This window comes from Castanea sativa, chromosome 11 (genome assembly GCF_040712315.1).
Source record: "Castanea sativa cultivar Marrone di Chiusa Pesio chromosome 11, ASM4071231v1".
In the NCBI taxonomy this organism is placed as follows: domain Eukaryota; kingdom Viridiplantae; phylum Streptophyta; class Magnoliopsida; order Fagales; family Fagaceae; genus Castanea; species Castanea sativa.
In genome coordinates, this window is record NC_134023.1 from 47,964,171 (window position 1) to 48,036,259 (window position 72,089).

The window sequence follows — 72,089 nt, forward strand, 5'->3', positions numbered from 1 at the left end:
TTCCTGTGCCATGAGATGATTCTGTACGGGCCTTCCCAGTTAGGACCCAGCTTTCCTAGGGATGCATCCTTCGTAGCTCCAAGCACTTTTCGTAACACTAGATCTCCAACCTTGAAGTCTCGGTGCCGGACCTTGGAGTTGTAGTGTTTTGCCATCATGTCTTGGTACCTTGCCAGTCTCTGGGCTGCTGTTGCCTTGACTTCATCGACAAGGTCAAGCTCTAGACGTAATGCTTCAATATTCTTGCTCTCGTCATAGCTTTCCACGCGGTAGCTCGTCAATCCCACTTCTGCCGGTATGAGGGCCTCAGCACCAAACGCCAATCGAAATGGTGTCTCTCCCATTGGCGTTCTTGCCGTTGTTCTGTACGCCCATAGTACATCTCGTCAATCCCACTTCTGCCGGTATGAGGGCCTCAGCGCCAAACGCCAATCGAAATGGTGTCTCTCCCGTTGGTGTTCTTGCCGTTGTTCTGTACGCCCATAGTACACTTGGTAGTTCGTCTAGCCATATGCCCTTTACCCCCTCGAGCCGGGTCTTGATAATCTTTAGCAAGGACCGGTTCGTGACTTCAACTTGTCCGTTGGCCTGTGGGTGGGTGGGTGATGAGTAGTGATTCTTGATTCCCAACTGAGAACAAAAGTCTCAGAATGCATCGTTATCGAATTGCTTCCCATTGTCTGAAACAAGTACTCTCGGGATCCCATATCGGCAAATAATACTTCTCCATACAAAGTTGCGAATGTTTTTCTCTGTGATAGTAGCGAGAGCTTCTGCTTCCACCCACTTGGTGAAGTAGTCGATACCAACCACCAAGAACTTCAGTTGTCTTGCCGCTATTGGAAATGGACCCATGATGTCTAACCCCCATTGCGCGAACGGCCATGGGGCCGTCATGGGTGTGAGTTCCTCCGTTGGCTGTCTAATAAGATTGCCAAACCATTGACACTTATCTCAGGCTCTAACGTACATATGGGCATCCTTCTGTATTGTCGGCCAGTAGTACCCTGCTCGGAGTAGCTTGTGCACCAGAGATCTTGATCCCGAGTGGTTTCCACAAATTCCTTCATGAACTTCCCTCATCACGTAGTCTGCTTCGTCATGGCCAAGGCATCTTAGATATGGTCGGGAGAATCCTCTTTTGTAGAGGATGCCTTTAATCAGTATGAATCGGGCAGCCCTAACCTTCAATTTCCTTGCGTCTACCTTGCTGTCTGGCAGCTTGCCGTCCTTGAGGTACGCCACAATTGGAACCGTCCAATCGTCTTTAGTGCTTAATTCCTGCATTCGAACGTTATCTAGTAGCGATGAATGTTGGACGAAGGACAATACCTGTTCTGTAGCGATCATGGGTTCGGCCGAAGCAGCCTTTGCAAGTCGGTCCGCCTTCTGATTCTCTTCTCTTGGGATCTGAGCTATCGTGAATTGGAGGTCGCTCGTTAGACCCTTCACTTCTCCAAGGTACCTTCTCATTCATTCATTCCTGCAATCATAGCTCCCATTAACTTGGCTGGCTACGATCTGAGAATCGGAGTAGACTACTGCCTTCCTGGCCCCCGCTGCTATTGCAATTTCCAATCCTGCCACCAAGGCCTCATACTCCGCTTCGTTATTTGTAGTGGGGAACTCCAGACGGATCATGCATTCAACCTTATCTCCTTCCGGGGTGTGGAGTACAACCCCAACTCCTCCTGCATGCTTATTGGAGGATCCGTCTATGTGAATTCTCCATGTAGGCGTCTCTTCTGCCCCCTCCTCCTCAGGCGTAGTAAATTCCGCGATGAAGTCTGCCTATATTTGTCCTTTCACAACTATTCGTGGCTGGTATTGGATATCGTACTCACTCAACTCGATAGCCCATAAAGCCATCCGTCCGGCTGTTTCAGGATTGTTCATTGCTCTCCGCAAGGGCTGATCCGTCAGGACTATTATGGCATGTGCTTGGAAATAGGGCTTCAGTTTTCGAGCTGCAGTTACAAGAGCGAAGGCGAGTTTCTCCATCCGTGGGTATCTCTCCTCTGCGCCTCTTAGCGCCCGGCTAACAAAGTACACGGGTTTTTGTATCTTCCCTTCTTCTCTGATGAGAGCTACACTTACCGCTACTGATGAGACGGCAAGGTATAGGAACAATTCCTCCCCCGGCGTGGATGGACTAAGCAATGGCGGGGCAGAGAGATATGCTTTTAACTCCTCAAATGCCCTTTGGCATTCGTCCGTCCACTCGAAAGATCTTCTTAATGTTCTGAAGAAAGGTAGACACTTGTCCGTTGCTCTTGATACGAACCTGTTTAGGGCTGCTATCTTCCCTGTCAAGCTTTGCACTTATTTCACCGTCCTCGGAGGAGATAGCTCCATAATTGCTTTCACTTTCTCGGGGTTGACCTCGATGCCCCGCTGGGACACCATGAATCCTAGGAATTTTCCAGCGGTTACTCCGAACGCGCATTTGCTTGGATTCAGCTTCATTTTGTACGTTCGAAGAGTGTTGAAAGTCTCCTGGAGGTCCCTTAGATGATCCGACACCTTTACGCTTTTCACCAACATGTCATCTACGTAGACCTGGACGTTCCGGCCAATCTGGTGCGCGAACATTTTGTTCATTAATCGTTGATATGTGGCTCCTGCATTCTTGAGCCCAAATGGCATCACCTGGTAGCAAAAAAGCCCTTGGCTTGTCACAAATGATGTTTTCTCTTGATCTGTTTTCTCCAACTTAATCTGATTATATCCCGAGAAGGCGTCCATGAAGCTCAACAACTCATGTCTTGCGGTGGAATCCACTAAGGCGTCAATGCGTGGGAGCGGGTAGCTGTCTTTAGGGCACGCTTTATTCAGATCCGTGAAGTCAACGCACATTCTCCACTTCCCATTTGACTCTTTGACCATTACCACATTTGCCAGCCAGTCTGGGTAGTACACCTCTCGTATGAAGTTTGCTTCTCGTAGCTTCTACACTTCCTCTGCTACAGCTCGATCCCGTTCGGGGGCAAACACGCGCTTCTTTTGTCGAACTGGAGGGAAGGAAGGTGATACGTTCAGTTTATGAACTATGACTGCTGGATCTATTCCCGGCATGTCGTCATGGCTCCATGCAAACACGTCTTGGTTCTCTTTAAGGAACAGTAGGAGCGCATGTCGAACCGTTTGGTCAACCGAGGTCCCTATTCTGGTGGTCCGGTCGGGATTCGAATCATCCAGTTGTACCTCTTCCAATTTCTCCACGGGTTCTGCTACTGCTCTCTGTTCTTCGATATTCATTGCATGTACATGGTCATCCATCTCCATCATGGCAACATAACATTCCCGCGCAGCCACCTGATTTTCGCGCAGTTCTCCAACTCCATATTCGGTGGGAAACTTGATCATCAGATGGTAGGTAGAAGTGACGGCCCTCCATGCATTGAGAGTGGGTCGCCCGAGTATGGCATTATACGCCGAGGAGCAATCGACCACGAGAAAAGAAACATCCTTGACTATTTGCTGCGGGTAGTCTCCTACTGTCACCACCAACGTGACGGACCCTAAAGGATAGACCCGAGTTCCACCAAAGCCAATGAGAGGCGTGCATGTCGAAATCAGGCGCTCTTTGGCAATCCCCATCTGCTGGAACGCGGGGTAGTAAAGGATATCCGCCGAGCTCCCGTTATCCACTAAGACTCGGTGGATGTTGAAGTCTCCTACCTGTATACTAACAACAAGCGCGTCGTCATGGGGGTGGTGAAGGCGTCGGGCCTCTTCTTCAGAAAACTCGATACGGGAGCCGTTCCGTCGTGTTCTTTCTAGTGAAGGACCCGTCGACTGGACACTTTGTACCGTCCATAAATAGGTCTTTCTGGCTTTTTTGGACGATCCCGTTGAAGTATTGCCCCCTATTATCATCCGTATGTCTGCTACCGGTGGTCTGAGATGTTCGTTTTCCCGTCTTGGATTCTGCTCCTAGGGTTGATCCGTTCTCTCCTTCCTCACGAACCTCTGTAACCTTCCTTGCCTGATAAGAGCTTCGATCTGTTGCTTCAGGTCATAACAGTCCATCGTATCATGGCCGTGGTCACGATGAAAATGGCAGTATCTATCTCTTGGCCTCTTGGTCGGATCTCCCTTCAACTTACCCGGGAACGTCAAGCTTCCTTCATCTTTGATTTGCATTAACACTTGGTCAATTGGGGCTGTGAAGGGGGTGAACTTGTATACCTCCCCGAAGGTGGTTTGGATCTCCGGTCTTCTCGTCGATCTCTGGTTCTTGCCATTTTTCGTCCATTATTTGGTTTCATATCTTCCTGTCTTTCCCTTTTTCTTGGCTTATAGTCGTCTCTGGCCAGCAAGGCATCTTCCGCGTTCATATACTTCGTCGCCCTGTAATATACATCGGACATAGTCTTTGGGTCATTCTTGCATAGAGAAAACAAGAACTTACCCTCTCGTAACCCGTTCGTGAATGCTGCCACAAGTATCTTGTCATCCGCCTCGTCTATCGAGAGGGATTCCTTGTTAAAGCGGGCTATATAAGACCTTAATGTCTCGCCTTCTCGTTGCTTAATACCCAGTATACATGCAATAGACCTCTTGTGTCGATGACTTCCAATAAAGTGTGACACGAACTGTGCGCCTAGTTCCTTAAAAGTGCCGATGGAATTAGGCGTCAGCCTATTGTACCAATCCCTCGCAGGCCCTTTCAAGGTGGTGAGAAAAGCCCTGCACATGATTTCATCCGGTACGCCCTGAAGATGCATTAGGGTTCTGAAAGACTCTAGGTGATCCAACGGGTCTTTGGATCCGTCGTAGTTTTCCACATGGGGCATGCGGAACTTTGGAGGAACGGGGCACGAATTCACCAACGCTGTGAATGGTGAATCCGTTCTATGGACGAGGTCGTCCAGGTTGCTGGATACCCGTCCTCTAAGGGCGCTCATCATCACATCCATGCGTTCCCTCATCTCCTGCATTTCAGCGGCTATGTGAGTCGGCACGGCGTCTGAGACCGATGGTTGATTGTTTTCTTGTCGCTCGGGTCTGGTTGGAGCATTGCTGCCCTCAGGTCTTTCCGCGTTCCTTCCTTCCGGACTAGCGCCCTCCTGGTCTTCCTGTGGTGCACTTGGGTGTGCAGTCCTTTGTCGCAATTGTTCTTCCAAATCATGATTCTGCTTGGTGAGGCGCTCAACCGCCACCGCAAGCGTTTGGACTAGCCTCTCTAGAGCGGTGGCGTGCGGTTCGTCGCCTTGATTGTCGTTCTTTGCCATCGATCGAGTGAGTACCATGCAACTCTTTGTCTCAGGAATAGAGTGAGGCTAAAGTAATCGAAAGATTTTCTTGTTTCCCACAGACGGCACCAACTGATGATGCCGAAAAAATCACCAGTGAGTTGCAAGCACTCAAACCAAGGCAATACCTGCAAAAAGAAAATAAAGGACCTAAAGGAGAGCACTGGTGTGGTGTCGGCCAAAAACCCTCCGAAGGTCAAGTTAGAATCTTGTTTCTTTTAACCCTAGAATGCCAGAGTTAAGAATATTGTGCGTACCTTCATATCTAGGGTTTTTGGGGTATTTATATTGGGTAGAATTGCCTTTCTTTTAGGACACAACTTCCTTCTCAAGTTCCTTTCCATATAGGAGTCTTCTCAAACGTGTGTCGCAAGAAGTCCAAGTATGTACGCTTGCGTAAGGATAAAGCAAAAATTGATTTAAAACATATCAAATGACACAACCTGGAATCTTCAAATAATTCGTACATGACGGGTACTCAGTTAAATTTAACCGTCATAGTCACGTCACCTACGGTGTCGATCCGTCTACATGCTCTCCGTCCCTTCGAGTTCTATGGGAATACCCGTCTCCTATTTTTATCCCCTTCAGTTTGTATTTTTATAATTAAAATTGTCTTATCAAAGTTAGTGCTAAATTTGATGTCTAAATCTCTTTGATTTTTTTTTTCCTGTTAAACTTAAGTTCATGGGTTCAATTTCTTTAGCTGAAGAAGCATTAAGATGAAGGATGTGAAATGGACAACTATCTTGCTTCTCCACCAATTTGCTTCCAAGGAAGGATGATCACACCATTCTCTTTAGCTGGATTTTTTTTTAATTGCTAGAAATATTTTTCTCTCCATCATAGTGGATGTTACAATTTTAGTTGTTTAGAATAGGCTTAAAAGAAAATCTATTTGTAAGACAACACATATTTTTATGGATAGCATGCTGAGTGTTATATACATTTTAAATTTGAAATTCATACCAAGTGTTATTTTTTAAAATTTATAAATTCAATTGCATTAGCTACATACTTATTTAATTAAATTTATTTAAGTACAACTTTTGAAACAAAGTGTTTCTCCAAATATTTACCTAAAATTATTTGAATATATTTTCTTTCTTGGATTCTAATTATTTTTACGTACAAAAATTTATTTGTAGACTCTTACAAAATTTTCATTATTTTTATTTCTATTTTGTTGAAAATAGATGTATTTGTTTTTTCCAAGAACCCGAAAATACATGTATTTATGTAATTCCAGTGCATTTGCACGGGTTCAAAAGCTAGTATATATAATGGGTGAGGATCAGTTTTCATTGCTTGAGTGGGAGACTTGGACTAATCATGGATCTTCTTTTCTTTCAATCAAAAAATTTTAATGGAAATGGAAGACTTTTATTAGTGGGTGAGGATTAGTTTTCATTGCTTGAGTGGGAGAATTGGACTAATAATGGGTCTTCTTTTCTTTCAATCAAAAATCTTTAATGGAAATGGAAGACTTTTATTAATGGGTGAGGATCAGTTTTCATTGCTTGAGTGGGAGACTTGGACTAATCATGGTTCTTCTTTTCTTTCAATTGAAAATTTTTAATGGAATTGGAAGACTTTTATTAGTGGGTGAGGATCAGTTTTCATTGCTTGAGTGGGAGACTTGGACTAATCATGGGCCTTCTTTTCTTTCAATCAAAAAATTCTAATGGAAATGGAAGGCTTTTATTAATGGGTGAGGATCAGTTTTCATTGCTTGAGTGGGAGACTTGGACTAATCATGGGTCTTCTTTTCTTTCAATCAAAAAATTTTAATGGAAATGGAAGGCTTTTATTAATGGGTGAGGATCAGTTTTCATTGCTTGAGTGGGAGACTTGGACTAATCATGGGTCTTCTTTTCTTTCAATCAAAAAATTTTAATGGAAATGGAAAACTTATTTTGTGTCATACATATATCTTTAACAATTCATAAAATAGAAAGAAAAAGCATGTTGATTATATCAAAGTTTGGAGTAACAATTTTCAATTTATCATGGATAAAGACACTATTGCTGATATAATAACTTTTATACGTAATGCTAAAATGAATAGAAAAGGAACAGTTCGAATACCATCTACTAACATCACTGAAAACCTTGTTAAAATACTGTTAAGAGAAGGTTTTATTGAAAATGTGAGGAAACATCAGGAAAACAACAAATATTTTTTTGTTTTAACACTACGACATAAAAGGAATAGGAAAAATCCGTGTTGATATTATTACATAATACAAAACACAACCACAATCACTACAAATATTATTGTATATCATTCAATAACAAATTTCATGAACAATAAATATGTAAATTATATAACACCGCAACAATATACCTCAAACCCAACCAGCCAAAAAAAAAAAAGCAGTCACAGACCCATTCTCAGCAATATATCACATTCTACAAAGTTTGGCTACTATTTCATTCAATATATTTTTATTGGTTGTGAATTTTGATAAATCCATCATTGGATTCATTTTCTTCTTATATCCTCTATGCTTGCAAAATTTTGATAAGATCAATAATCAATAGCTATGTCATCAATTGGTTGTTTAAATTTTAAGTTTTTATAACCTAAAATTATGGATAAAAAATAAGTTTATAAATCATATAATAAATAGCATCCAATTGGCAAAAAAATTTACGTGTATTAAAAGCGTAAAAAACTTACAAATTCTTTGAATCTTATTAATACATTGAAATAAATGCATTTGTCATTACTTAATAGTTTGAATTAATTGCTAAATTTAGATGAGGTGGAAGCCTAAATGAGAAGGATGTCATACAATGTGTCACTTGGCAAAACCTCATACTTTCCCACATGAGGTCTCGCATCAATCTATATATATATATAATATATATATATATGATGTGGAGACAAATAATATTTATTCAATTCATTGAATTTGACTCTTGCAATTATGCATTGAAGTTAGTCTTATGTAAAAAATTGATAAGTTTTTTTGATTCCTACCTTTCCCATGACTTTTTAGATCCATCCGTATCAATTCAAAGCGTTTAAAGTTATAAATGTATACAATTAATGTGCCATTGATATTGATCTTGAAGTTAACTTTTCATGCTAAACTGAAATTATTCTTTGTGGGTAACCAATTAACTATACATTTTTTTCCCACATGAAACAAAGACCTAGACTTTTTTAGGTAGTATATGGTTGATGACTAATTTTGTTACCCATGTGCCGTTGAATATTGACCTTGAAGGTATCTATGAGGTTGAACTTGAACTGTAATTACGATTTTTACTAAAATTTTCTCCCATTCATTTTTATTGATGATAATTAACGGGTTAATTCATTAGCGGAATTGGGTGCATTGGGATCCCCATGGAAATATTACTATTTCATTGTTTGTGCTTTCAGAACATTTGAATTTTGGAAGTACACAACTACATGCTACAGAATTCAAAATTCAGAATTATACGAAAAAAATAAATAATTGCATGCGGAAACAAGTGTATTTTGGTACATTTTTTTTTTTTACTAGATAAAATTTCTACTCTAACCTAATCTAAGTGTATATGTGTGTAAAACTTTCTCGTGGAAACATGAACTCCGACCTTTGTCCCCCACACCCCTACACAGTTTGGAAAATGGACTCTTTGGCTACATAGTTAAAAAATTAAGGCTAAACAACCATTTTCCCCAAGAAATTATGCATGATTGCATGACACTTGAATAGAACTTAAGCCACCGGAACATTACATGCATCTCATGAGTCATGACCGAACCAGCCCAGGCAGCCTAGGTGTACGCGTGTAACCATCTCATAGTTTGGACATGAAATTTGTCAGTTTACAAAGGAAAAATAAACATAAAATTTATTTCAAAATTACTTTTTTCAATTGCTGTTCTTACAAATTTATGACGCAATGTTCTGATGATGGGGAGTGTGATTTCAAGGGTAAGTCATATTAGAATTAATTTAAAATAAAATATTTAACAACGTAAAATTAGTATGATTTAATTCAACACATTCTAATATTAGCTATTGGTTGGTTGATCATTTTATTTTAAGCATTGATAATACAAATACATGATAGTTATTCATGTGTTTGTGTGCGCGCGCGTTTGTGTATATATATATATTTTCCATTCTAACCATGAAAAAGCATTTTTTTTTTCCATCTTCTCACAATTTTCTCATTTTTATCACACACTACACACATGAAGTAAAATAATTGGATAGAGAAAGAAGTTCAAACAATATTTTAATTGCAATGTGTTCGCTTTTATACGATGTAATCTTAATTAAATTGGCAAACATTCTTTTTTACATACAATGGATAAGTAGTGAAAATAATAAAATAATAGAATAATTATGGGACAAAGTTTGGCTACTATTTCATTCAATATATATTTTTTTGAATGTGAATTTTGATAAATCCATCATTGAATTCATTTTCTTCTTATATCATCTATGCTTGAAATTTTTTGATAAGATCAATAATTAATAGCTATGTTATCAATTGGTTGTTTAAATTTCAATTTTTATAATCTAAAATTATGGATAAAAAATAAGTTTATAAATCATATAATAAATAGCATCCAATTGGCAAAAAAATTTACGTGTATTAAAAGCGTTAAAAACTTACAAATTCTTTGAATTTTATTAATACATTGAAATAAATGCATTTACCATTACTTAATAATTTGACATAAATGCTAAATTTAGATGAGGTGGAAGCCTAAATGAGAAAGATGTCATACAATGTGCCACTTGGCAAAACCTCATACTTTCCCACATGAGGTCTCGCATCAATATATGTATATATGTGGAGACCAATAATATTTATTCAATTCATTGAATTTGACTCTTGCAATTATGCATTGAAGTTAGTCTTATGTAAAAAATTGAAAAGTTTTTTTGATTCCTACATTTCTTATGACTTTTTAGATACATCCGTATCAATTCAAAGCATGTAAAGTTATAAATGAATACAAATTCTTTGAATTTTATTCCTACATTTCCCATGACTTTTTAAATCCATCATTATCAATTCAAAGCATGTAAAGCTAAAAATGTATACAGATTCTTTGAATTTTATTAATACATCTAAATAAATGCATTTGCCATTACATAATAGTTTGACATAAATACTAAATTTAGATGAGTTGGAAGCCAAAATGAGAATGACGTCATACAGTGTACCACTTGGCAGAACCTCATACTTTCCCACATGAGATCTCTACTTTTATATATACTAGTGTTTAACCCGCGCAATGCGTGAGATCATTTTATGATGGTAAAATAGGGAAGGGGTGGATGGTTAGTTGTTCAAATAATAATGTTAATGTGTAGGTGTTCTTCTAAAAGACAGACATAACTTAGCTAGTCATACAATGCAAGAATTGTTCATAAGAAGACAAAATATAATTCAAAACATATATTAAAAGTTAAATGTTATAGAACGAAAAAAAAAAAAAAAAAAAAAAACTCATTTATAACCATCAAACAATATTATTTTAAACAGAAACATTGTTTAAAAAAGGACATTTTTAACTATGGACAAAACTAATAAGTGAATTAATCATAAATTCCAAAATTTTGTTGCTAATATGCCAAATTCATCACACATTAGTGTCTAGATTGGCATGGCAATCAAATTGGTTCATTTTGCAAACTTCAAGGATTAGTATTACTTATGAAACACTACTAATTAATACCACGTTTATGTCCCTTCTTCAACCCGGATTTTTGTCCAAAATATGGAGTTTGGACCATTCATTCAACACCCTATTAATTTAATCTTTTGAACCTGTGTGGAAACTACAAAGTTGAAGTGCAGGTAGAAGCATGAACACAATTTTCCGCAAGCCATATATATATATATACACACACAAAATATCATATTCTCTCTACCAGTACCCAAATTTACTATTCCACACCATCCAACTGATTGCTTTCACATGTTACAAACATGGGGAAAATAGCACTAAGTTGAAAATTCCATATGATCATTGACAGACAGATTTTAAAATGGTCTTTAACCATGATTAGATGTCCATATATTGTTGCTGCAGTAGAATTTTTAGCAAATCAAAAGAAGTATCTGCAAATCAATCAAAGCTTTGATACCCCTTTGCAGCTTCAGCTTTGTGGTCATGCCACATTGGCTGCTGCACAAACAATCTACACTAACAGACCATACATTAGCTATGCTCCTGTTAAATTACAGCAGCTAGCATCACTGCTATTCTTGCATCAGCTTGTATCACAGCTCCTGTGTTGCACCAGCTTCATGAGATAACACTCAAAGCTATACCAATCAGCAAAAGTGAGAGTACATATCCTATGTGTGGTAAGTACTGAGTGGCATGCCACGGTGAAAACTTCTGCAGAAACAGTCAAGATTTTAGTTTACTTGCCAAGTTAAAAAGGAAAAACTGCTTCCTTAATGAATAAACCTCAATGGCTTGTATTTCACCTTCCTCATTCTTGAGTCGGCCTCAAATATCCTAGCATTACTTCAACGCAAAACATGATATACAACAAACCCCATACTATCTACATCAATAGTTTTTTTTTTTGCTAAGATAGTTCAATAGACTTAAAATATAGCATTAAATTAAAATTTATTCTAGGTTTTCCACTTTCTCAATTTCATAATGTCTTCCTTTATTTTAACTAAATAAGAAACTTTGGAAGTGTACTATCTTACATAGAATTGGCCCTTATATACAGTAATATCATTATACTCAAAACCGTTATCATCTACAATGGCTAAACTCCTAGCCCCAGATTTTGCAAAGCCTAATTTTCCGGCACCAAAGATAACAACAACGGCAGTCATTTACATTAGTTCAAGGCAAATTGGGAAACATAACTACATTATTGGCAGACCTACATTCAATCTGAGTTTATGGTTTGGAACATTAAAAAATCTTATCAGATTGATATGGAATTAAAAAGAGTAGAAGTCAAATAGATAAGAATGATAGTTAGGCTGTCCTAACCTGTCAGCTTTATCCAGCAATGTTTTTTGAGAACACGTGGTGAATGTTTTAAATCTGTCTAAACAAAGGTAATTCAAACAATAAATACATAATGGATAGAATCTTGACAGAGAACTGCAGCAAATCTGAATTTAAACGAAATGACAGGATAAGAAGGTTTGTTAAAATTACTAAACTTTCAGATTTTAGACAGTTTAAAACAAAAACACATGTTTATTGGAGATCTAAGATGACAATTCGTAAAGGAAATGCAGTGGTGAGAAGTTTAAGGAAAAAAAAAAACTATTTGAAGTAATGAGAGTATGCTGATCTTTGAGGCAGAGCAGCAAATACTCTTCTAATAAAGTAAAATAAAATTAAACAATATAAAGAAATATATAAAGATTCATAGAGTAAGGTAGTATATCCATTTGTTTGTCTTGTTTGTAAGAGTATGTTATTTATAAAATAGATTGAAATACATTAGACTTCAGATTTTTTTCTTCTTTGATGCAATTTGCTTAGTACCCTTCTTTTGATTCAAAATGTTGTATTGCTAAAGCACATCCCTAAGATTCCATTACTCATCAATAGAAAATCAGCCCACTACCTTCTTTTTACCTCTTCATTGGGTTGCAAAGCAAAATTTTCAATAAAAATTCAAGAACTAACACCAAAGGGTTGATGCACGCACATATGAAAAATTAAGTGAACATGAAACACTTTATGAATCATATACTTATTCAAAGCAGCCCAAAACACCAAAACCTACCAACATTGAAAAAAATAAAATGCTAAGAAATCAACCATTATTAAACGACAAACATGTTTTTTTCTATACATATTCAAGGGCTAAACCCCATGATGCCACTCCCAAAAAAACTGGATTATGATAAATCAAGAAGGCAGTAAATAATCAAAGAATATAATAATTCCAATTTGGAAAAGACTATAATGTTAGTAAAGCAGGAAAAACAATGATTATAATCTGAGGCCAAAACATTGAAAGAGAGAGAATAAACATCTGGATTTTAATTCAAATTCAAATAACAAAAAGTAGCAGTGAGGATGTGAAATAAGTAGAAGGGAGAATTGGCTGAAGATCATTGAAACAGGAATACAGTAAATGAACAAAATATAATACGAAGTATGAGATAAGTAAAAATAAAATCAGCATTCAAGCAAACTATATTTAACTGTAAAAAGGTTTTATCTTTCAATTATCTTGTCAATGTTCCTTTTAAATGAAGAGGTCGGTCTGTTCTAAAGACCAAAACCAACAAACACCAAAAAAGAATAAATGCTATAAAGACCACAAACCAAATATAAAACCTGGTTTGAAACTGAAATTAATGATTACATAATCATCACTAATAGAAATTTAAATCCTTCAAAACCAACACAATGTAATCATTAAGCTACACTGAATAGTAAAATTGCACAAAAACAAATAAGCCAAATTAATTGCAAAGCAGAGCAAACATAATAATAAAGATCCATGGACTAATCAAAAACATTAATCGAAGACAATTAGTGAATTAGTGGATCAATAGAAGTACGTAGAATATTGTTGTTCTTTGGTCATTCAGGTGGAACCAAGAATTAAACACATTTGCATAATATTTTATTGGCTTTTAAAGTAAAAAGCTTTTTCTAAAGATTAACAAACTAATTGAAACATTAATGTGTACACCACACAACAATCTTTAGTAAATAGTCCCTAAATATTCAACGCCATAATTTTAAGCAATACGTTGGCTATTTAATCAAATTCAATAAATGAAAAAGAAACATAATTTTCTTCCAAAAAAGATTCATTCATTCTTTAAAACAATTATACATTTCTTTAAACAAATATACAATCAAACGGAAAACATGACTTTTTAGCACAAACATTAAAGAGGTTTTAGACTTCTTAGTTTCAAATAATAGATGCTCAAAGCAGCAACATTGAGAAATCAACCATTATTGAACGGCAAACATGTTTTTTACTACACATATTCAAAGGCTAAACCCCATGATGCCACCCACAAAAAAAACTGGATTATGATAAATCAAGAAAAAAGCATCAAAATAAAGAATATAACACATCAAGTAACAAAATGCAGACCTTCGGTATAGGAGCTGCAGAAAAGAAGCGAAACAGAGTGGGTGTCAAATTTTCTTTGAGGAAGGTGCTGTTTGTTTAAGGATGTGGTAATTCTGGGCTTTTATTAAGTGGTGTGAAACGGTTTTTATATCAAGCCAGTCCAATACATGAATATGATGGAGGTACCAAATGCATGCCCCTAAAAGCATAGCAAAAAAAAAAATCATAGCAGTTTTACAGTTCAGTAGAATACAAAATAAGAATTCATTGAATTAAAAATAAAAATAAAAAAGAGGAAAAAAGCAGATTAAAATATGCAATTCAGAACCAAGTCAAAACCACACAGATCAATGGAGAAAATTTAATTCAAATTATGAGATATATAGTTTGATGCAGCAACTCTTCTTGCAAAATACCCGTGTTGTACCTTGCAAAGAACTCAGTCTTCAACAAAATGATAGGGTAAGAAGTTTTTTAAAATCACAGCAAAGAAAGATGAAAGAGAGACTACAAAAGAAGTGGAAACAAACATTGTAATATGGTTTGAGTTGCAAAAATATGAAAGATTGTTTTAGTTTTTAATATTTCTCATATGATGATGGCTAAGGATTTGGCTTCCATTAACCAAGGATATATAAAATAAATACTTAAAGCAAGATTAACATCAAACATCAACACTTTTTGGCACAAACTTGAACTGGAAAGTTTGTTTTCATCTTATACATAAAGATTTTAAACAATCCAAGGTGAAATTTTACTTTTAACTATAATAAATCAAAGGATAAGTCCCTAATGTTATCAAAATAAAAAACCTAAACCAAACCATCCAAAGAAAGAGAATCAACCAATGTATTTTTTTAAAAAGGGTAAAAGAAGAACCCTAGGCAATTAAGCAGGGGGAAAAATTTTAATATAGATATATTGAAGAAGACAAATTGTAATTCATACCATGATAAATCTAAATGATTTAGTTATTTATAAATAATGAATATGAACAATAAATTTCAAGGATGAAGTCTAGAAGATAAGAAATGAATTATGAAACAAATGTGAGGCAATTGGTAGTATTACATAGCATGTACATTTTTTTCTTCTTCTTGGATATGCAATTGGCTGAGAGGCTCTTCAATACCACACCACAGCCCCACTACCAAATACACATCTATATCCTGGTATAAACAGACCCTAACTTTGACAATAATCCATGTAAAATTTGATTTGATTTTTTTTTTTCTGTTTATCTCATCTTTATTTGTATTAAATTAAAATCTTATTTTGGACTAAATTGATATGTATAATTATTATGTCCCAATTAATTTATTCCATTTTTTTTCCATTGGCCAAATAGATGGTCACAGAATGTTAACATGCAAATCAAATTCGAAAAAGAGGTTAGTTTGATTTATAGATACCGGTTCGGTGGGGTTAGTTCCGTGAATTCCTCAATTTTCTCAGAATCCAAACACAGAATTTAACACTCCCAAACCACAACATAATCATTAGACAACCCAAATATTCTGCACAAAAAAAAAAAATACACGAAAGAAAACAAACAAAATATGCACAAATTCACAATCTCTCTAAAAAAATATACCATTTCAAATCACAAAAAAAAAAAAAAAAAAAAAAAACTAAACTAAACCTAAGCATAAAACTATCAAAGGAAAATAGATTAAGAAACCTGATAGAACAAGGGGAAGGGGAGAGGGTGAAACTCCAAGAACAAAGCATCAAGCAGTAGAGAATGGTGACAGACTGACAGCAAGTGGCGGAGGCTGAAGAGGGAGGGGAGAGAGAGGAGAGACGGAGATGCTTGGGTAAGAAAGACTAACAGGAAGGGAGAGAGAAAGAGAGATACGAAATTGATATTGGGATGGGGATAAAAAAAATATTTAGGGTTTATAAAATGACAACGTTACAAGTTTTTTTTTTTTTTTTTTTTTAAATCTAATACCAAAACGACGTCGTTTTGGAACTGATATTAAAATTAATATCAGGCTCAAACGGCGTCGTTTTGGTATTGTAGAGTTAAAATTTAGAAATCCTACGTCTTTATCTCATTCTCTCTTGCGCCGTTGCCCCTTCTTCCTCAGCCTTCCTTCCTTACCTCTCTCAAACTCTCACCTTCTCTCTACTCAAAGTCTGAAACCTATAGTAACTACATATATAAATTATACAGCATATAAATATATATATATATACACACACACACAAGATGGATCATTTGAAGAAGCTAATTTCTTCCTACAAGATGGATCATCTGCTTATGAATACACGACCACTCTTCTCACTAACCTACCATGCCATCTTTCTTCTGTTCCTCTCCTTATCGATCTCAAAATTTTCCTTAGCTACCACACTTTCAAACGAAACTGATAAACTTGCACTGCTCGAATTCAAGTCCCACATATATAGCCCTCTTAATGTCCTGGTTTCTTGGAATGACTCTTTCCATTTTTGCCACTGGGTTGGGGTCACTTGTGGCAACAAACACCAAAGAGTCATCGGTTTGGACTACAAAACAATAAGTTGGTTGGCACCATATCACCCCACATTGGAAATCTTACTTTCCTTCGATCCCTCAACCTTGCAAGTAACTCTTTCCATGGTGGAATTCCCTCAAAAGTTGGTTACTTGACCAGGCTTGGATATTTGAACCTGAGTCATAATCCAATGTTGGGAGGGGAAATTCCAGCCAATCTTTCTCACTGTTCCAACCTACAGTATCTTGATCTTGGGTACAACGATTTGGTACAAGGAATCCCTTTAGAACTTGGCTTTTTGTCAAAACTTCAGATACTAATTCTTCGCAACAATCATCTAAGGGGAAGGTTCCCACCTTCTCTGGGGAACTTGTCCTCTCTCCAAATTCTTTCGTTTATATATAACAATTTGGAGGGAGAAATCCCAAATACAGTAGCCCAAATGAAAAGCTTGACATTTTTTATTGTATCAATAAATCATCTTTCTGGTGTGTTTCCACCTTCCCTATACAATTTATCATTGCTCACATGTATTTCCTTGATTGACAACTACTTCACTGGTAACCTCAACCCCGACTTGGGCATTGCTCTTCAAAATCTGCAGATACTTTATATAAGAGGAAACCAATTTACAGGATCAATTCCAGTTTCATTGTCCAATGTGTCAGACATTCAACAGCTTGATATCTTTGATAATCAATTTACAGGAACCATTCCTATGAGTTTTGGTAATCTACTAAATCTTTAATGGTTTGGTGCTCATTATAATCTTCTTGGAAATAACTCAGTTGATGATTTGAGTTTTCTGAGTTCTTTGAACAATTGCAGCCAGTTAGACCATCTGGATGTCGGCTACAACCAGCTTGGAGGTGAGTTTCATAACTCCATAATAAACCTTTCAATCCAATTATTACGGCTCAGGCTAAGTGGCAATTCTATTGGTGGGAGCATACCTACACGAATATCAAATCTTGTTAGCCTAACTAGACTTGGCCTGGGATCTAACTTGCTACCAGGGAATATTTGGAAAGCCCAAAAACTTGAACGCTTTGTACTTGTATGAAAACAAATTGACTGGGGTGATCCCGTCTTCCGTTGGCAACATGACTCAATTACTATATCTCTCCTCGTTCAATAACAACTTAGAAGGGAGCATACCCACTAGTCTTGGAAGGTGTAGCCTCCTGCAAGGGGTAGACCTTGATCATAATAAATTAAATGGCACCATACCCGAGCAACTTTTTGGCCTTCCTCTAGTCCAAATTTATGTGTCTCATAACTCCTTAACTGGTTTTTTACCACCAGATTTTAGAAACCTGAAACTTCTTGTTGCACTAGACGTTTCATACAACAAATTTTCTAAAAATATTCCAGCCCAGCTAGGGGACTGTATGGCCTTAGAAACACTTTATATGCAAGGCAACTCCTTTGAAGGAACCATTCCCGACCTAAGTAAGTTAAAAGGTATTCAATATCTTGATCTTTCCCACAACAACTTGTCCAGCCAAATCACAAGCTATATGGCTAATTTTCCCATGTTGCAAACTTTAAATCTGTCTTTCAACAATCTTGAGGGAGATGTAGCTGTAGAAGGGGTCTTCAGAAATGCTAGTGCAATTGAAGTCAAAGGCAACATTGGTCTTTGTGGGGGGATCCAAGAGCTGCATTTGCCTGCATGCCCTATTCAAAGATCCAAGAAACACAAAAAAGCATTTTGCTTTTAAATTGATACTGGCAATAAGCATTGCAACTGCTTTCTGCTTGATATTGTTTTCTTTGATGGCTCTTTCCTGGTTGAAAAAGTTGAAGAAAAAAAGCCTTTCCATTTCCACCTTTGGACCCTCCTACCAAAAGATCTCTTATAAAGAATTACACAATGCAACTGATGGGTTCTCTTTGGAGAATTTGATTGGTTCAGGTAATTTTGGTAGTGTCTATAAAGGAAAACTTGGTCTAGATGAAACACATGTTGCAGTCAAGGTACTCAATCTTCAAAAGCAAGGAGCTTCCAAGAGTTTCATTGCCGAATGTGAAGCCTTGAGGAACATCCGGCATCGAAACCTAATTAAGATTCTGACTGCTTGTTCGAGTATTGATTTTAAGGGCAATGATTTTAAAGCTTTAGTATATGAGTTCATGCCAAATGGAAGCTTGGAGATGCAGTTACATCCTGAAGATGGGCTCAAGCAATTGAGAAGTTTAAATCTTCTTCAAAGAATCAACATTGCTATAGAGATAGCTTCGGCTTTTTTTTATCTTCATCATCATTGCCAAACCCCTATTATTCATTGTGATCTAAAGCCAAGCAATATTCTTCTTGATGATGATATGATTGCTCATATAAGTGATTTTGGTTTGGCTAGACTCCTTTCGAAATTTGGGAAGGAAGCTTTTCTTAATCAATTAAGCTCAGCAGGGATTAAGGGAACTGTGGGATATGCTGCTCCAAGTAATGTATCATGATTTCACTCAATTGTAAAAGTATTAACATATAGTGAATGCATCAATAATCAAAACAGGGATGCACCATATAGAATATTTTTATACATCTTCACCAAATCACTAGTTTCATAGCATTGAGTAAGAATTGTTCTTAGTGTATGAAAGTGCTCTAAATTTTTGCAGAGTATGGAATGGGTAGTCAACTTCCAACTAATGGGGATGTGTACAGCTTTGAGATCCTCTTATTGGAGATGTTAACTAGAAAAAGACCCAATGATAAACTATTCAAAGATGACCTGAGCCTTCACAATTTTGTTAAGTTGGCATTGCTGGGACGAGTGATGGAGATTGTGGACCATTCAATTTTGAACAAAGTAGGAGAAAATGATAACATGGTTTCAAGTTGGAGTGACTGGACAAGTGGACAAACTAAATGCTTGATATCGGTCTTTCAAATTGGACTTGTATGTTCAACACAATCTCCTATAGACAGAATGGACATGAACAGAGTAGCCCTAGAATTGCTTTCAATTAAAAGGCAAATTCCTTCGGAAGCTTAATGTTATAGGCAAAGCTCAAGAATAGGTATCCACAGTAGTTAATTAGGTTTTTATATTTATTTAGTTATTCTATAGTCAAGGGTATTTTAGTAATTATAAAATTGTTGGGTATGGGCTGGGTTTTCTTCTATTAATAAGTAAGTCTTATTTAATTTATGGGTTTATATGTATGGTTTTTTTGTTTAATTCAATTAGTAAGTTGTCTGTGCGATGTACGAATAATATTGTAATGTTTTATATAAGATGGTTTTGAAGAATATTGTACATATATTATAGCATAATTGTTAAAGAACTTTGTTAGTAATGAGTTCCCTCTTGCTCTCTCTTACAAATGCTTTGCCAATCTTAGGTATTTTATTTAGGTAATAGTGAAACAATGTATTTTATTTAACAATCATTAGGACCTTATCTAGTTAGATTAGTCCTTGATTTTTTTCTTCTTTTGTTTTTAATACTAAAACAATGGGTATGCTAAAAAACATGAAGAAGAGAGAAATGTGTGGTGTAAGCTTAGGTAATTAATGAGATAACAGTAAAAATAAGTTAATTTTATTTTTTTGGGTAACGGTAAAAAAAAAATTAATACAAAGAGTTTAAAAAAAAAAAAGCTAAATGCAAAATTAGAGAATCGCATAGCAGGACTTCATAAACTTCCACATATGTTACTATGCTCATGTTGAGCCACGTCAACGTCCATGTTAATTCCATTTTTTTTTATTTGTCCTTTAATTTTAAAATGGTTTTTTAAATTTCAGAATAATAATAAATCTATATAATAAATCACAGCCCTATCTCCACCTTAAAGCCCACTTCTTATCTATTTAATTCCACCATAAAGCCCAAACCCAAAGCCTTTTCAACCTAAGGATAAACAGGAAATTTGAAACTGTGAAAAAGGGTTTCACAAAGGATTTTGAAGAAAGTGTGGGGAACGGGAACAAAAGGAAAGGACAAACAGACAATTTGAATTTCTCCCACCTCCTCTACGGTTATGCATCATTTCAAGGACAAACAGATGGTTTGAAATTCTACTCTATAATTTCACATCGTTTCAACCTAAGGAAAACTAGAATGTTTGAAACCGTGAAGGGATGGAATCTGATACCATTTGAACTTGTGAAAATCTCCCCACCTTCCTGCTGCACGGTTTTGCAATAACGGTTGCCTATCTAACTTCCTTCCTTCCTGTCTTCCTCTCCTCATAGTATATAAATACTGACAAAACCTGGATGATTCGGTTAAGGTATCTCTAAATTCCATCTCTTTTTGTGCTCTATTGTTTTGCTTAATGTTTTTTGTTTCCCTTTTTACATTTAGTTACTACCTCTTTCATGCTGTGGTGTGGATGATTGTTATGCTAAAATTTTTATTGCTGGGGTTTTTAATTGGAGCTCTGTCTTTTGGTTCAATACTGACAAAAACTAGTGTGGGTGTCTCTAAAATCTGATATAAGTTATATCATATCTACACACTCAAGTGCATTTATGAGGTCACCTTGCAATCCGCAGTAGCAGGCTTGCCCAAGGCCCAAGCTTGAGCCATGTACATAGACACATTTTTAGACATCCTATCCTTCCTTTCCATACCTTCCTTCCGTGGGAATCCACCAAGCATAACAGCAATATTGACATCTTTACAAGCTTCAACAATGTTCGTGGTAGTAATCACACGTATCCAAACATATTCATGACAGTTTAAGAAACCTCAGGGGAGAGAATAATTCTATCTACCTAGAATTAGCTCTCAAGATAAGAGACATACCTTTCAAAAGAGGAAAGGCATCATCAATCAATTCCATTTTTATTCCATTCAAGGCTTCATCTGCCTGCTCGATATTATCAAACAAGTGCCGAGTCACAAGCTGATCAGGACCCAACCTGACTCCCCTTGCAATCATTGGAAGGATGGCATAACCTATTTGCCCTGTTGAACAAAATCAAAATTTTGAGATACACTTGGTCCCTGATATAGTGACATGTAACAACAGTCATCTTGATATAAGACACTCTTTTCTTCCAATTCTCATTCTTTCCAACTATTTGGAAAAGACTTCAATATATAAGATAATAATGATTACAACAACAACAAAGCAGTTAAAATTTGGAAGATTTCTTTTGATTATCTACAAAAAAGTCATTTAAACTCATTTTCAAATAAAAATAGTGGCATTATTTAAGCATTGCCTTTTCAAAAACAAATAGTAATTATTTAACCATTATTCTAACAAAACAAATAAATGAAATATGTGTGTGTATATATATATATATATATATATATATATATATATATATATATGAGCTAAAGATACCAAAAGAAGGAAAAAAGATAACAAGTATCCACAAGCATACAAGCAAATTTGGATTATGCAATCATGCAAAAAAGGAACTTTTGAGGTTTCACATTAGGAGAACATTCATTTTTGTCAATTAGAATAAAATTTAGATGAATATGGTTCAGAAATTCAACAAAAATAAATAAAGTTCTAGGTTCAGCTATCTAAGTTGGAGATATAATAATATTTCTAGCAAGGACCAAGAAAAGCCAATAGAATATCATATTGAGCTAGCATGCCTGGAGCACCAGTGACCAATACTTTCATTGGCTCCTTCTCTATCTTCCGGAAGCTCCACTTGTATGTAATAAGCATCCAATAGAAAACAATAGGAAACAAAACAACGAGACCCTTCAGAAGCAATTCAAGATACTCCATGAGAACAAACAAATCCTAAAATGGTTTTATGTATGGAATAAGCTTTCAAAATAAAGCAATAGAAAATAAAACAACGAGGCCCTTCTAAGCAAGTCAAGATACTCTATATTTTCTCAAAAACAAACAGATCAATAAACAGTTTTTTGATAGATTTCTTCACAAAACAATCCTAACTTGCAGCACCTATATATATATGTGTGTGTGTGATACATCAATAAAAAATATATGAATGAAAGCAAAGCATATAAAAAGATACTTTTACAACAAGGCATTAATTTTAGATGCCAAAGCAACTTGCACAAGAGATGCAGAAGTATTCTTCTCCCAAAAAAAAAAAAAAAAAAAAAAGAGATGCAGAAGTATAATAAGAGGTCTCCCCAATGAAAGAAAATAACCTATCCATCTGTTTGTTTTCCAATCAAACTAAGGAGAAAAATAAGAATATAGAATTACGTTATGAAGTAATTCCATTGATGCGACACCCACTTCGAACCACCTCAACCAAGCTAAATACTTTCTTTATCATATGATACTAGCTAGTCGCATAGTGCGGGATATGTAATTAATTTGTAACGGTCTAGTTTTTTTTTTTCTTTACAATTTATGCAAGTTAATATATTAGAATTAACCATCTTTAACAAATTATTTATGCTAAAAGAATATTTTATTTTAGCTGGATGTAACAAAACAAACTTGAGTGTAATTAGGGTAATGCTATTGTACTACAAGTTCTACTATATCAATTTATAGTAAAACACTAAAACTCCTAGTGCTTTTAACATTTTCCTTATATTTATATCAGTTTTTGTTTAGGGCTCCAACTATCAATATAAGAAGATGACATTTATTCATGATTTACTTAGTCCAACTAATCAAGTGAGTCTGTATCAAAAAAAAAAAAACTGATCAAGTTAGTCGTGTGCGTACAGTGTCATTTTTCTATTTGTGCTTGGAGCTAAACCTTTTTCGTTTGCTTACGAGAATCATTTGTGTTTCTGAGGCATTTAAGGAGAGGTATTGGAAATAAGGAAGCAGGGAACATGAGGAGTCATTCAACGGAAGGAGTAAATGAAAGAAGATAAGGAAATAAAAATAGGGTCCAGATTAGATCCAATGTCCAATGATACTGGACTCGTTGAGATTGTGACACGTATCTATGTTTAGACACATGCCATCATCCGATAGGGTCCGGTGCATTGGAAGCACTGGACCCAAACCTCCCCCATAAAAATATGATGTTATTAGGTTTGATGGAGAACTAATAAATGGTTGGTAAGAGGAAAATAGAAGAGAGATGAGAGATTTGTTGGGGGGGGGGGGGGGTGAGAATATGAGGAAACAATAAAAGAGAACGAAGAGAAGTAAATAGAAAGAAAAATAAATAAATTAATGAAAAAGCATGAAAACAAGATTAAAAGAAATAATGCTATAATAATGAAGAAGACTAAAAAATAAGGTAAAAAAATTTAATGTCATGAGGCAAATATACCAGATTGATGAAGAGGTGTTAAAGAGAGAAGTCTAAAATCATGGAGGCATTAAAAATATAAGAATACTTTAAAAAACTCACATCCAAGGATCCACCACACCTATAGCGAATGGAATCAATTTGCGGACCCTTTGGCCAAGGAAGGATACTCTCCAAGTGATAGTTTTGTTTTGTATTAGCATCCTCCCCTTGTATTTTGTACCAGTTATCAGCTAATGCTTGGGGTGTTCTTATTTTAGACTTTGTAATCTTTAATTCTATTTAATTTAAGCTCAATTTCACCAAAAATATTTTTTTTGAAGAACATTGAAAACAGTGTAATTTTTTTTATCATTCAAGAGGTAAATGAAGCAGTTTGATGGAGAGAGGAATAACTTAATGGGGGAGGAGAATTGATTGGGGTGTTACCTCATTAAGGAGGGAAACCAAAAAATTGTGGACAAATCAAATTATTAAGAATATATATTTTTTATATCTGAGATAGAAATTCTACTATAGCCTATGATTGATTTTTTATTGATTAGAGTAATAGAAGTTATCAAGTTTATACTTGTATCAACCCCACGCCAGTGAGCCTCCAAGCATTCTCAGAGCCTTTATCTAGAATAACATCTATATGATTCAAATGAGTAGGAATCAACAGGGGTAGAGAGGGCAGATTTCATTTCAAGAGAACCAGACCTCCCCCTCAAGTCTCACCCTTAACTACAAACTTTCCATCAAATCCCAACCTGCACCTTATTCTTTCCAACCATGCTTCATTTGGCCAAGTCTCCCGACAAGAACACGATCATGGGATCTTTTTCTCGTAAAAAGTAACGAGCTCTTGAACTATTTGCATGGATTCCCAAGCTCATGACAATCCCAAGCTAGACAACTCATTATTCTCGGCGGAGCTAGTAACCGGCCTCCACCGATGTAGCTCTTATAGCTTGCGATCATATTGCATTGTCCTTCTCTTGCTATCCCCTTCCTCTACCAAATTGTAAATTGTTGATCCTTTGTTTTCAAATAACCTTTACTCTTAACCCATTATTCACTTTTTTTTTTTCTTTTCATGGGTGGGTTACCATGTTGATAGCATATGAATAATGCTAGTACCACAACTTTGTCACAACTTGCCCACATGGCAAGTTGTCAGTGATGGAATAAAAGTGGTGGGTTGGTTATTACAACACCAATAGCATATAAATAATGCTAGTACCACAACTTCAAGCGCTCACAACTTGCCATATGAGCAAGTTGTGACAAAAGTTGTGAAGCACGAACATGGAACCCTCTATGAGTTTTCCACAGTGGCTTAAAAGTTCTAGCCCCCACATCTATATATAAGGACACGCCAAGTGAAGATGCATTTGCCTCTAAGGTTTATTACTCAAATCCACCTTAACACGCTCTTTTTCAAATAAGGAGAACTTCACCCGAAGATTTGAGATGAACTACATTCACCCTCTTCTCCTTCACTCAAAGAACTAGCACAGTTTCCTCTTCTCGTACTAAGGGTCGTTTGGTTGGAGGTGGAATAGGGAGAATAGAAAGAAAAAAAATGAGAGAAAAGTGGGGAGAAAATGTTTTTAGTGGGTGTTTGGTTGAAAGGAAGAGAGAAAAAAAATTGGTGGGGCTCGAGTGTTTTCTTTCCAACCCCACCAAAATGTTTTCTTCCTAAATTGGGAAGAAAACATGTTAGAAAATGTATGGACTAAAGCACCCATGTACTACAACGTGCTAGGTTTTCTACTTTTCTTGGTTTCTATTTTTTTTCCCTTTCCTTTGATTCTTTTCCGTTTTGTCATTTTTTATTACATGTCAACTGTTTCCTTTATTTATTTGTTTTAAATTTCCTTCTTTAGTTTTTTGTCCTTTTTTATACTTTTCACTCGGTTGGTGTTTTTTTTTTTTTTTTGGTTCATTCATATTTTTTTTCTAATTTGTTACTTTTTTATCTATTAGGGGCATGAAAGTAAATTTATACAAACTACATTTTCTTTCCCTCTACTATAACTTGTTATACTTGCCTAATATTAGAATGTATAATTTCACGTACAAGCATAATCATAACAAATGCCTACTAATAACTATTAGGGTAAACTACATATTTGCTCCATATACTTTACACCATATTTCAATTTGGTCTATATCCTTTCAATTGTGTCAATTTGGTCCTTAACTTTTCAATGTTGTGTCAATTTAGTCTTTACCACTATCTCTTGGATGGGAATTGCTGACGTGACTAACGGCAAAAAAAAAAAAAAAAGTTTAATTGAAAGACATAATTAAACCAATTGTCAACTGTTTCCTTTATTTATTTATTTTAAATTTCCTTCTTTAGTTTTTTGTCCTTTTTTATACTTTTCACTCAGTTGGTGTTTTTTTTTTTGGTTCATTCATATTTTTTTTCTAATTTGTTACTTTTTTATCTATTAGGGGCATAAAAGTAAATTTATACAAACTACATTTTCTTTTCCTCTACTGTAACTTGTTATACTTGCCTAATATTAGAATGTATAATTTCACGTACAAGCATAATCATAACAAATGCCTACTAATAACTATTAGGGTAAACTACATATTTGCTCCATATACTTTACACCATATTTTAATTTGGTCTATATCCTTTCAATTGTGTCAATTTAGTCCTTAACCTTTCAATATTGTGTCAATTTAGTCTTTACCACTATCTTTTGGATGGAAATTGCTGACGTGACTAACGGCAAAAAAAAAAAAAATTTAATTGAAAGACATAATTAAACCAATTGTAAACTTTTTTTTTAAAGAGAGTTTCAACCTATAGCGTTTACTCCTGATGATAGTTTTTTATCAATAAACCAAGACACCAATCGATTTTTAGTGTAGGCAAAAATTATACGTCAAATCTCTCATTTAATTATCAAAGACTTTACTCGTCGAATTAACAGGAACCAACAAACCAATTGTAAAATAAAATGCCTTGCTTGAATAGTACTTAGTACTTACAATTTTGATTTTTTTAAAACAATTTCTTATCATCGAACATGGTTTAATTAAATTTTATTTAGATAAGATCAAACATAATTTAATCAAAATTTGTTGGCTGCTCTAGCCGAACATAATGGTAAGTGAATTCAAATTCTTAGTCATATGACCTATAATAATTTAGTTTTTTTAAAAACTTCATAAATTTGATGTTTTTTTTTAGGACTTAATGAAACAATATAAAGTCAATGAAAACATGAGCAGTAACATGGAACAGATTATTGGATTATTGGATTTGGGGAGGTGCTTGGTGAACTAGTCTACACTTTTGCTAACACATGAAATAAGATAAATCAGGACATATCTTGTTCTGTCATTGTTCCAAAGCTTATAAGTGACTGATAAAATTTGTACATAAAGTTAGGCTGGAAATTGGAAATCCCTTTTTTCTTTTCATGCATTATCAAGTCTTCTTCATTATTCTCCAAGGGAAGATGGGTTCATTGTTAGTTGAGGCATGAATGGGCAACTTCTTTTTCGTCAATGAGGTCTTTTGCTGTTGCATCCATCTTTGCCCTTGAGAACTCATCGATCTTGAGCCCTGCCAATGCGTAAACAAGTTCCAAACACTGAATGCACAGAAATAGTCTCATGCAAGTAGTATTAAAACATTTGGACCATTTTTCACGGCATTTTGGAATATATAACATGCTAATTGCTAACACAAAAGTATAGTAGGCTATCATAATTATAACTATTCATTCATGAATCCTCGATTGTATTACTCTTAGCCCTCGTTTTATATCATCGTTGATTGCTCATCAGTAACTAGTCATTCATGAGTTCATTCATGAGTCCTCGATTGTATTACTCTTAGCCCTCGTTTTATATCATCATTGATTCCAAATCGTTGATAGTATTACTCTTAGCTCTCTTTAACAACTACCTTTGCTCTGAAACCATTATTTAGATCTAAGACATTATAGTGATTTGTAGCTTCAGAAACATTAGCAGTTCCAACTTTTAGGGAAAGAAGATGTAACATTTACAACATATAGAAGCCACATAACTTACCCTTCACAATTGACCATTTTCCTTTCTCACATTTAACAGGAAAAGAGTAAATAATATCCTTTGGGATCCCATAAGAACCATCAGAATACACTCCCATGGAAACCCACGTTCCCTGAATTACAAAGCCAAAGGAAAATTTACAAAGGATAATAATAATTAAAAAAAAAAAAGAATATAAAAGCAAATAAGTTCTGAATGATCAAATGCTATTTGAGATGAAAGAGAATCAACCTTGGGAGTCCCGAGAACCCAATCACGCATATGATCACAAGCAGCACTTGCAGCAGACAATGCACTTGATGCTTTCCGAGCCTTGATAATGGCTACGCCACGTTGCTGTACAGTGTTGATGAACTCGTTTTTTAACCTATGACACAAAATTTAAATAAATAAATAACAGAAAGGGAAGCAAAGTAAATAACCTGACAAGGATGCATAGAGATGAGAAGATGGTCAACATAACTATGCTGTTGAAGACCCTGCAAAGAGTTGCAACCTAAATATTCAACATGCACCCAAATGTACCCAACACCAACCAAAAACTTTGGAGTTCAATAACTTTTCAAAATATAAAGCCAGGTCCTAATATAGGACTGGTGCGGATAGTTTTGGGGCTTAAATGTGTAAATTTCACATATTTTTCTATTATACACCAACTGGTGCAGATACTCTAACAGGGTGCAAAAAACTTAAGAATAAGTTTGTTTTTGGTAAGTACAAACTCAGGTATAAAAATTGTTACAACCTACACCCTAAAGATTGGGATCCCTGGGTTAGGAAAATGGCATGTAGGTACTAATTGACATTGAACCCCAAGCTATTGCTTAAAAGAAGCACGATAATCTAAGGAGAGCCATTAGTTCACTGGAGCAATTTTGTCTTCATAGATGATCAATCACTATTTATCTTGAGGGGAGGGATTGCTACAGTTTTACTAGAGTCCATAAATTTTTTTTTCTTCCAAAAAAAAAATTGTTAAATAATTAAATTCACCATTTCCTAAGAACTTAATCTTTTAGGACAAATAGTATAATGGTATGTAGGTGGTCTAAATTTGGAGCATTGAACCATATGCCTGCTCTACCTCCCATTTAAATACTTAAATGTACTTTATCAACCTATGTCTCCAAATAATTTAAACAAGTGAAAGTGGCAAAAATAAACATGTTGGATATTTTGAGATACCAATGATCATCAGTATCAAGTTCTTTGACTGGTCTCTCTCCATTTGGGGTGGTGACAGTTGCATGATTGATGTCCGGATATTGAGTTGAAGAGTGATTGCCCCAGATGATTACGTTCTTGACATCAGCAACATAAACCTTTAGTCTCTCAGCTATTTGACTTAATGCTCTGTTATGATCAAGTCGTGTTAGGCATGTGATGTTTTTCTCTGGGATTGAAGGAGCAAATTCTTTCAAGATGAGAGCATTGGTGTTTGCAGGATTGGCAACAACTAGCACCTGCATAATAAAGCATTGAAAGGGCATCAACGTAGGAAACAATATTAATTCAAAAAATTAGCTGCATAAAAGTGAAGATTAAAAATAAAAATAAAAACTCTTTAAAGATTTCAATCTTTCAACATTTGTAATTGTTAGAAAGCTGACAATATGATTGATTATAAATAAGTTGGAAACAGACATATAGGAAATCTGGTTTTCACTGAATATGTTCATTAATAAGTTGGAAACTAGATTTGATAGCACATAGAGACACAAGATTTGAGAGGATCAAAAGAAACAAACATAAATATTTAGAGTATTAAGATTTGCTTGAATGGTGCATTTTCATGGCAGCTTCTTGTTCTTCCATTTTCAGAGTGAGTGAGGGGGCTGGAGAACTAGTAATTCGGATACACATACTTCTTCAATCTGGAAAGAAAGGACAAACACTGCTCTCTGATGACTGAAAGATTTTTCTTTCTAGGGAAATAGTATAATTCATGCAATATAAAGAATGTCTGATCAATTATTCTTATGATGTAAAGGGACTCTAGATTAGGTAGATTAGCAATCTTACTAATTTGAGCACAAGTGCCCCCCCAGGATGTAACTTCAAATAGTAACATTAACCAAGATATAGACATTCAGATCATATCAATTACCAAAGCAGGTAATGGTCAGAGGACATGCCAAAAGGCATGCTACAGAGCAATTACAACAAATAGACGCAACAGACCATGCCAAAGAGAATGGACAGGAAATGATAGCGAGACAAGGGATGTACTGGGACATATTATTACAAGCTAATAATAATGGAACAGGATGCTAAAATCATTAGTTTTTTTATTCACTAATTTTTATCATGGCCTAGAGGGCATCTAGTTATAGGTGGTGCAGGAGCAGGACGACCAGTTTTCAATGGGAATGTGTCTTTGGGAAGTAAAATAAAAACAAACAGGATAAAACCCATGAATCAACGCCAAGACGTGGAGAGAGGGATAAAACCCAAGAATCAGCACTTAAGACTGCTTTGAGTTAGCACCAAGCAAAGTAACAAAGACATGCTTGTATTCAACACAAAGCATTGGAATTGAAAATTCCAACAAATTTTAAGATCAACCTGTCTACTATAGTGAAATTAAATTAAAGAAGGAAGGGAAATAACTTCACAATCAAGTAAGAAAAGGAAATACCTCATAAAAATTTTCGCTAAATACAAAATAAATAAATAAATAAAATCCCAAAAAAAGTCTCAGATCCATTAGCATCAATCTTATCCAATGAAATCAATCAGCATCAATAGAACCAATATGTCTCCTCTTTTTAAACTTCAAAACATCTCAGAACATCCAGTTCCATTTTTAAAGTATATGGAGCTATATATACAAAAAATACAAATCTATGTAAGGTGAACTGATAATATTCCAAACTGAGTGTGGCTGTGTGGGTGTCCCTAAAATCTTAAATCTACACACTCAAGAGAATTTATGGGGTCACCTTGCAATCCGAAGCAGCATGCTCCTCCAAGGCCGAAGCCTGTTCCTTGTAAATAGGCACATTCTTAGACATCATATCCTTCCTTTCCATTCCTTCCTTCCGTGGGAATCCACCAAGCATAATAGCAACATTGACATCTTTACAAGCTTCAGTGACGTCTGTGGTAGCATGCACCTCTATTGAACCATGTTCATGACAATTTAAGAAACCTCAGGGGAGAGTATGGTTCTATCTACCTAGAGTTAGCTCTCAAGATAAGAGACATACCTTTCAGAAGAGGGAAGGCAGCATCAAGCAATTCCATTTTTACCCCATTCAAGGCTTCAGCTGCCGGTGCGATATCAAGCAAGTGCAGAATCACAGGCTGATCAGGACCCAGCATGATTCCCCTTGCAATCATTGGGGCAATGGCATAACCTATTTGCCCTGTTGAACAAAATCAAAATTTTGAGCTACAGATACACAAACTATATATTATCATGTCTAGAAGAAAGAATACCAAACCTATAGAATTGAAAATCAAATGCACTTGCTCCTTTACATAATGACAACAGTCATCTTGATATAAATCAAGCTTTTTTCTTTTTTTCAATTCTCATTCTTTCCTACTATTTCAAAAAGACTACAATGTATAAGATAATACAATGATTATTTCAACAACAAAACAGTTACAATTTTTAGGATTTCTTTAGATTATCTACAGAAATCAGAAATGGCAGTTAAAACCATCTTCAAAGAAAACCACAGATTTAAACAGTTTCATTAAGAATTACATCACAGAACAGTAGTGCAGGAAGTCATAAACTGAATAGAAAATAGGATTTCCAAATGAAGTTAAGGATAAATTTGGAGAAAATAATTAAAATACTTTTTTGTAGATAATATTTAACAAAAATTGAGACAAAAAATCATGAAAAATTGGACGATGATTTTAACACGTTTATAGAAAATACAAAGCAACAAATTCCATAAATTTCACTTATAAACAATTGTGGTCAATTTTGACTTTAACTCCCATGAACGAGAAACCTCAAAAAATTACCATTTGCCTTAATAGGTTAAGCAAGTAGGAAAGAGAGAATTTAATCATTTAATTATTGATTCTAACAAACCAATAAATGATATCTATATGAGCTAAAGATACCAAAAGAATGAAACCAAAAAACAACAAGTATCCACAGGCATACAAGCAAATTTAGATTAAGCAATCATACCAAATTGGAAATTTGGCAGTTTGACACTTGCAGAACATTCATATTTGACAATTTGAATGAAAATTTAGATGACTGTTTCAGAAATTCAACAAAAATAAATAAATAATAATATAAAAGGCATTCAAATTTCTAATATTGAGTCTCCTGATGATAACAAGAGGACCAAGAAAAACCAAACATGCCTGCAGCACCAGTGACCAATACTTTCATTGGTTCCTTCTCCATCTTCAAGGAGCCCCACATATTTGTAATAAGCTTCCAAGAGATAGCAATAGTAAACAAAACAACGAGACCATTCTGAAGCAATACAAGATACTCCATTTTCTCAAAAACCAAACTGATAAATAAACAGTTTCTTGTAGATTTCTTCTCAAAACTATCCAACCTCCTAACATATATACACATGTATGATGCATCAAAATACAAAAATATATGAACAAAAAACAAAGAATATTAAAAGAAACTTGTACAACAAGGCATTAATTTCAGATGCCAAAACAACTTGCACAAGAGATGCACAAGTATAAGAGATCTCCTCAATCAAAGAAAAGAACCTATCCATCTGTTTGTTTTCCAATCAAACTAAGGAAAAAGATAAGGATATTATAGAATTAAGTTATGAAACTTCCATTGAATGCAACACCCACTTCTAACCACCCAAGCTAAATGGTTGTGCTTAGACTTTGTTGAGAGGATTGCTTTCTTTATCATACAATATAAAATTCATAATGAAGAATAAAAAAATATATCATTATTGAAAATCATAGTGTTATTTTCCCACATGTTCTATTCTAAGCTTCCAAAACGAAAGAGTTAATATTGAAACTAAAGTCATATGATGAGAAGAAAATGGTACCAGTTACAAAAATGTGTCACTGTGCTCGTCATTTTGAATACAAAGATGTTAACAAAAAGAGATGTTAAGACTTTGTCTTTGGCTTGCTATTGGGACTGGTAGTGCTGTACACGGTGCGGTGCCGCTGGTTTTTGTGGCCGTTTCTGCACCGCACCGGAATCTTCGGTTTCATTAAAACTCAAGCCGCCGCCGCCGCCGCCGCGCCTGAGGAACGGTTCTCCGGCAACCTCGGTGGCGGTTCCAGTAGGCGCGGTGGTCGGTGTCCGCCCATCTATCACACACACAGAGGAAGAGATATCTAAATTCTAAAACCAAAATTAAACCCAGAAAACTCAAGGATTCAAACCACAAACAAAACTTAGATCAAATCTAAATATCAAAAGATTCAAAACCCAATACAAACCCAAATATTAAAACCCATTACAAACCACTTGTTTGAGTCTAACTGAGCTGAGTGATGGAGTGAGTGGAGTCTTAGAGACTGAGAGCAAAAGTCTAAAAAAGAGAGAAAGAGACAAGTTAGAGTGTTACGGTGTGCGGCTGAGAGAAAACAAGAGAAAAAAAATCTAATACAATGACTTAAAAGTGCAGAAGCCTAAAGGGTGAAAAGGAGAAATGAGAGTCAAGAGGAGAAATGACTAATGAGTAGCTGTGTGGCTGAGATCAAAATAGGGAAAAAAAAAGTTTTGCACAGTGACTGACTCATACTGACAAGCATCGATTTTTATTTTTATTTTCAAAAAATTGCAAGTGGCCAGAGAATGACTATAACCATGCGGCATTTTTTTTAAAAAAATATACATGTTTTTCCAAAAACTCAAGTGGCATGACTGTATCCCACTAACCCATATGGCCATATAAATTTTTTTTTTTTTTTTCAAAAAATGCAACTGAAAAGCAGAGACTTAGACAAGACAAGACCACTCTCTGACAAGCGTTTTGGACTGAGAAAAGGTTTTTATTTTTGATAAGGCCCTGTTCATGGATGAACGTTAGGCCTCTTCTAGTTCTTGGTTATGCCTTTTCTAGTCCTTCCGTGGAGCTCTAACGGAGCGGGGTGGTGCAGTTAGACCGGTTTTGTTGGTGCTTGTATATCCTTAAACAGGCCTAGGGGCTGGGGATCAAAGACAGATTAGGACTAAACCCTTTAAAAACTAAGATTATTGTTGTTACCAATAGGCAAATTTCACAACTTTTTTTACAATCAATTGAGATGGTAGATTGTGATTAATGCAATGTCATTTTTATAGTTGAGACTGTTATTGGCATCATTTTTAATGTACACTAATTCACAATCTGTCACTTCAATAGCAATTATGAAAAAAAGATCGAAAAATTTATTGCGTAACAATACCTACTGATTAATATATATTGCTAATTTCTGCAAAATATATTGTAACTTAATAACTTTTTTTTCACAATTTAAGTTGTTAATTGAACAAATATCTGTCATTAACGTTACTTTTAGTATGCAGTATGCACTAATCACAAGATAATCACCTTAAAAATGATGAAAAATTTTATTTATCTCCCTTGACTTATTAATATATTATTATATATAACTGTTAATTACATTTTTTATCTCAATTTTTTTTATAGGATTTTGATGATCTCAATTTTTACCCACCTTTTTTAGGCACTAATTAAAAGTAAAGGACTAATTACGTGTCTTCAAAGTCCTCGTTTCCTCAGTCAATACCACACAAGAACTCTCTTTTCTCTTCCGGACCCTGCTATTACCAATGAACTTGACAACCAAGTCAGTTTCAAGATTACCCTTTTGTCTACTCATTGTCTCTCTCTGCAGGTATTGGTTGAGGGCAAAGCTTGGTCCAGAACAGCGATTCTGAACAGGCCCTCTGTGGTCAATTGTCTCAGTACTGCAATGGTATGTGTTCTCACGGGATGATACTTTTGTTCCTCTGTGTATGTCTTTTTGGCTATTGGGTTGTCACCCAATGTGTAAATATTGGCTCAGTTGAAAGATTTGTTATCTGGGTCTTTGTTTTTATGGCGTTTGATTGAGAAAACACACCCACAACTTAGCTTCAGCCTTTTATGGGAATTAAGGCAATGAATGACATTTCCTATAAACAAAATATTTAAGGTTGACTGTACTTGGTCAAATATATGTTGGGTTGACTTTATTTTTCTTCAAGTTTGGGATGAATTGTGGTTTCCCCAAACTTCAATGGAAGAGAGCGAAATTACCCCCAAAAGCAAATGTTTCTATTTTACTATTAACTACAGTACACATGCATTACATGTAATATAGTTTTATAGGAGTTCCAAAATTATTAATATAAACTTTAAATGACTAATTAGAAAATGAATGAAAACACATGATCAGTGACATAGAACTGTATCTAAAAGGCAACAAACTAATTATTGGGGAGGTGCTTGGTGAATTCGTCTACACTATTGCCAACACATGAGAAAAGATAAATCAGAATGACACATCTTGTTCTGTCATTGTTCCAAACCTTATAAAGCTTTAAGCTTATATGTGACAGAAAAGTTGCACATAAAGTTGCAAAGGAAACTGGAACTCCTTTTTTCCTTTTCGTGAATTTTTATTAAGTTGTCTTCATTATTACTCTAGGCATGACTTGGCCAAGGATTTTTCCTCAATGAGTTCTTTTGCTGTTGCATCCATCATTGCCCTCGAGAACTCATCAATCTTGAGCCCTGCCATTGCATAAACAAGTACCAAACACTGAGGGCACTGAAATAGTCTCATATCATGCAAGTAATATCATAAAATTTGGACCATTTCACAAAAATTTTAAAATATAAAATGCTGACACAAAACTATAGTAGGCTCTCATAATTATAACTATTCATTCATGAATCCTCAATTATATTACTCTCAGCCCTCTTTAATCATTATTGATTGCTTGGCGGTAACTGGGAGTTCTGAGCTTTGTGCATGTTATTGTGATAGTCCATACTATTCCAAAAATATATCCTTGCTCTCTTCAACATCTACCTTCGTTAATACCGTTACTTAGATCTAAGAAATAATTGACAAACAACATATATTCCTCCATGCAGGTTACAGTGATTTGTAGTTTCTGAAACATTGGAAGTTAAGTTCAACTCTCAAGGAAAGAAGATGTTACATTTACAACATATAGAAGCCACAGAACTTACCCTGCACAATTGAACATTTCCCTTTCTCACATTTAATAGGAAAAGAGAAAATAAGGCCAGGTGGAATCCCATAAGAACCATCAGAATACACTCCCATGGAAACTCATGTTCCCTGAATGACAAAGCCAAAGGAAGAATTACAAAAGATAGTAATTAAAAAAACAAAAAACAGAATCTCAAAGGCAAATAATTAAGGTCAGCATGATCAAATGCTATTTGAGGTGAAAGAGAATCAACCTTGGAAGTCCCGAAAACCCAATCATGTATATGATCGCAAGCAGCAATTGCAGCAGAAAATGCACTTGATGCTTTCCGAGCTTTGATAATGGCTACACCACGCTGCTGCATGGTGGTGATGAACTCGGTTTTTAACCTCTGACAAACAAAATTTATTTATTAAAAAGAAAGAAAAAGAAAAGAAAAGAGACTTGTTGGGAGTGAAGCAGAGTAAATAGTGGACAAGGATGCTTAGAGATGTGAATATTGTCAACATAACTAGGTTGTTGAAGATCCTGCAAAGGGTTGCAACCTAAAATTTCAACATGCACACTACTTTACCCCACTCCAACCTAAAACTTTGTTGTTTAATAATTTTTCAATATCAAAGCCAGGTCCTAACAGGATTCTCAAGACAAATTGAAGTATATAATTTTTTTTTTTTTTTTGATAAGTACAAATTCAAGTATAAAAATTGTTACCGCCTACACCCTAAAAATTGGGATCCCTGGGTTAGGTAATTGGCATGTAGATACTACTTGACAGTACACCTGAAGCTATTGCCTAAAAGAAGCAAGATAATCTAAGGGGAGCCATAATTTCACTAGGTCAATTTTCTCTTTATAGATGACCAACTACTTATTTTGAGGGGGAGGGATTGCTACAATTACCAAAATCCTGAATGTTGATAACATTATGTATTTGACTTAGATACAAGTTACGCTAGAACAATAATTAAATAATTAAATTTACCATTTCCTAATAATTAAACTTTTAGAACAAGTAGTAGTTTATCATGGTATGTGTTCTGAATTTGAACCCTATGTTACTATACCTCCCATTTGAAAAGTTTAAAGTAGTTTATCAACCCTTGTTTCCAAGTAATTTAAACACATGAAAGTAGCAATAAATAAACATGTTGGATATGTTGAGATACCAATGATCGTCAGCAACATGTTCTCTGACTGGTCTCTCTCCATTTCTGTTGGTTAAAGTCGCATGATTGACATCCGGATATTGAGTTGTAGAGTGATTTCCCCAGATGATTACGTTCTTGACATCACTAACATGAACCTTTAGCCTCTCAGCTGTTTGGCCCAATGCTCTGTTGTGATCAAGTCATGTTAGGCATGTGATGTTTTCCTTTGGCATTGAAGGAGCAAATTGTTTTAAGATGAGGGCATTATTGTTTGCTGGGTTGGCAACAACTAACACCTGCATAATATATGCAATGAAAACGCATCAACTTAGTCAACAATATCAATTCCAAAATTAACTGCACAGCATTGAGGGGAAAAATAAAAACTCTAAAATATTTCAATCTTCCAAGATTTGTAATAATTAGAAATCTGGTTTTTGCTGAATATTTATATAATATTTTTTTATAGATTACGAGGGTAGTAAGGGGATGCATGTTGTCAAAGAATTGAACAGATAAGTTGGAAACAGACTCGTTGGAAATCCGTGTTTTCACTAAATATGTTCATAATATTAATAAGTTGGAAACTAGACTTGAAAAAGCACAATTATGTTGTCAACAATAGCACATAAAGACACAATGTTTGAGAGGATTAATAAACAAACAAACACAAATATTTAGAATTTTAAAGATTGTCCTAAATGGTACATTTTGATAACAGTTTCTTTTTCTTCTATTTTCAGAGTGGCAGAGGGGGCTGGGGAACTAGTTATATGGTTACATATACTTCTCTAATCTTGACAGAGAGGACAGACACTTCTCTTCAGTGACTTTGAAATATTTTCTTTCTAGTGAAATAGTATTTAAACGCCATGACATATAAAGAATATCTGATCAATTAGTCTTAAGATTTAAAGGAACTCTAGATCAGGTTGCTCAACAACGTTACTAACTTGAGTGCAAGCGTCCCTCCAGTGACAATAACTAAGATATAGACATTCAGGATGCATCAACAACCAAAGCAGGTAAGGTCAGAGAACATGCTGAAAGGCATGGTACAAAGCAATTACTGCTGAATAGAATAGAAGCAATAGAGCAATGCCAAAGCGTATGAACAAGAAATGATAGTGATGTTAAATTAACGATTGTCCCAAAAGCTTAAGCTCTTAGGAAATGGTGAGTTTAATCACTCAACCATAATTCTAACACTCCTCCTCACTTGTGGCCCTAAACTTCTTCTTAATAAGTTGGGGCCCAACAAGTGGGAATTTGACATTTTAAAATAGGAGGTAGAGTGAAGATAGGGATCGAGCTTAGATCTCCTGCTCTGATAAAATGTTAAATTACTGATTATTCTAAAAGTTTAAACTCTCAGGAAATGATAAGTTTAATCACTTAACCATAATTCTAACAAGTGAGACGAGAAATGTACCGGGACATATTGCTACAAGCTAATGGTAACAGAACAGGATGCTGAAATCAATAGTTTTTTACAAGCTAATGGGTGTCTCTAAAATCTTATATCTACACTCTCAAGTGCATTTATATGGTCACCTTTCAATCTGCAGCAGCATGCTCCTCCAAGATCAAAGCTTGAGCCTTGTAAATAGACGCATTTGTAGACAACATATCCTTCCTCAACGTAATTTCCTTCCGTGGGGATCCACCAAGCATAGCGGCAATATTGACATCTTTACAAGTTTCAACAACGTCTGTGGGAGCAACCACACCTATTGAACCATATTCATGACATGAGTTGAGAAACCTCAGGGAAGAGAATAATTCTACCTACCTAGAATTAGCTCTCAAGATAAGGGACATACCTTTCAGAAGAGGAAAGGCAGCATCAGTCAATTCCATCCTTATCCCATTCATGGATTCAGCCGCCTGTTCAATATCAAGCAAGTGCAGAATCACAGGCTGATCAGGACCCAGCATGATTCCCCTTGCAATCATTGGAGCAATGGCATAACCTATTTGCCCTGTTGAAGAAAATCAAAACTTTGAGCTACAGGTACACATACTATATATTATCATGTCTAGAAGAAAGAATAGCCAACGTATACAATTGAAAATCAAATACACTTGCTCCTTAACATAATTACTGACATGTAACAACAGTCATATTGCTGTAAATCAAGCTTTTCTTTCAATTTTCATTCTTTCCCACTATTTGGAAAAGACTACAATGTATAATAAGATAATAATGATTATAACAACAACAAAGCACCTAAAACTTAGACTTCTTTAGATAATCTATAAAAATGGCATTTAAACTAGTCACAAAGAAAACCACAGATTTAAAAGAACCTATCCACCTGTTTGTTTTCCAATCAAATAATAGAGAAAGATGAGAATATAGAATTATGTTATGAAAATGAAACTTCCATTGAATGCAAGACCCACTTCGAACCACCTCAACCAAGCTAAATGGTTGTGCTAGACTTAGTTGAGAGGTGCTTTTGCTTTCTTTATCATATAATATAAGATTCATAATAAAGAATAAATAAATATTTCATATTATTTGAAAATCATATTGTGTCATTTCCCACATTTTCTAAGCTTCAAAACAAAAGAGTATATCAACCAGAGGGTGAATCGGAGGGAGGCGATGATCTTAACAGAGGTAAGGACCGGTCGTCGGAAAGTCGCAGAAGCACCGGTGTGAATCTCGAGCCAATTTTGGCTCCCCAAGAAAGTATTGACAAGGGGAAGAAGACAAAAATGGCAGGAAAGGAGGTGCAGGAAGAGGAGACGTTACACGAAAGTGGCAAAGTTTTCAGCGCAGGCAAAAAGCAAGAAAGCATCCTTCCAATCCTAGGGAAAGACAGCCTCGAAGCTACCACACCCCAAAAAGCACCGGGTGAAGAGATGCAATGGGAGATGGCGACTGCACAAAGAGAGGTCCCTATATTTGTGTTCAGCGGGAGTTCAGAGGATGTAGGGGTTCAGAACGAAGCATATAGCGGAAGGCCCAGTACGGCTGTAGGCCCAATGGCAATGTCTTACTCTAACGAGTTGGGCTGGACTGCGGAAGTTTTGAGGCCGAAGAGTAGGCATTGTAAGCGCAAGGCAAGGGCAGCTCAGAATTTGGGCCCGAAGGAAAACACAAGCCTAAGTGAAACAATAAAGGAGGGTGTAAGGGACCAACATGCAATTTATGAGTTGTTTTAATTCGCATATCGACGTGGTAGTGTACAGTGGTTCGGGGGATCCACTAGCTTCTACGGTCAGCCCGACACAGGTAAGAGGCACATTTCATGGAAATTGTTAGACTCTTTGAGAAACAATGTAATATGCCTTGGGTAGTATTTGGGGATTTTAATGAGATTACCCATTCAGATGAAAAACTGGGTTGGTTGGAGAGGGATGCCGAGCAGGTGAGGGAGTTTAGGGAATGTTTAAACAATTGCGGCCTGACTGATTTGGGTTTTGTGGGGTTGAGGTATACGTGGTGTAATGGTCGCTTAGGGGAGCAAAGGACTCTGATCCGGTTAGATAGAATGGTGGCTAATGAGGAGTGGAGAGGATTGTTCCCTGAAGCGAATGTTCATCATGTGTCAATGTCTGCCTCTGATCATTGCTTGTTGGTTTTATGGTTGGAGAGGAAGTTGCGTTCCAGACCGCCGAAGAAAAGGTTCATGTTTGAAGCTATGTGGACCCGAGATGAGTGGTGCAAGCAAGTTATTGAGGATGCATGGGATCCATTAAGAGCAGACCCGGATTTTCAAATTCATGATAGACTTAAGAGCTGTCAAGACAGCCTCCAAAAGTGGAATCAAGAAGTCTTCGGAAATGTGAACAAAGTGTTAAAAGTGAAGCGAGAGCGTCTTCAGCATTTGGAGGCCTTAAATTTGCTTCATGAAACTGCCAGTGAGATTGAGTCCCTCAGGAAAGAAATCAACGAAATGCTTATGAAAGAAGAAGTAATGTGGAATCAAAGATCAAGGGCGCTATGGATGAAATGTGTGGATAGGAATACTAGTTTTTTCCATGCTACGGCAACTCAAAGGCAGAGGTATAATAGGATTGATGGTCTGTGGGGCGCGGATGAGCAATGGCATGAGGAGAAAGAAGAGATCGAGGAGATCATAGTTGACTACTTCAAAAATATCTTCAGTTCAGAGCAACCAAGTGACCATGAAGTCAGGGTGGATGCCATGGATGTTCGGATTACACCAGAAATGAATGTGATGCTTCTAGAGGAATTCCGAGTGGAGGAGATTAGAGCTGCACTAAACCAAATGCACCCCAAAAAATCCTCTGGCCTGGACGGTATGTCCCTATCTTTTATCATAAATATTGGGACGTGGTTGGCCATGATGTCATTAGTTGTATTTTGAATTCTTTAAATTCTGGTACAATGCCTTATGCCCTGAATGAGACTTACATCTGTCTAATCCCTAAAGCGAGGTGTTCGCAGAAGGTTACTGAATTTCGCCCAATCAGCCTGTGCAATGTATTATATAAAATCATGTCTAAGGTCCTAGCAAATAGGCTGAAGAAAATTCTGCCTGAGGCGATAAGTGAAGCTCAAAGTGCTTTTGTTCCCGGAAGACAAATAACAGATAATGTATTTGTCACGTTTGAGACAATGCATGGCATAAATATGAGGAAAAAAAAGGAAAGAAAGGGACGATGACAGTTAAACTCAACATGAGCAAGGCGTATGATAAAGTGGAGTGGAGGTACTTAGAGGAGGTGATGAGAAAAATGGGCTTCCATGAAAGGTGGATTCAACTCACCATGATGTGTGTAAAAACTGTGTCGTATTCGGTCCTCATTAATGGCGAATCAAAAGGAAAAATCTGTCCGACAAGGGGCCTTCGTCAAGGCGACCCTATTTTCCCATATTTATTCCTTTTGTGCGCCGAGGGTCTCTCAGCCATGCTTCAAAGGGAGGCGAGATTGGGCTGAATTAATGGGGTATCTGTGTGCAGAAAGGCTCCCCAAATATCACATTTATTCTTCGCGGACAATAATATTATTTTTGTAAAGCAACCATGGATGAAGTAACTTGGGTAAGTCAAATTCTAAAAGAGTATGAAGGGGGTCAGGTCAGAAATTAAATAAAGAGAAGACATCCCTTTTCTTCAGTAAGACCACACCAAAGGAAGTCCAAGAAGATGTGAAGACTCTGTTTGGGGCCGAGATAATCAAGCATCATGAAAAGTACCTTAGCTTGCCTCCGGTGATTGGAAAAGGTAAGAAGAAAGCTTTCAACCAAATTAAAGACCAAGTGGGGAGACGGATTGCGGGGTGGAAGGGCAAGCTTCTCTCAAGGGCGGGGAGGGAGATTCTCATTAAAGTGGTGGCTCAAGCCACCCCGATCTATACAATGTCTTGCTTCAAGTTCTCGGATACCTTATGCATGGAATTGAATTCTATGGTCAGAAATTTCTGGTGGGGCCAGAAGGAAAACGAGAGGAAAATGGCCTGGATTTCTTAGGATAAGCTCTGTCAAAGGAAGTCAGAAGGCAGGCTAGGCTTTAAGGACCTTAAGGCGTTCAATCTAGCATTATTGGCCAAACAGGGGTGGCGGATCATCCAAAATCCCTCTTCTCTTCTTCATCAAGTGCTGAAAGCAAAATACTTTAGCAGTTCAAGTTTTCTAGAAGCACAACTAGGACAGAGGCCTTCTTACACTTGGAGGAGCTTACTGGAAGCCAGAAGCACCCTGGAGAGAGGAATGAGATGATGTATTGGCAATGGCAAAAGTGTGGACATTTGGAGAGATAGGTGGCTTCCAACCCCTATGTCCTTCTGAGTAATCAGTCCAAGAAGCCACCAGCTAGAGGGGGAAAGGGTTGAGAGCCCGATAGACCGAGAGCTTGGTTCATGGGACTGCGAAAAGGTGAGAAGTTATTTCCTTCCCCAAGAAGCTGTTGTTATCCTCAGAATTCCAATCAGCCTGAGCCTTCCTAATGACTCTAGAATATGGGCGTGGACTAGTAATGGAAAGTTTATAGTGACGAGCGCTTATAGGGTGGCAGTCAATGTATTGAAGGATAAGAAAGGGACCTCAAATGTTGGGGACTGTTCAAATGCATCAAGAATGTTAAGCCTTTGGAAGTCTATATGGAAACTTGAATGCCCAAATAAAATCAAGCACTTCCTGTGGCGGGCTTGCAAAGATATACTGCCGACAAACCTTTGCTTGGCTAGAAGGAAAGTCACAACTGAAGATAGATGTGCAGTTTGTGGGGAGAAAGAATCCTCACCCCACACCCTTTGGGATTGTAGGGTGGCATCCAAGATTTGGAAGGAATTAGGCATAAAACTCCCTAGATGGAACAATATGCAACGTGACTTCATAGAGGTTTATTGGAAGCTCAAAGAGGAGGCACCGAATATTGATTGGAATGTGTTTGCGATCTTGGCATGGAACATTTGGAACAACCGTAACCGCCTAAAGCATGAGGGGAATTGCAAGACTGCAAAAACCATTGTTAGTGAGACTAACAGATTTGTTGAAGAACTGAGGCAAGGGAGGACCTCGACCAATCACACGCCTCGGCAAAGACCTGAAGCTGCATCACAATGGCGCCCTCTAGAGTTGGGCTGATATAAAATAAATGTTAATGGAGCGGTTTTTAAGGAAACTGGCAGTTGTGGTGTGGGTGTCGTTATTAGAAATGAGGAGGGCTGTCTGATGGGAGTGATGAGTAAACAGATCCCTGTGCCTTTGGGAGCGCTAGAAGTGGAAGCTAAGGCGGCAGATGAAGGAATCCGTCTAGCAAGAGACCTGGGTTTGAAGGATGTAATTATCAAAGGTGATGCGAAGATTGTTATGGCTGTTCTAATCCGGTTTGATACTACTCCTAGCTCTATTCAAAAGATTGTTGAAGGATCGAGGAAATGCTTACAGCAATTTCATGCCTGGAAAGCAAATCATATTAATAGATCATGTAATGTTGCGGCCCACTTACTGGCTAGGTATGCTTGTAAAGTAACAGATAGTGTTATTTGGGTGGAAGACACTCCCCCAATGATCTATGATCAGGTTTGTGCTGATGTATCTTTATCGGGTTTAATCCCTATTTAATGAAGTTGTTTGAGTATTGACTAAAAAAAAAAAAAGAGTATATATTGAAAATAAAGTCATATAATAAGAAAGGAATGGTATATATACCAGCCGCGCCAGTGACTAGAACTGTAACTGGGTTTTTTGCCATTTGAAAAGTGTGGTTCTGCAAGCTAGAGAATTAGATAGAGAGCGAAGGAGAAGCTGAAACATTGTCAAGGATGGACCGGGGCCAAGGTGGCCCGGGCCCCTTGGTCCAAATTAAAATTTCTTTTTTTTTTTTACAAATTACGTACATTATTTTTGTAGTTGCCGCCACTATAAAACCTTTGGCCCTACTCCAACTACCAACTATTCAACTCAAAAACTTAACAAAAATAATTAAATATTCACAAGGTTAATGTTGATTATATTTTAGCAAAAAAAAAAATATTTTATCACCAGAGAACCAAAAAACCATGTGTTATTGGAAAAGTTAAAACTAAATTTTTTGCAACTACGGTAAACTGATAAATATCAGTAGACTGTAACAAGTTAAAAAATACAATATTTTTTTAAAATTATCTCTCTACCTTCAATTAAAAAACTCAAATTCTTTCTCTTCCCTTATTATTTTAATGATTTGTTTATAATATTTTAAACGAAGTGGAAAAATATAGAATATAAGAACATTTGATGTTGAGTGTATTATAAAGTGAGGTGAAAAAAATAGATGAATTTTAGCCTTGTTTGGTTTGCCCTGTTTTCATCACTCGTCACTCAATTTTCATAACTCATCACTTACATTTCATGGGACCCACGCGAGTCATAGCTGTTTGAAAACTGAGTTACAATGACAATTTCGCAATTTTGCTTATTGACTTGGGTCTCACATGTATGTATTGTCAACATCAAAGTGAGAGATTCACATGCACTCCAACGGCTCAGAGGGTGTTTGGTAAGCAAGTTTAAACACATTTTCACACATTTTAAATAATATTACACACATTTTCACTCACACGTATATTAAAAACACCTAAACAACATAACTTAAACTGCTCTCCCAATCACCCCCTCAATCACTGTGCACACACCAGACTTATGTTATTCCTTCACTTTTCCTTGGTTTCACTTTCCTTAAACTCATTTCTTTTAGTTTGGAGCTTCATCTCTTCCAAAAAATTGAAGAGATATCTTTCATTCTTGCATCCTTAGAAGTGAAGAACAACTCTGATAAATGAAGAACCGGTCTGGGTCTTGCAAACTCCGAAGTTTTGGTCTCTCCTCTTCCATGTTCGTGTGTGTTGTGAAGTTTCCAACATCTTTGGGTCTCGCATCTCATGGTAAACCCAACTGTGTATGCACTTCCGTAGTGGATCGGGGGAAAATTTCTTGAACTTTCTATAATTTCTAAATTCCTAACTCCCTAAAGCCTAATCTGATTCTCTCTATAATTTCTAACTTTTTTTTTCACCTTTTTGTTGTTGGATTTTCTATTAGATCTGCTTTTCATAAAACCCATTATCATATAAAGAAACTTCATCCATGTAGCCATACAATAGCTGTGAGAAAACAGAGAGATAGAGGAAAGCCAAATTTATGTTAGGTTTTGTTTAAAGAGATGAAGATGTCTTGTTTTCATTTTCCATAACTCTAACTCAATTTTTTGAGTTATGAGTTATAAAAATCAAACCAAACAGCTGCAACTGGTGTGGGTCTCGAGAAGTGAGCAATGAGTTATGAAAAGTGAGTGATGGGTGATGAAAACAGGGCAAACCAAACAGAGCTAAGTCTTTTGAAGTACTAAAAATTAAATTTTTTAGCACCACTACTGTGAATGCTTTAAATTTAAAAATAAAAATAAAAATCCTAACTAGCCTAGTATTTTTTTTATAAATATTTTGTCTTTTTTGATAAATGATTGCATTTTAATGTATTAAAAAATAACGATTTTATGTATTTATAATTTGTTAATACTATATGGATGCCTATTAGGAATTTTTTTTTCTTACTCCGGCCCCCTCTAGCTTGAAATTCTAAGTCTAACCCTGAACATGGTGAAATATATAGAGAAAGAAAACTATGGGATGTGGAAGCAAGATGGAAGAGTGACGCACGGTAATCGAAAATAGAGGTGAGAGTGATGATGGATGATGATGAGAGAGCAACCTCTTACAGTTAGAAATTGTGTCACCACTATGCATTGTGTCAACATGCCAGTTACAGATTGTGTCACCATGCACCATGCAATGGAACCTTTTCCTTATTAGCAGTGAACTGTGAACGGAATAGATGCAAATACAACTTCTAGAACATTTGCGATATTAACAAGTTTTTAAAAAAATAAAAAAAAAATTAAGTTCTTCATTTTTTTTTTCTTCATATAATTAAGAATGTGATGGTACCTTGGGTTTTACTCAAGTCCTTCAAATACATTTAAGTCTACCATCTGAGTGTCCCTGGAAAAATATAAATAAATAAAATGTTGGACTCTGTAATTGTTTTACTTTAAGATGACCTTGGTCTAATGGCACCTCCCTAAATACTAAAGTACAAAAAAAATGAGGGGTTGTAAAAAAGAAGAAGTATAAATATGGGGATTCTATTCTTGGGATAAAAGCCAAACTTACAGACAAAAATTAAAATATCTTGCTAATTTTTGCAAAGTTTTGTAAAAATACATTATATTATCAATTCAATCGTATACGGACATTCACATCTAATTTCATAATACGTTTGGGTGTTAAATTGTAATTAAATTTTAGCATTTACACATAACACCACATGCACTTGCTAAAAAATTAGGTGTACCAATCACAATGTGACACCTAAGCATGTTATGAATTCGAGTTTGTATGTGTCCCTATACTTACTCTTTTATATCACTTTTAAATTATTATGGTAATTAGGTTTGAGAGAATATCACTTCTTTGAATTTGCTGGTTGAGGGTGTGGCTACAAGGGGGTTGGACATTGTGGTCTTAGGGTCTATTTGGATACCGCTTATTACTGAAAATTGAAAACACTGTACAAAATAATTTTTAAATATGTAAATAGTACTGTGGGACCCAGTTTTAAAGTTTTTTTTTTTTTTTTGTTGAATAAAGTATTTGCAAGTTCCATGAACAGTGCACATGACCCCATGGAAAATACTAAATGCAGTGTCTCAAATCATTTCAGTGCAATCCAAACATAGGCTTAATGCTGTGGAATGAAGGTTTATTGTGTTTTGCGTTTTGCCTAATGCAAGAGGGAGTGAGGAAAATTGGATAGAATGGCCTTACATAAGAATTATATTGACTAAAATTTGTACGATTCGGGTGTGTTTGGTAACTAATTATAAGCTAGTTTTTAGCTTAAATTATCTATTATTTGTGGGTCCCAAACTATTCTTTTGTTTTTGCTTTATTTCAAAAATAATATAAGTTTTAGTTTTAGTTTTTATTTTATTTTTATTTTTAGGCGAAACTACAATATTGGTCCCTCAAGTTTATCATGTGTGCGCAATTGGTCCCTCAATTTTCAACTGAGCATAATTAGTCCCTCAAGTTTATAAAATGAGTTGTATTAGTCCTTTTACTAACTGCCGTTAGTGATGTTACTTACGTGGCTAACAGAGCAATGACTTGACATTTTTTTAAATGACATGGCATTTTTTAAATTAAAAAATTGCAATAACTAATTTCCACATCAAATTTTAGTGACCCGGTTGAAATCAAATTTTAAATTATAACCCGGTTACAAATTAAACTAAACCCATTTTATCATTTAATGCACAATAGTCCATTCATCAGATGGTTCCACCGCAATATTAACCCTTCCTCCACCATGATCAAAATACTTTGCCCATGATGACTCCTTCCGGTTCTTCAATTTATCATTGCCTTTCAAGGAAGCCAAGTGCCTAAGTGTGCTTGTATCTACCGTAGACTTTGAATTGGAGGCCTTAACTTCTTGAAAATCCCTATTCACAAACTTTCCCATGACCCCTTTTGCTTGTTCCCTTCTCCGAGGTAATGGAGCCATGAATCTCTTTCTCTCAAACCTCACTTCCTTAAACACATCATTGAGCCTAGTTTCAGGTAGAGGGGACAAAGATCTCTGCTTGTTATAAATAGTAGTTGATTTCTCACTAGAAGAAGTTGCTCTAGGCCTTGATTTCAAACCTGAAATTCATTCAGGCCGAATTGAAAATGGAACAGATGCGAATCTTGAAGAGTCCAACCTATGACAGACAGTATGATAAAACTTTGCTCTCCTAATCCAGGAATTAGCCTCTTCCCCCATTTTTTTTTCTTTGTCAAACAAACACCTTCAAATCCAAAAAGACCTTATACACACAAAACCCCCTACTTTCTCCTCCTCCTCTAAGCTGAGAAGAAGGGTCAAAAGCAATTGGGTGTGTACCCAGAAACAATTCTATATGGATTTCAAAGCTCAAGAAACCAAACTTCCTAAAACCATCAACTACCATTGACATAATGACCACCAAAAATCAAATCTTTTCCTCCATGAGAATCAAAGCAACATTGAAATTCTAGAAGATCCGTCATAAATGAAACTTTCCCAGAACACGCTCTCATCTCCATCAGAACCAAGATCCCTTGATTCCCCATGTTGTATGGGTTGGCTAGGGCTTGGGTCTCCATCAGCGGCGGGTTAGAGGGAGGCAGCGTCACGATAGGCTAGCGTCAATCTCTCCTTCCCCTTTCTCTCCTTGGCGCCGTCGTGCATTAGATGATAAAATGGGTTAGGTTTAATTTGTAACCGGGTTATAATTTAAAATTTGATTTCAACCGGGTCACTAAAATCTAATGTGGAAATTAGTTATTGCAATTTTTTATTTTAAAAAATGCTATGTCATTTTAAAAAATGCCAAGTCATTTAAAAAAATGCCAAGTCATTTAAAAAAATGCCAAGTCATTGCTCTGTTATCCACATAAGTAACATCACTAACGACAGTTAGTAAAAGGACTAATACAACTCATTTTATGAATTTGAGGGACCAATTGTGCTCAGTTAAAACTTGAGGGACCAATTGCGCACACAAGGTAAACTTAAGGGACTAATATTGTAGTTTCGCCTTATTTTTATGTATAAGATAGAAATTCTACTCTAGAATACTCCAAATGTATACGTGTGTGAAACTTCCTCCTAGAAATTTGAACTCTAGCTCTTACCCTCCACCCCACAAGAATTTTGTACTTGTAGAATAATTATTGCACTAAGGGCGTAAATAGGGACGAACCCAGGTAAGGCCCAAGGGGGCCCGAGCCCTTTCGGGTCCAAATTTTTTTACAAATTATATACTTTATTTTTGTAGTTGCCCCCATTCCAAAACTTTTGGTCCCCCTCCAACTAGTAACTATTCAACCCAAAAACTTAACAAAAATAATTAAACATTCACAATGTTGATTATATTTTAGCAAAAAAATATTTTATCACCAAAAAGCAATGTGTTATTAGAAAAGCTAAAGCTAAATTTTTTGCTACTACAGTAACCTAGTATAAATACCAAATGAATGTAGTAAGGTAATAAAAATAAAATACAATATTTTATTAAGATTATCTCTATACCTTCAATTAAAAAACTTAAATTCTCTCTCTTCCTTTATTATTTTAATGAGTTGTTTATAATATTTTAAATGAAATGAAAAAAAAAATAGAACATAAGAACATTCGATGTTGGTGTATTGTAAAATGAGGTAGAAAAATAGATAAATTAGCATTTTGAGGTGCTAAAAACTAAATTTTTAGCACTACTACTGTGAATACTCTAAGTTTAAAAAATAAAAATAAAAATCCTAGCTAGCCTAGTATTTAAAAAAAATTGTTTTTTTTTTGTAGATGATTGCATTTTAATGTATTAAGAAATAATGATTTTATGTATTTATAATTTGTTAATACTACATTTTTTTGAGAAATAATTACAACATGCTGTTAACCCCGCAACTCGAACTCTTTCCCCTCTAGACTCTCAAGCACTTTGTAAATTCAGCTACAAGGCTTTTGGAAATTTATTGATATTATATGGATGCCTATTTAGAATTTTTTTCTTCTTGTACTCCAATCCCCTCTAACTTGAAATTCTAGATCCATCCTTAGGTGTAACTAATTTTTTTTTTATATTTTTAAAATTGACTAATTTTTAACTTTTTGTCTCACGTTATGCAAATAACCTACCAAAAATAAATCATTCTCAAACAAAGCGAGGGTAATATCATCCTTTTGAAAAAGTTGTTATCACGTGTGTAGTGTGCAAATACTATAATTTCTTTTAAATAAAATAGTTTAATCCAAGTCAGATAGTAAGTCAATATTCTGTTAACTACATAGGATAAAACTGATGGTCATAGACAGAAGGACTTAAAAAAAATGTTTTGCAAAGTTTAAGGTTGAAAAATAAATATTTTAAAATTTAGGGATAAAAAGACTTTTACATAAAAATATTCTTCTAATTATTATTGCGAACATATTATTTTTCTTCATTGTATATGATTTAGAGAAAGCTAGGCTAGCAAGCCTTAATTAGAGGGAGATGAGATGGGATTGTAGGATGCTGTTATTAGCACTTAGCAGTAAACCTAAGATGGAACTATAGAGAATATTTAGTTGTAATGGGATCTTCTATTCCCAAACAAAAGATGCCAAATTTGATTGTTGCTTTGTTTGGGAGGAAGTTTAAGGTTAGGATAAGCAAGAGTAAGATAACCAAGAGCCTTGTAATTCAACTAGTTGGCACTTCTTGGTGTTTCTAACAGAGACATGCAGGGCTCAAATCTCCCCTCCCCATCTATTGAATCATAAAAAAAAAAAAAGGACAAGCAAGAGTAAGATAGAGTATTAGTAAATATAGATTTATTAAATTGAAAATTAGAAATGAGGTGATAGTATTAGTATTAAATGACATGTAGATACATGGATCTCAGCCTTTTTTTTATTTACACTACCTTGGATTGATCTTTGCATTTACGGTATAAGAGTGGGATCAATAAAGTATGGAGGTGCATCAAGAGTGTTTTGTGATGGTCAGTTATTGATAAAGCTAAAGTAAACTTTATTCTTAAGTACTTCACAAATCTTGAAGTTGCTAATCTTTGTTACGGAGTTGGTGCTTGTTTCTTCACTAGAATCATCCTTTAACCATTGGTTAACTTTATGCAGGGAAAATGGAAGATTGTAAGGAATTTTTTTAGAACGTTATATACTTACATATACATTTTAGGTACATATTTGAAGCCACATGTAAGTTTTACTTTTCTTTCTTTCTTTTTTTAAGCATAGTGATTAATATATTGGGGGCACTTCAGTTTGGAGTGTTATATTACCATCAATTTAGCTTTGATATGGTCATTTATGGAGAGTTTTCTTTGAGATACTTGGTTTTGTTATGGCTAAGAGTCTTGTTGCTCAACTAGCACCTCCTAGTGTTTCCAACTAAGACGTCCAAGGTTCAATTTCCGCCTCCCTCAACTAGCAAATTATCAAAAGATACTTGGTTTTGTTAGTATATTGATCTTTGGCTCCTATTCTAGCACTGAACAAATTTCTTTACATTCTTACCACCGTATTTTGACATTCCTCTTATTTTTATTTTATCCTTCCTTCTGCTAGCATACATGGATATCCTAATCTTTCCCCAAATTTTTGAGGTCTTTTCCCCCTTCTGTACTTATGTTAAATTAGTCACTGGGTTCTGGTTTAGGGAACTATGGTATCTACAGAAAAGTCTCAGATCTGTTTCTCTTTTTAGTATCATTTTTTTCTCTTTCATGTGGGGGTTAATTTTATTAGCCCCAAGTCCCTATGGTAGAATATTGGACATTAACTTTCTGTTTATTATAACTACATTAGTCAGAACCCAGTATATTCATGGTAGTGTAATAATAATCTCTATGCAGGTGGCTCTTTTGAATGGCATTACTATGGGTGGTGGGGCTGGAGTTTCAATCCCTGGGATGTTTAGGGTTGCAACTGATAAAACTGTATGTAGCAACTTTGCATGTACTTTCGTCCTTTTCTTCTCTTATCTAGCTGTTGGTTTTGATGATTGTTTCAATTTTTTTTCCTTTCTAACTTTCTTTTGTGGAAGAAAATTTTTAATTATTTTGCACCCCCTAAATTAGACTAATTATTTAATTTCATTACAGGAAATATAACGCTCGATTTTATTAGATAATTGAGGAGTATGATCCTCTACTTTCATTAGCATACGCATATTGTCATGACCCAAGGAAGCACTAGCCACATCTATACTATACCCTAAAAGGATTAGTCAAGTTACTATTGGGGTTGCTTGTGATCTTTGATAGAGTCCAAGTTTGTTAACACCCAATGTATGACTTAACACATCTCTGCACAAACACATATTTATCCAATCCACATAAATTGGAGTATCGCAATCTTTCCACTCAATTCCCAATGTTCTTGTCAAGTCCCACGTTGACTCTGATACCATCTGTATCGACTCAATATGTAGTCCAAAAGGACTAGTCGAGTTACAATTGAGGTTCTTCGTAATCAATATATAGCCCAGTTCAACCTAGAAAACACCTGATGTGGGACTTAGCACTTTTCCACACTACACACACTTCTCTAATCTACGTAATCTAGGGTATCACAATCTAGGAATGAAAACTATATTTTGATTCCTTTTGCATATTTATGTGATGGGGAAAATAGTGTTGAATATCTTATTGTTTCAGATTCCTTATTTGCTATACATCATGCTCAGACAGGTTCAAAAATAATTTATTCTCACAATTCACAGGTTTTTGCTACTCCTGAAACTCTAATTGGTTTCCACCCTGATGCTGGCGCGTCATTTTTCCTCTCACATCTACCTGGTCACCTGGGTATGCATGTAGTGGATTGTAGTTTTTCATTGTATTTCTTGCACATGGTTTTGTTGATTTGGACTATTTCTGGTTCTAGCGTAAGTCTGATAAAAACATCATGTAAAGTACTGTTTTTGCGATGAACATTCTACCCTAATGTGAATTTATCTCAATCTTTTATGATTTTCTTGTAATGTTGCATTGGAAGAAATTTTAAGGGATTTAAGAACAGGAAATTTTTAAAAGACCTCTATAATCAAATCACTCAGTTTTCACATGGGAATGGAGTGAGTGTGGGAAAGAAGTGCCTCTGCAAAATATTTTTATTTTGAAGTATGCTCCTCATCTCTAGAATCACACAGTGGCAGTTGGTTCAGCAATGTTCTTTATACAAATTGCATTGGGACTCCTGTAATTAATTTGTTGTGTGGATGTTGGATAACAAGCTCTAGCAAATTGCTTTAAAAGTTCTGAAGTCTAAAATTTGTGTTGAGGCATTGTTATGGCTCTTGGTAGTTGACATATGGGGAGCTGCATTTGGTTTCATTGCAACATAAGATGTCACTTCCTTTGTGACCATTATACTGAAAGTAGATGTTGCAATGACAAATATTTTAATATGAAAGTTGACTTTCGATAGCTGGGTGACTTTATTCAATGTTGTTTTCCGAGCAACTTGTGGGGTTAACTTGACCCTTTCTACATATCAAGCAATGTTGACAATGTAATTAGGACTTGATAAATGAGAAACCAATTAGTAGGATGTATCATTGATGACACCTGTATTTGCTTCTCAATTAAATTATTATATAGTTTGTATCTTTTCTTTTTTGCAGGGGAGTACTTGGGTCTCACAGGAGAAAAACTTAATGGAGCAGAAATGATTTCTTGTGGGCTTGCTACACATTATGCGCATAGCTCAGTTAAGATTGTTGGACCCTTTCATTGTTTTAATCATCTTTCCTGTTTATATAACATAGTATTGCCTCCTTTTTTCCACAGAAGCTTGCATTAATCAAAGAACAACTTGGGAAATTGGATACTGATGATCCTTCTGTCATTGAAACTTCTTTAGAAAAATATAGTGACCTTGTCTATCTAGATAATATAAGTGTACTTCACAGGTATGTCTATTATCCCCTCAGGTGTGTGAGTATTTACGTAGCAGATATAAAATGCTGATCTATTTATTATGCAATTTTGTCTAGGATTGAAATACTTGATAAATGTTTCAGCCATGACACAGTTGAAGGAATTATCGATTCCTTGGTAAGAACATGTTGATTTGCTTTTTTTTTTTTTTTTTTAAACTATTAAGCGTTAACCCATTACAATATAACAGATTTTCATGATACTTTGTATTGAACAAGATGTTCAACATGTCTGATTTCATACTCAAATCTCTTTCTGTTATTTTTAAAATTGAAGTACGAAAGAAAATAACAGAAAATCTTAGGCATGAGAAACCATATTGCTGGAGAAAAGGTAAATTAAATGAAAAAATATCTATACCAACTCTTTACTTGGAGAACTGTATCATTTTTAAAACTTTTTGCTTCATCAAGAAGACACTTTTCAATTAGTTGATCTGAGTACCCTGTATAGCCAAAATCATTTTATTGAATTTAAAAAATAAAACTTAACAGCATTATGATGAATGTCTTTAGCTACCTCACAGTTGATTGGAAAGCAATTTTGTAGGGATACATTTTATATACGGTCAATGGAATATACATATTTCTTACCTATCAAAAAAAAAAAAAATGACACTTCTTAAGAATTGGATGGAGGCTAAGGTCATGGGTTCAAGACCAACCCAAAGCATGTGTAAAAAAAAAAAAAAAAAAAAAAAAAAAAATACAAATAATGGAAGTGTCTTGAATTGGTTACTTCGTCCTTTTGACTTTTTGGACCATATCTATACACAGTGCGTGTTAAGTCTCTTAAGTACTAACTTGAAGGTTGGGTTGTATGAGTTGTGATTGTCGCATACTAGTATTAATAAAATGAATTAAAATGCGTGGGTATTTCTTTAAATTGTTACTCCCTATACTTTTCTGGATGAACCTTGTGAGTTGTGATTGCGTTTTTAAATTAAACAATTCTCTCAGGAGAGTGAGACAAGTAAAACAAATGATGCATGGTGCATTTCCACCCTAAGGAGACTTAAGGAAGCTTCACCATTAGGCTTGAAGGTTTCTTTGAAATCTGTGAGTCCCTGATACTCAGAACTGGGCCTTTTTCCCTTGTCCCCTCCTCCTCCCCCTTTAAGAAACTATTGCATTACGACCTAACCACCATACTGGCTCAGATACGAGAAGGTAGATTTCAGACCCTTGATCAGTGCTTGATACGTGAGTACCGAATGTCACTGCAAGGGATATCTAATCAGATTTCCAGAGATTTTTGTGAGGTATAAAGTCTCCTGATTATCATCTTAATAAAACAAACCCTCATGATCCTAGTTACTTATATTTTTTTCTGTACTTTTTCTAAAGGGTGTTCGGGCACGATTGGTGGACAAGGACCTGGCACCAAAGGTATCATCAGCTTATGTTATCTACCTTTTGGACAAGTGGGGAAGCAATATTGCAAATATTGCATTTAAGAGTCCAATCTAAAATAAATTTTTTTTTTTTTAAACAAAGCAAGCTGTTGTAAGAGGAGAAGGTACTGTGGAAGACTGGGGTTCTATCGTTGATAATCAGATTTGTCGTTGGTTGCTACTACTTTTATTATAGTTAGATAATTGTCTATCGATTACCTTTTAATTGTTGGATTGTCGTGTTTTGTATGCAGTGGAATCCTCCGAGGTTGGAACAAGTGTCCAAAGACATGGTGGAGCACTATTTTTCACCACTCAGCAAATCTGAGCCTGATTTGGAGCTACCCACAGAAGTGCGAGAAGCATTCACATAGTTAATCAAATTGCAACAGTTTTGCTTAATTAATGGAAGAAGCCAAAGGTATTTTGGATGAAACTGCTTGGATTGTAGCCTTTCATCTTTGGCAATTATCAATACAAAGGGGAGAACTAACCCACCATTATGTAGCTTATTGTTGACCTTGGAATGAAAGAAAAGTAAAAGAATAAATAAAGCAGTAGATTTTGTTTGGACTAGCGGATGTGGCCTACAAAGAACATTACGATTACAGAAGAAACTCTAATAAGAGTATGTTTCGAGCTTCAAGACTGGTAATTTTGGGTTTGTTGTCATGGATCTTTTATGTGACAGAAGAATGTCCCTTGTTGAACAGGGACTAGATTGAATTCCGCGGTGTTGAACATTTCTTGAAGTAATAGTGGATTACTAGGAAGGAGGCAATAAAAAATTTAAATCCTGCTGTTTGGTTAGTGCCAAAGTCAGTGGCTAAAGTAGTATTTAGTTTTTGAATATAATTAAAGACACAAGAAGTACGGGGATTGCAATTTGTAAATATGTGTTTCACAATTGAATTTGCTTTGCTTATCTTTCTTTTTTATTCAGGTTGAAACTCAAGTGGCATGGCCCTCTTAGCTGCCAGGACTTGAAGCCTGAGTTCAGGATATTGCTAGTGAAAGAACCACACAAAAATCAGTTTATTTCTTGAGAATTTTATTAATTCCTTTACACATGGTTCATGTCACATGAACAAAAAATAAAAATTACTTTGTTGGGATACCTGATGTAATAATTCATTTATCTAATTTCTTTTATATGTATTGTCCATCATGACACCTATGTATGAAATTCTTAGTTGTATTCTTGCATAGGAATGCAATTCTTTTTGTTAAGAGTTATTCCATCCAGTGCTCTAGTGAGCTAGACGGAAGCCTTGTGGGTATTTAATATGCATGTCCATGAGTCATTGAAGAATCCGCTGTGAAATTTCACATATTTCCTTGGAAAACGTGTGTAAGGAGAATGTCAAGTTTGGTGGGGAAGTAATATTAGAAACCGATTGACCAAACCAAAAGTACTGTAAAGTGCAGAGCTCCTTGTTACTAAAAAATTTAGCTTCTTAAAATGGAGAACAGAGAATACATTTGGTAACAATTTTCTTTTCCAATAATTAAATTTCAATGCTGCTTGGGTGGTTTCTTTGACCTTTCATGCTTCCCTAAGTTATTCAAGAAGATTACTATCAACCTTCCTCCGTTTAATTGATTGGTGGGTCTCGTTTCTTTTCTTTCAAGTTGTGCTCGAATCATGCCCATGTTGGCCTGTACAAGCAGAAAAGAAGTTGATCCAAAACGATTTCTTGATTGGATAAGCTATAACAGGGGTGTGTTTGGATTGAGTTGGAGGATTTTTTCAACCCAAGGTCGGGTTGAGAAATTCTCAGCCTAACCCAACCCATCCCAACCCATTGCATGTGTAGAGACTAAACCAATCAAGCTCACATAAGTCATTTTGGATTAGTGGGTTGTACACTTGTACTTACATGTTTCATGTCTAATAAAAAAAAAAAATTTGAACTTTAATAAATATTTAAGAATTATTTTTCAATAACTTATTATAATTCAAATAATATTCCTAAATTAGATTTCAAATATATCAAAAATAATTCTCAAATACCAAAATAAATCAAACTAAAAATTTGAAATAAGAATAATAAAATAAACTAGTATATATGATGGGTTGGGTTAGGTACTTAGGTTAGATGATTTGAAAAAACTATTAACATAAACTCAATCTAGCTCAAGGCTTAAAAAAAATTACAACCCATCCTAACCCAACCCAACTTACCAACCCATGAAAACAAATATGAGGTGTCAAGTTGGGTTGAACTAAGCCAGTGGGTTAGATACACACAAATGGTTGACGGTTTGATTTGATGGTAAATAGCAATCATTGGATGTTGAAGGTTCGAACTTTAAAAAAAAAAAAAAAAATTCTTTATGTATGCAAAACTTATATCTTTCTCTCACAACTTATAAATCTCACATCCAAATAAATAAATGAAATAAATAAATAAATAATAGTGTGAGTTAAGAATACATTTATCAATAATTTATAAAGTTGTTTATATAAAGTTCTTGTAATTTTATGCATTTTTTTCTCGAATATATATTTTTCATTTTGTGCACGGTTTTAATGTTTGTAACACTTGATGATGTCTTGAATGTGTGCATATAAGTTGTAACACAATCATGGTTTTAGACATATCTCAGCCTTTTGAGCAGACATGGTATTGTCCTATTTGAAAATAGTTTAAAAACAATCATGGTTTTGAAGACTGGTAAAGATTTTATGAATTTTGGGTTTTTAGTTTTCTTTTTCTACAATGAAATCTTAATTCAACTTAGGAAATAGGAATAGCTAGGAAAACTTTGGCCAAGGACACTATCAGAAATTCAAGTTGGAAATGCATTCTAATTTAATGGCTTTTTTATATATACGATATTTGAATTCAAGATTTATTATAACAATGTCCCAAATTCCCAAGGATTAATCATCTTTGAAAGATTGAATAAATTATTGGGAAACTGATTAAAATTCAATTAAAGTTAAAACAACATGGTTAAGTATCTAGCAAACAACTCATATCAGATCAACTGATTTTATCCATTTTAAACAAAGCTTTTACATCTCAACTTTACAACAAAAACGATCTAGAACTAACAAATTTAATACTTTAAGATAAAAAATGAAATTCTATTAACAAGAATTTGTTGCAGCTTTCATTCCAAAGTTTCCAAATTACCATCTTTTGCAATTTTACTCAGGAAGATAATCTTCTCTATTTGTTTCTGAAAACACAATATTCCATTTTTATGATCAAAATTTAATTATTAAGGATTTAAGGGTATATGCAATGCCCATGTCATGCAAAGTCATTATTATTTCTTATTTGTCAATAGGGTTGTAGCTCAGTAGGTTAATTAAGTTGTTATCACCTCTTGGTATTTTTAGAAAAGATATCTAATTAAGGTTACATTTTCTCTCTCCCACTATACTAAAAAAAAAATCCTTGTTTCTTATTTGGTGTATCTAAATTTATAACAAAACAACACTATATACATTTTCTTAATTTCGTGGGTTCTAGCTAGTTCAACTGGTAAAATCTTTGATGGTTGAATAAGAGATTTGATGTTCAATCCCCACCTACACCAAAAACTGATTGGTGTTTTGGTTTAATGATAAAGAGCTATCATCAAGAGTAAATGTCATAGATTGAAACTCTCTCTCAAAACCAAAAAAAAAAAAAAAAACTCTTAATTTCTTTTCAACCAATAAAGTCATAAAATAAGAGACATTAATTTCAAACTGTGCTCACACTAGAAAGTCTAGAATAAACAGCAATAAGCATGTACCAAAACATTATTAGATTGTACAAGAAAAATGTAAACAAAAGTAGGAGAGAGAAAAAAAAAGAAAAAAGAAAAAAAGAAACCGGCACGTGTAAGTTAATAGGCACGTGTAAGAAATTGGTGTCAAACGCAATGTGCTCTAAGTGTGGATGCACAATAACAAGAATGCTCATCGCTGTAGAGAATCAGGGCCCGATGACTCACCTTCGGAACCACCACCACAACAACAACAACAAGAAGAACAACCTATTGGATCATGAGTCTAATTGATTAATTAACTAATAAATATTTGACTTTTTATGTTTATTATTATTATTATTATTATTGGGTTTAATTTTTGTCTTTTTAGTTTTGTGTAATGACAATTGAATACTAATGTGAAATGAGCTTTTTTTTTTTCTTGAAGAAAAGTTTTGTAGGGGTGTGTACAGGTGAAATAATTGTGGGTTTTAGTTTGGTTTTTGGGCCAAAATGGCCAAATACCACACATTTTGCTGAAATTTGTAGCAAAAGAACACTGTTTCGGAACTTATTAGGGATATACCACTTTTCTAGTACTCGAGTTTCTTAAACTCGAGTACCAAAACTCGAGTTCCTAGAAGTTCGGCTACTGTGGCACTGCTGACCTGGAATTTGTGCAATTAAAAAAAAAATAATGTGGTACTCAAGCTTGGTAAACTCGAGTTCCATGCAACAAAATACTCAAGCGTACCAGGCTCAAGTATGTTTATTTTTATATTTTTTTTTCTACAGTACTCGAGCTTGGTGAGCTCGAGTTCCTTGTAATATGGAACTCAAGTTTGCTAAGCTCAAGTTCTTCATAACTTTTTTTTTTTTTTTTGTGGATAATTGACAAATAAACATAAACATAAACATAAGTAGTTTTTATGTTTTTATTTATTTAAATAGAATCATTGTAAAACATAGGGATTTTAATTTCAAAATATGAATTTTTAGGCCACTCATATCCCTTGTTTATTCATTTTTAACACACTCATCAATTTCTAACTTCTCGGAAGCGTTATGGTCAAATTGGTTAAAATATTGGGGGTTACAATGAGAAATTAGAACAACATGTAAAAGAAAAATCTCACTCCATTTTTAGCCATGGGCACACAGAAAGAAGTTTAAGCTACATCTAGATATGTAAGTTCTTGACTTGTAATATTTATAAGAGGAATGTGAAACATTTTTTTTTATGTAGATCTAAATGTTTGGTTGATGATGTGAAAGTCGCTTTGGCAACTTTTTTTCTTGGCGAGTTGTAGCACCCCATGTTTAGATATTGTTCATTGTTTTCTCATAAAACACCTCCTGAAATCATGTTCTCTAAATTTAAAAGCCAAATCAAATGCTTTTTCATGTTTAAATTTCACAATAATAGAATCCGTTTTTCTGCATTGATAAAATTTGTTTCTACATTAATAAAATTTGTTCTCTGCACATCATGTTTACTGTATATTCAAATCTGCTTACTGCATTCATAAATTTTTTTTTCTACATTAATTAAAATTGTTCATTGTTTTCTCATAAAATTGTTCACTGTTTTTTGCATAAACTATTTTTGGCATTCTCCATAAAATTATTTTCCGTTCAGCATTATTTAAAAAATTTGTTCACTCTTTTTTCTGCATAAATTATTCTCTGTTCATTACATAAATTGTTAATTGTTTTCTCATAAAACACCTAGTGAAATCGTGTTTTCTAAATTTAAAAGCCAAATCTGAATACTTTTTCATGTTTGAATTTCACAATAATTGAATCTATTTTTTTTGCATAGATAAAATCTGTTTCTACATTAATAAAATTTGCTCTCTGTACATCATATTTACTGTATATTTAAATATGCTTACTGCATTCATAAAATCTGTTTTTTGCATTAATTAAAATTGTTCACTGTTTTCTCACAAAATTTGTTCACTGTTTTCTGTATAAACTATTTCTAGCATTTTGCATAAAATTATTTTCCGTTTAACATTATTTAAAAAATTGTTCACTCTTTTTACTGCATAAATTATTCTCTGTTCATTGCATAAATTGTTAACTATTTTCTTATAAAACACCTAGTGGAATCGTGTTTTCTAACAAGAATTGCTATCTTTTTAGTTTTGTGTAATGACTAATGAAAACTAATGTGACATGGGTTTTTTTTTTTCTTGAAGAAAATTTTTGTAGGGGTGTGTATAGGTGAAATAATTGTGGGTTTTGGTTTGGTTTTTGTAACTTTCAATGATTCTAAGTTCAACAAAGTTGGTGCAGTTCTGACATTTTAGGAACAGTAGAATACATGAAATTCTGGCTTTAAGTATGGGGACATTATGATGTTTTGCACTTTGTGAAAACTTGGATCATTGGACTGACAAGACCATATTTTTAGGTTTGCATGGTCTGAAACTGAGAAGGGAATCTAAAGAGAGGAGTTTTTTCATGGTGGGTAGAAAAGGCATACAATGTCAATGATTAAGTCTTATCTCAAAATTTTGAATGGTTTTGGATTCTTAAGAAACTAATCGATGTTGATCACATATCTGTGTTTGTAATTAATTAGCATAACATTGATAAGAGAGGATTGCAGAGTAGGTTAAGATCATACTAAAATCTAGTGATGAATCCATAAAAGGCAAAAGCAACTATAGATAAAAATGCATGACAAAATTAAAGGACTTTTGAGTTATAGAAAGAGAAGGATATGCAAAGATATATACATAATGCCAATGTCAACTTGATATGCATTTGCAACTATGGTAGCAAGAAAGCTAGCAGTTTCGTTTTTATTCAGCATGCTGGTTGGAAGGGAAAACCATCAAAGCATGCCAGAAAAAGAATATACAACAAGATGTTGAAAGTTTAGCATCTTTGTTTGAGTGGTTCACCATAGATTATATTTGGGGTAGATATTAGTTGGGTTTCACTGATTGCTAATGGATTTTTTTTTCCTGCCTTTGATTAACTCTGAGATATGGAACATGTATTACCGTGTTTACATGCTTGTTAGACATTGAGTATAATATCCCAATTTTATTTTATGATCATCATCATCATTGTCATTATTATTATAGAGTTAAGGTATTATATATGTGTGCACAGTAAGATAAGAGTAGACAATTTTGTGGTGCTACGAAATAGGTGAGAAAATTAAAATTTTAGTGCATACAATTTAGTGCGGCAATTAAAATAATAAATAAATAGAAGAGGAAGATGTAACGTGGAGTGTTATTTTGTGGGTTATTCATATAAAAATTTTAATCTCCTTATCAATTAAGGAAAATGATTAGAGAATTAAAACATATTTGGATTAGAAGTTTAAGAGTTATTGGAATCCTTTGGAATTCCGGCTTATCTAAACAAATAAACTTTAATTTGAGGTTAATTGAGAATTAAAGTCTTGGAAGTATATTTAAGTTTTATGAGCTTCGTGGAGACTAAAGAGATAAGTTTTAGTGGGTCTTAAACTTTGATAGGCCAAGAATATATTGACCCCTTGTGATTAATTAATTGATTAATTAGCCAAGTTTATTAATTAATCAAATTAACATGCAATGTACGTGGCAGCACAAACAAATTACCAACTAGAATATAATACAACGGAAATAAAGTTGACACGGTGATTTGTTTAAGAATGGAAAAAACCTCCGAGGCAAAAACCCTACCGAGAATTCACTATTATCACAACAAGCAGTTACAAGTAAAGGAATTCCAGTACCTTATACCAACCTACAGCTGAACCCTTACCCCAATACCCAATTGGACTTGTCATGTAGTGACAATCTCTCATTGTATTGCATGGCTCCTAGTACGTGACTAACTAAAAGATGTGCGGATCCCAGGACGCGACTTGATCACCAACTTGAGAAGGATGTTGGCTACAAAGTTCTTCAGTTCATCACACGATGAAGATAATGAAGTTGCTTGGTCACAAAACCCTACGGTGTACAAATACAACAACTTCTTTAAGATGAACTAGGGCAAACTAGGTTTCCGGTCACAATTTGCATGAACAACACTTTGCTTCACACTTGTGCAATTGTGCTCTTTGCGACGCCCCTTAAAATAATTCTTATATATGTTTAGGGTTGTGAAAAAAGAAAGCCTAAACATACATTCATGAATTGGATGAAAATCAGAACTGAAAATCTGTTTTTCATAAATCTCGACAGATACCCTATCTGTCGAGCAGTTGTCGAGTTTCGTGCTTAGACAGCTTTTTAAACCTCGATAGATACTAGGTGTCGAGATAGCTGTCGAGCTTTAATGAACAGCACATATTCACTTGATTCTTGGATAGACTTGCATGGCTTTAATACTTGAACTTGAAACCTTATTTCTTAAAGCATTAAACACATCCTAGATCTACCTAAATACAAGTAAAGTGCGTTTTGTCAAAGAATTAACCAATTACATAAAATATTGACATATTTTCCTAACATGAATCACATATGTCCTAACAAGCTCCAACCCAAGTAGGAAGCATATTTAATGCGTAAAGCTAAAGAGTAGTCATAAGGTTTCTTGTGTGAAAGGTAGAGAAAGATTGTGAAAATACAAGAAACAAAGTTCTGCATCTGTGTGGTCGTATGGTCAGGTATATCTCTCTCTCAAAGATTTATGGGAATGACCTACCATCCTAATGACTTTTAATAGGTTTACATGATTATTCTAAATGAACGCATGAATAGGTGATAAGTTTTTAGAAGTTTTGTTCCTGGAGTTAACGCAACTTTGGAGTAGTGCTGAATTCTTGACCCTTATTGTAATCTATAATATTGTTTCAAGTTTCAAAAATGTTAGTTAATACATGCTATAGGTTGCTAAGTCCTACGAGTAGAGATTTTTTATGGATGCTATATATATATATATATATATATATATATATATATATATATATATATATGGATCTTATAGAGTATTTCACGATGGCCTAGAATATCAATTGCGGTTGTAGAAATTTGTTTGAACTCTAGTGGTACAGATTAGTTTTGGGAAATATTGTTGCAGTGGGACTTTGATAAGGAATATTAAATTGCTTAATTCAATGGTATATACAAAAGTAGTTTTCATACTTGATTTTTGTAGGACAGTAGGAAAGAAAAGGTTTCTAACAATTAGACTTCATGCTTACTGATTAAAGCATTCTTTTGTTTAGAGGTTACAGAAGATTAAAGTGTTTAGCTGTCTTCAGATATATTAGCAAGAGAGGTAAGTAATTGTGCATAATATGCACAAGTTTTGTTTATTAGGTTCTTAAAAGTCCAAGGTTTTCAAAAGTTATGTTTTTAAGCTTAAGTTTTTAAGCTTACGTTTTTAAGCTTACGTTTTTTAAAGTTTATCAAAAGAATTTTTACATCATTGAAAGTGAAACTTTGGCTTTTAAATAATGTTTTAAAGAGAAACTCCAAATTTTTAAATAATGTTTTGAATGTCTGAATCTCATTTAAAAGATAATTTCTAAACTAAATTATTTTTAGAAAAGAATTCAGTTTGAATGTAAGTTTTCTAAAAAGGTTCTTACTCTTTATATTTGTTTAAAACTAAGTGATTTCAAAGTCATATTCCTATTTTCCAAATGATATTTAAAACGTTTCTTTTAGTAAATTGAATTTTCAAATTTACTCAAAAATTGTAAAATACTTGAATAAACTCAGTTTCTACTCATTCCCCAAGAAAGTCAGGTATCCTTTGATATATGTTCAATTCAATATTGTGATCTTCAATAAGCCTCTATATTTGGAATGATTGTTACTATTAAATAAATTATTCTACTTTGTATAAACTTTGCTTTTGTGATATGTGACTCATTAAGTGTTTTTAAAATTGATAAGATATATGTGTAAATCCGCTCATAAGGTTGTACATGAGAATAAATGTTGATCCCTCACCAACAAGGGTTAGATGTTGGTATCCACTCACAGGATTGTATGTGAGAATATGTGATATGTGTATATGTAACACTGTGCTTTGATCAATTATATGTATGTGTTTTTAACAATTTTAAGATTTGATCACATTTGTATTAAGTGGCTCATTATATGTTTGGAAAACTATATTTGATATTTTTGAGTGAATTTGTGAAATCTAAATACTCATGTTTTGCTTGACTCTATTCTGTTGTGTATTGTGCATAATTGCTTGCTAGATGTGTGGCTCACCCCATTAATTACAATTTCATATTAAAGTTTAGTTGGAGAACAGAACCTTTGGATCACATCATAAGGTGCAAGGTAGAGCGCGTAGGAGTTTTTAGGCGACTTCAATAATGCTTGAAGCTTTATAGGATTTTTAGTTATTTTTTTTGCTTAAGATTTTACAGTATTTGGAGATTATTTTTTAAATAATGGAGTTTAAATATTGTAAAAGGTTTATCAAGAGCATTGTTTATTTGGAGTTTTCTTAATTATTAAATTAATTACGTTTATTGAGATATGCAAGATTAGCAAGTTAGTCATGCATCTAAATTCATATTCCATGAATTTGGTTTGTGAAATTGAGCATGCTTGGTCATTGGTGTACCATATATGTATTCTATGATTGATTTGTCATGTGGGTCAAGTCTCAATATCCTGGCTTGAACATTTATAAACACTGCCTAGCCATGCCCTAGCTGAACTAGGTTATGCAGATTAGTATTCATTACTCAAGGATGTATCATCAGCTTTGATTACTCCATTGTTAAGGCCTTTGTTCATGATAGCACCACCATTTGCGTCAAGGGCAGCCCTTGATACATTGATTTCATAGCCCTTTTGTGTGACATGTTGGGCTTACATAATTGGTACGAAGATACAAGGCTCAGTGTAACGCAGTCCGAAAAGTGCTGCTGGAAGTTTAGTTGTTAGATGGGCTTACTTTTCGGGCCTGTTGTAGTGTCCTCTATTACTCTCTTAGTTGTTAGGAGTAGCTCATAATTTGATGAATGGGCCTTTATGGGCGTCTTTTTTGTGATGGTATATGTGAGATCGGTTTAGTTTTAGTTTTTGTTTGTTTATTTGGTTTTTTTTTTCTTCTTCTTATTTTTAATTTTTAGGCTTAAAAAACGATGAAAGAAAAACAAACAATCTAAAGTTGAATTTCCAAAATGTTTTGAAAAAACTTCACAAAAAATACCCTCAAAGAAGACAAGTGGACAACCACCAAAGACATTCTTAATTTTGAGTTTGAATCCCCATTTACGCACAAAATAAGGGGGCGTTTGACAGCTTTGTTTAAACACATTTTAAACAACTTTACACACTTTTTCACCTACACGTTTATCAAAAACACCCAAACAACATAACTTAAACTACTCTCTCAAACACCTCTAAATTACTGAACTCAATTTATTTATTTTATGTAAAAAAAATTTATAAATTCTTTTAAAATACAAAGCATATATATTTGTTTGAATTAGATAAGTAAATAAAAATAAAAAATAAAAAACTATAGCAACTAGTATATCTCATTTCGCCTTCATTTAGCTGGCATTTGCAATTTATTTAGCTTTGTCTTTAGTAGTAGGATCCAACGTGTGGATCCCACCTTCAGTCTGCGTGAGAACCAAAGTGTAAAGTCTAAAGATTCTTTAAAAAGCAGGGGTCACTTCTATCACTCCTGTCAAAAAAAAAAAAAACAGGGGTTACACTCTGGGAAATTTTTTAAGTAGTCCCGTAATATAGTAAAATGGTTCTCTCTTTTCACATTTATGATGAAGTTTGTTATGAATTTAATCAGCGAACCCCACCATGAATGTGAGAGGAAGAAGTATCATTCTCTATACACAGAAAGTACCTAAGAATTACTCCACACTCTGGACCTACGCTTAAATAAATTGAGTCAAGTCATGTTAAATGAGTTCTTGACTAACTTAACTCGAGTTTAGAGTAGATATTAGTTGGGTTCACTGATTGACAATATTGGATTATGCGTATATTGATTAGCTCGGAGATATGGAACATGTACTGCAGGATTTATATGCTTGTTAATTAGAGATTGAGCTTGCTTGGTTATTGGTGTACCATGTATGCTATATACGATTGATTTGTCATGTTGGCCAAGCCAGTCTTGAATATACTAAAAACAGTACTGCCTAAGTGTGCATGCCTAGCTGAGTCTGTTAGGCTGATGATCGATGTGTATTCATTACTCAAGAATGTAACACCGTCAGCTTCGTTTACTCTATTCTTAAGGCCTTTGTTCATGATGAAGCACCAGCATTTGTTATTGGGAGCATCCTAAAATTTGATAAATAGGCCTTTGCGGGCCTGCTTTCCTGCGATGGTTTGTGTGAGAGCGGTTTAGTTTTATAAATTCTTTTAAAAAACAAAGCATACGTTTGTTTAAATTAGATAAGTAAATAAAAAATAAACTATAGAAAATATCTCACTTCATCTTCATTTTGCTCACATTTTAATTTTATATAGCTTTGCCTTAACCACCATGTGGATCCCACCCTTAGTCCGCGTGAGAGTCTCCAAGGCAAAGTTCAAGAAATTTTCTCCATTCTATCTTATACTGTAAAGATACTTTAAATGCCAAGGGCCACAGAATAGACCTAAACTTTAATAAAGTGAGTTAAGTAAGTCAAAAGTTCAAAAAAGAAAAAAAAAAAAAAAAAAGACTTGAGTGTAAACGGAAGACTCTCTATCTTATACTGTAAAGATAATTTAAATGCCAAGGGCCACAAAATAGACCTAAACTTTAATAAAGTGTTTCACCAAATAAAAAAAAAAATTTACTAAAGTGAGTTAAGTAAGTCAAAAGTTAAAAAAGAAAAAGAAAAAAGACTTGACTATAAACAGAAGACTTTGTCTCTTTCACACACAACACTCTGCAAATTCCTCTGTTTCAACCAGCAATTACACAAATATAGACTTGACTATAAATGGAAGACTCCCTCTCTCTCTCTCTCTCACGCACAACACGCTGCAAATTCCTCTATTTAAACCAGCAATTACACAATATAAGAGCTTCACCAACGATACAATTAATGATCAACTTATGTTATGATATTGATGGAAAAAATGATATAATAATTTATCAAAAAAACCTCATTATGTGAATTAGACTGATTTCGAGTAGTGAACTAAAGAATAAGAATACATCTCCAGATTCAGAAATTCATCAATTTGTTTATTCATAATATATAATTTATTCATTCATGTAAGAACTTGAAATACTAACTAAACCTACGTCATAAAAGATGAAACAAAACTATCAAAGGAAAATAGATTAAGAAACCTGATAGAACAAGGGGGAAGGGAGAGGGTGAAACTCCAAGAGCAAAGCATGAAGCAGTAGAGAATGGTGACAGACTGACAGCAAGTGGCGGAGGCTGAAGAGGAGAGGCGGATATGCTTGGGTAAGAAAGACTAACGGGAAGAGAGAGAGAAAGAGAGATACGAATCTGATTGGGATGGGGATAAAAAAATATTTAGGGTTTATAAAACGACAATGTTACTTTTTTTTTTTTAATCTAATACCAAAACGACATCGTTTTGGTATTGTAGAGTTAAAATTTAAAAACCTGTCTTATCTCATTCTCTCTTGCACCGTTTCCCACTTTCCCCTTCTTCCTCAGCCTTCCTTCCTTTCCTCTCTCAAACTCTCACCTTCTCTTTACTGTAACTACATATATAAATTATACAGCATATAAATAAATCTATATACAGGATGGATCATCTGAAGAAGCTAATATGGATCATCTGCTTATGAATACACTCTTCTCACTAACCTACCATGCCATCTTTCTTCTGTTCCTCTCTTTATTGATCTCAAAATTTTCCTTAGCTACCACACTTTCAAACGAAACTGATAAACTTGCACTGCTCGAATTCAAGTCCCACATTGATAGCCCTCTTAATGTCCTGGCTTCTTGGAATGACTCTTTCCATTTCTGCCACTGGGTTGGGGTCACTTGTGGCAACAAACACCAAAGAGTCATCAGTTTGGATCTAAAAAACAATAAGTTGGTTGGCACCATATCACCCCACATTGGAAATCTTTCTTTCCTTCGATCCCTCAACCTTGCAAGTAACTCTTTCCATGGTGTAATTCCCTCAAAAGTTGGTTACTTGACCAGGCTTGGATATTTGAACCTGAGTTATAATCCAATATTGGGAGGGGAAATTCCAGCCAATCTTTCTCACTGTTCCAACCTACAGTATCTTGATCTCCGGTACAACGATTTAGTACAAGGAATCCCTTCAGAACTTGGCTTTTTGTCAAAACTTCAGAAACTAATTCTTCACCACAATCATCTAAGTGGAAGGTTCCCACCTTCTTTGGGGAACTTGTCCTCTCTCCAAATTCTTTCGTTTCATTATAACAATTTGGAGGGAGAAATCCCAAATACAGTAGCCCAAATGAAAAGCTTGACATCTTTTAGAGTATCAGAAAATCATCTTTCTGGTGTGTTCCCACCTTCCCTATACAATTTATCATTGCTCACACGTATTTCCTTATCTTATAACAACTTCACTGGTAACCTCAACCCTGACTTGGGCATTGCTCTTCAAAATCTGCAGTTACTTTGGATAGGAGGAAACCAATTTACAGGAACAATTCCAGTTTCATTGTCCAATGCATCAGACATTCAAGATCTTGATATCGTAGGAAATCAATTTACAGGAACCATACCTATGAGTTTTGGTAATCTACAAAATCTTCAACGGTTTGGTGCTTATTCTAATCTTCTTGGAAATAACTCAGTTGATGATTTGAGTTTTCTGAGTTCTTTGAACAATTGCAGCCAGTTAAACCATCTGGATGTCAGCTACAACCAGCTTGGAGGTGAGTTGCCTAACTCCATAACAAACCTCTCAATCCAATTATTTTGGCTCGGGCTAGTTGGAAATTCTATTGGTGGGAGCATACCTACACGAATATCAAATCTTGTTAGCCTAGCTGCACTTGGCCTAGGATCTAACTTGTTAACAGGGAATATTCCATCTTCAATTGGAAAGCTCACAAACTTGAACTGGTTGTACTTGGATGAAAACAAATTGACTGGGGTGATCCCGTCTTCCGTTGGCAACATGACTCAATTACTAATTCTCTCCTTGTTCAATAACAGCTTAGAAGGGAGCATACCCACTAGTCTTGGAAGGTGTAGCCACCTGCAAGAGGTACACCTTTACCGCAATAAATTAAATGGCAACATACCCAAGCAACTTTTTGGCCTTCCTCTAGTCCAAATTAATATGTCTCTTAACTCCTTGACCGGTTTTTTACCACCAGATTTTGGAAACCTGAAACTTCTTGTTGAACTAGACGTTTCATACAACAAATTTTCCAAAGAGATTCCAGCCCAGCTAGGGGACTGTTTGGCCTTAGAAACACTTTATATGCAAGGCAACTCCTTTGAAGGAACCATTCCCGACCTAAGTAAGTTAAAAGGTATTCAATATCTTGATCTTTCCCATAACAACTTGTCCGGCCAAATCACAAGCTATATGGTTAATTTCCCCGTGTTGCAAACTTTAAACCTGTCTTTCAACAATCTTGAGGGAGATGTACCTGTAGAAGGGGTCTTCAGAAATGCTAGTGTAGTTGATGTCAAAGGCAACACTGGTCTTTGTGGGGGCATCCATGAGCTGCATTTGCCTGCATGCCCCATTCAAAGATCCAAGAAACACAAAAGGCATTTTGCTTTTAAATTGATATTGGCAATAAGCATTGCAGCTGCTTTCTTCTTGATATTGTTTTCTTTGATGGCTCTTTCCTGGTTGAAAAAGTCGAAGAAAAAAAGCCTTTCCATTTCCACCTTTGGACGCTCCTACCAAAAGATCTTATATAAAGAATTACACAATGCAACTAATGGATTCTCTTTGGAGAATTTGATTGGTTCAGGTAATTTTGGTAGTGTCTATAAAGGAAAACTTGGTCCAGATGAAACACATGTTGCAGTCAAGGTACTCAATCTTCAAAAGCAAGGAGCTTCCAAGAGTTTCATTGCCGAATGTGAAGCCTTGAGGAACATCCGGCATCGAAACCTCGTTAAGATTCTGACTGCTTGTTCGAGTATTGATTTTAAGGGCAATGATTTTAAAGGTTTGGTATATGAGTTCATGCCAAATGGAAGCTTGGAGATGCAATTACATCCTGAAGATGGGCTTAAGCAATTGAGAAGTTTAAATCTTCTTCAAAGAATCAACATTGCTATAGACGTGGCTTCGGCTTTGCTTTATCTTCATCATCACTGCCAAACCCCTATTATTCATTGTGATCTAAAGCCAAGCAATATTCTTCTCGATGATGATATGATTGCTCATATAAGTGATTTTGGTTTGGCTAGACTCCTTTCGAAATCTGGGAAGGAAGCTTTTCTTAATCAATTAAGCTCAGCAGGGATTAAGGGAACTGTTGGATATGCTGCTCCAGGTAATGTATCATGATTTCACTCAATTGTAAAAGTATTAACGTATAATGAATGCTTCAATAATCAAAACAAGGATGCCCCGTATAAAATATTTATATACATCTTCACCCAGGGGCTGTGCTACAACTTAATCAGGGGGTTCAAATTAACCCCCTGACTTCAAAAAAAAAAATTTTATATGTAAAATATTAAAATTATTTTTTTTGTTAGTTTAATACTTTAATTTATTCTTAAAAATATTTTTTTGACTTAAATCTTCCACACCCTTAATCAAGTATTTT

The 72,089-nt window shown here is 35.0% G+C and overlaps 4 protein-coding genes and 2 pseudogenes across 4 annotated transcripts in view; 3 read left to right on the forward strand and 3 right to left on the reverse strand.

Moving 5' to 3' along the window:
• The first annotated feature begins 16,587 nt into the window (after positions 1 to 16,587).
• Positions 16,588 to 19,799, forward strand: LOC142615022 (LRR receptor-like serine/threonine-protein kinase EFR; annotated as a pseudogene).
• Positions 19,800 to 21,281: 1,482 nt separating this feature from the next.
• Positions 21,282 to 22,509, reverse strand: LOC142616619 (malate dehydrogenase, cytoplasmic-like). The gene is made up of 3 exons (XM_075789435.1): positions 22,371 to 22,509; positions 21,561 to 21,722; positions 21,282 to 21,469 (listed from the first exon to the last, which is right to left on the reverse strand). The coding sequence occupies exons 1-3, from the start codon at positions 22,507 to 22,509 to the stop codon at positions 21,282 to 21,284; spliced, it is 489 nt and encodes a 162-aa protein (XP_075645550.1).
• Positions 22,510 to 27,123: 4,614 nt separating this feature from the next.
• Positions 27,124 to 32,747, reverse strand: LOC142614915 (malate dehydrogenase, cytoplasmic-like). Its single transcript, XM_075787549.1, has 7 exons — positions 32,363 to 32,747; positions 31,234 to 31,392; positions 30,967 to 31,142; positions 29,210 to 29,487; positions 28,256 to 28,391; positions 28,025 to 28,136; positions 27,124 to 27,551 (listed from the first exon to the last, which is right to left on the reverse strand). Exons 1-7 carry the CDS (start codon positions 32,583 to 32,585, stop codon positions 27,457 to 27,459), a joined length of 1,179 nt encoding a protein of 392 aa, XP_075643664.1. The 5' UTR covers positions 32,586 to 32,747; the 3' UTR covers positions 27,124 to 27,456.
• Positions 32,748 to 35,397: 2,650 nt separating this feature from the next.
• LOC142614919 (malate dehydrogenase, cytoplasmic-like) lies at positions 35,398 to 40,231 on the reverse strand (annotated as a pseudogene).
• An 11,262-nt stretch (positions 40,232 to 51,493) lies between these two features.
• LOC142614917 (3-hydroxyisobutyryl-CoA hydrolase-like protein 1, mitochondrial) lies at positions 51,494 to 56,083 on the forward strand. Its single transcript, XM_075787551.1, has 7 exons — positions 51,494 to 51,572; positions 52,229 to 52,312; positions 53,098 to 53,182; positions 54,001 to 54,086; positions 54,167 to 54,288; positions 54,373 to 54,433; positions 55,964 to 56,083. The coding sequence occupies exons 2-7, from the start codon at positions 52,253 to 52,255 to the stop codon at positions 56,081 to 56,083; spliced, it is 534 nt and encodes a 177-aa protein (XP_075643666.1). The 5' UTR covers positions 51,494 to 51,572; positions 52,229 to 52,252.
• Positions 56,084 to 69,124: 13,041 nt separating this feature from the next.
• The window catches only part of LOC142615102 (putative receptor-like protein kinase At3g47110), a 3,769-nt gene continuing 804 nt past the window's right edge, over positions 69,125 to 72,089 (forward strand). The window contains exon 1 of the mRNA XM_075787797.1: positions 69,125 to 71,810. Coding sequence (XP_075643912.1) covers positions 69,125 to 71,810 — 2,686 coding nt within the window. The remainder of the gene's footprint in view (positions 71,811 to 72,089) is intronic.

What these genes read in the sequence shown, in the direction of transcription:
- LOC142614917 (XM_075787551.1), top strand. Translation starts at nt 52,253, where the DNA reads ATGGGTGGTGGGGCTGGAGTTTCAATCCCTGGGATGTTTAGGGTTGCA. An exon ending in GGGTTGCAACTGATAAAACT is followed by an intron (nt 52,313 to 53,097) that starts GTATGTAGCAAC and finishes CACAATTCACAG; the next exon opens with GTTTTTGCTACTCCTGAAAC. An exon ending in ACATCTACCTGGTCACCTGG is followed by an intron (nt 53,183 to 54,000) that starts GTATGCATGTAG and finishes TCTTTTTTGCAG; the next exon opens with GGGAGTACTTGGGTCTCACA.
- LOC142614915 (XM_075787549.1), bottom strand. Translation starts at nt 32,585, where the DNA reads ATGTGTATATATGTTAGGAGGTTGGATAGTTTTGAGAAGAAATCTACA. An exon ending in ATTGGTCACTGGTGCTGCAG is followed by an intron (nt 31,393 to 32,362) that starts GCATGTTTGGTT and finishes TTTGTTCAACAG; the next exon opens with GGCAAATAGGTTATGCCATT. An exon ending in AAAATGGTCAATTGTGAAGG is followed by an intron (nt 27,552 to 28,024) that starts GTAAGTTATGTG and finishes ACGCATTGGCAG; the next exon opens with GGCTCAAGATCGATGAGTTC.
- LOC142616619 (XM_075789435.1), bottom strand. Translation starts at nt 22,509, where the DNA reads ATGGAGTATCTTGAATTGCTTCTGAAGGGTCTCGTTGTTTTGTTTCCT. An exon ending in ATTGGTCACTGGTGCTCCAG is followed by an intron (nt 21,723 to 22,370) that starts GCATGCTAGCTC and finishes TTTGTTCAACAG; the next exon opens with GGCAAATAGGTTATGCCATC. An exon ending in TGCCTTTCCTCTTTTGAAAG is followed by an intron (nt 21,470 to 21,560) that starts GTATGTCTCTTA and finishes ATGTTTGGATAC; the next exon opens with GTGTGATTACTACCACGAAC.